Source organism: Papaver somniferum, chromosome 11 (assembly GCF_003573695.1).
Source record: "Papaver somniferum cultivar HN1 chromosome 11, ASM357369v1, whole genome shotgun sequence".
NCBI classification, from domain to species: Eukaryota; Viridiplantae; Streptophyta; class Magnoliopsida; order Ranunculales; family Papaveraceae; genus Papaver; species Papaver somniferum.
This window is the reverse complement of record NC_039368.1, coordinates 79,252,014-79,324,102: the sequence shown is the minus strand read 5'-3', so window position 1 is coordinate 79,324,102 and position 72,089 is coordinate 79,252,014. Positions and strand designations below refer to the sequence as shown.

The following is a 72,089-nucleotide window of genomic DNA, read 5'->3' as shown; positions in this document are numbered from 1 at the left end:
TTCTAACTAGTATAACCAGCCTCGTCTAAATTGAGTACATCAGGCCACATGTATAACCATTTTCTACTAAGAGTGCCTCTACAGCATACACAGGAAAATCTTTATACAAACTGGCCAATCAAATTGAAATCAAGTCCTTCAAACAAACTATTCACACTGTTTAGACAACATATGTCAATACTAGTTAATCCAGTTCAACTTCCCTTCAATGAACTACATATGTGAGTACTAATTCTAGACATTCAACACATTGGAGCAGGCAATTCTTATTCTACATTGGATCAGAACAAAATTGAACTCAGAACACACAAATGGAGCAATTGAAAACTCTCTAGAATCATGAAACCCTCTTTTCTTCATTACGGTCATGCAAATAAGAAAGGAACAAACTACCCATATTGTAGATTTTAATAAAATTTTAAACCAAACCCATATTGTTCTGTGTTGATTATCAAAAAACCTAATTCAAATTTTAATGCAAAAAAGTCACTGAAAAAACCTAATTCAAAAATCAAAAAAACAATATACCCTAAATTGAGCTTTGGTTACAGATCGATCTTCAACTTCGGGAAATTGGTGGAGGTGGTTAGTCGAGATATGGGTTACAGATCGATATTCAACATTGTGTGGTGATGATGAAGTTGGTGAAGTAATCTCCTGAGATCGATGAAGTTAAAAACGATGGTAATGAACGGAGCTGTTGGAGTCGTAGACGATGAAGTTGCCAGTTGTTTGAGTTATGGAGGTGCTGCTGTACCGAAGTGGTTTGAGTGCTGGTGGTTTGAGTGATGGTGGTTTGAGGTGAAGTTTCTCCGTCGAACACACTGGGGAGATGCAGTTGAGGGAAAAAAAGAAAAGGATAAGGAAGGAATAGATATGAGTGATGGTGGTCTTAGATGCATAAGACATTATGCATTATTTTGTTTTAGCTGCATAATGTCTTATGCATTACTTTTCTCACTTTTTCTGGTTATGCATCAGTTTTTTTAGATGCATAAGACATTATGCATTATTTTGTTTTAGCTGCATATTGTCTTATGCATTACTTTTTTCACTTTTCTGATTTATGGATTTTTATGCACGTGCATAATGTCTTCTGCATCATTTTGTTTAGTGCATAAGACATTATGCTATTATTTTGTTTTAGCTGCATAACGTCTTATGCATTATTGTTTTCGCTTTTATGATTTATGGATTATTTTTTTATGCACGTGCATAGTGTCTTAATTTTTCTACTTGTACCCATTTCTTCTTCAATTGAATTTAATGAAAATTAGGTCAGATACTGAAAGAAGAAGCAGTTTCTGTTTCTGATAATGGTGATTTTTCGATCTTTTTCTGATAATGGTGATTAATTGAGTTAGGTTGCAGAAGATACACGGGAGCAGTTTTCTGAATGTGAAGAAAGACGAAGCAGTTTGCGTTTTTCAATTGAGAGTCAGGTTGCAGAAGAGATAGAGAATGCAACTGGAAAAAAAATGAAAAGAAAACGGACGGAAACTGTACATATCACGTGGTCCAAGGCATATAGGTAAAATAACATGTTTTGAAACTTTATTGGACTAGCCATTAATTGTTATATCCCGCTGGACCAGCCAGTAATCCGGGTAGGGTTTTCTGGACTAAATAGTAAAGATCTCATATGAGAACGATGTTAAACAAAAATAAAAAAAAACTTAACGGCGGTAGATGAAATAGAATCAAAAATTAAATGAATGGATGTTTATGATGTGATGATATACATAGAATATTCCAAAGGAATATTCCCAGTATATGGTTGGATTCATCGTTCTTACGAAGTCCCCGACTTAGAGTAGTCCACTCATCGCCAGGTTTCGATCTCGGAGCCATGTTATGTCTCGAAGTTGCCAAAACCGGTCAGGTTTAAGGGTTGGAGGAATATTATGAAAGCATCTTACCTATGAATCGACAGATTCATCGTTCTTATGAAGCCTCTGACTTAGAGTAGTCCACTCACCGCCAGGTTTCGATCTCGGAGCCATGTCATGTCTCGAAGTTGCCAAAACCGGTCAGGTTTAAGGGTTGGAGGAATATTATGAAAGCATCTTACCTATGAATCGACAGATTCATCGTTCTTATGAAGTCTCTGACTTAGAGTAGTCCACTCACCGCCAAGTTTCGATCGCGGAGCCATGTTATGTCTCGAAGTTGCCAAAACCGGGTTGGAGGAATATTATGAAAGCATCTTACCTATGAATCGACAGGTTCATCGTTCTTATGAAGTCTCTGACTTAGAGTAGTCCACTCACCGCCAGGTTTCGATCTCGGAGCCATGTTATGTCTCGAAGTTGCCAAAACCGGGTTGGAGGAATATTATGAAAGCATCTTACCTATGAATCGACAGATTCATCGTTCTTATGAAGTCTCTGACTTAGAGTAGTCCACTCACCGCCAAGTTTCGATCTTGGAGCCATGTTATGTCTCGAAGTTGCCAAAACCGAGTTGGAGGAATATTATGAAAGCTACCTATGAATCGACAGATTCATCGTTCTTACGAAGTCCCCGACTTAGAGTAGTCCACTCACCGCCATGTTTCGATCTCGGAGCCATGTTATATCTCGAAGTTGCCAAAACCGGACAGGTTTAAGGGTTGGAGGAATATTCTAATGGCACCGATATTATTTATAGATAGACGGATTCATCGTTTTTACGAAGTCTCTGACTTAGAATAGTCCACTTACCAGTTACCGCCAGGTTTCGAGCTCGGAGCCAGGTTATATCTATGTTACTTACCACCAAATTTTTTTTTTTTTAATTTTGTCTAATCCAACGTACCAATGTTAGGGGAAGCAACTGCTACTAAATATAACGGTGGGAATCTTGTGTTTGTTTGTCAAAAATTGTGTTTCTTTGCCAATCCATATGCTTTTGCTTAGACCAATCAGAATATTCCATTTTCCCGCCCAAAATCCCGCCCAAATTTGGTCACGTGTCTGCCCAAGAAATTTTCAGATAATATTTAATGTTTGACCACTGCAACGTGTCCTATCCCATGTTAATTCCCCCCAGTATTTTCATAACGCGCCCAAAATCATTATTCTCTTCACTCTTCACAAAAATAAGAAAACTCTCTCACCAAAAAAAAAGAAAAAAATCTCTCACCTATCGCCATGTCTGCAACTGTGAAGCTCTAACCCTAACAATCTCTTATCGGAAAACCCTAACAATTTCTCATCAGAAAACCCTAACAATCTCTCATCAGGAAACCCTAACAATCTCTCAATCACTCAAACTCTTCAGAAAACCATAACTATCTATTAATCTCAGAGCTCTTCAACTTTGAAGAAAACCCTAACAAATTTTCAAGAAAAGGATTTCACGAAGGGGTAATCTCTCATACTCTCAAATCTTAAGAAAATAAATCTCTTTTTTCCAGTTTTCTATTTTAGTAATTTTGTGTTTTTTTTTTCTTCACATAAATGTTCATATCTTCACATGCAATTTAGGATTTGTTGTTTCCATGATGAAATTGGTATTGGGTCCTATTTAATTTTGGGAATTTTCGATTTTAGGTCTTTTTATGATGATTTTAATTTCAATGATTGTCTCTGCAGCTCATGTTCTAGTTTTTTAGGTCTTTGTTCTGTGTTATAACAAAAAATCCCCCCTTTGTTCGATGCGTGAAGTATAATTTAGAATTCGTAAGAATTTGTGATTTGATAGGTGTAGCCTTATTCTCTTTAGGTGTATGATTTGATTATATTTGTGCCAAAGCATGAAGTTTAGCCACTGTGATTATATTTTTGCAAGGCATAACTGCAATAATGAAGACTAACAAGGAAACAATAAAGAAAAAACTGGTCAGGGAGTTGGCCATAAAGGTAAAGGCTTCTCATCTCAATTTCAGTGTAAATAAATTTATTCACCATATCATTTTAACTAACCTATATGCATTGTTGTTGCAGATGAAAAACAAACAGTCCAAAACTGATAAAGGTTCTCCATCTGCAGAACCATCCCTTCCACCTGAAAGTAGGCGATCATCACCAAGGAACAAGAAGTTTGCGATAAAGGTAAAGACTTTTCATCTCAATTTCACAACAAACAACTTACCTTCTCATTTTAACTAAGCTACACTTTTTGCAGATGAAAAACAAACAGAACACTCAACAGTCCCCAACTGAAAGTGCTTCACTCACTTCAAAGCTGCAAACCCCGACTCAAACCAAGTCCGCAGGATCATCTCTTTCACCTGGAAGTAGGGGATCATCACAAAGGAACAAGAAGTTAGAACCAAGTGCTGATGTTTCTTCTCTAACTAAATGTGCAACAACTCCAAAGCGTCGTCTACAACCTGAAAGTGCTAAAATGTCATCACCAACTACAAAGAGACAGGATACTAGGAAGAAGAATGTGCAATCTGAAAGTGCTCAACATTCACAGACCACAACTATAAAGTCCCAATCAAAAAGCTCTGAAGGAGATACTGAAAAATCTGGAGTGGGGCGAAAGAATGTAAAGCGAAAACTTGACACAAGCAGCACAAGCCCATGTCTGAATGTTCAACTTAGGGATCCACACGACACTCTCGCAGATTTTCAAGATGAAGAAGAAGAGGAAGAGGAGGAGGAAACTGTGGAAGAGGATAACTCTGATCATGTGGAGCCTGATGTGGAAGAAGATAATGGTAATGGTGATGAGCCTGAATTGGAAGAAGAAAATGATAATGGTAATGATGATAATGAGGAAGGTGAAGAAGGAACAGAAGCGAAGAAAAGAAAATATGTTCCACGTGGTCCAACCCAGATGTATGCACTGAAGTTAGATTCTGCTGATCCGAAAAGAAAAATTTCCTTCAACGCTAATGAACAACCGATTGGTGATCCATCTGTGCAACTTTCCAGTGTGCTAGGGGTGCTTGTTCGGAAACTTCCATTAACGTACAAGGATTGTATACTTGTCCCTTATGAATCCAAAGAAAACATATGGAAGATAGTCTCGGTTCGCAATTGATAACTCTTTAACTCTTTTCATTCGTCAATAATTATTTAAGTCATAGTCAACAATTATTTAATTCATAGAGTATTCTAATTCAATTATTTAAATTTATTTGTATAACCGATTCATTGTGCCTGAGTATTACAAAGACTATTATTTCAGCAAGATGGGAACTTATCTTAGAGAAGCAAGGTCAAAGAAAGCTGGTTTGGTACTCGACGCTTTGGATCGTCTACAAGGGGAAGAACAAAAGAAACGTCTGGAGAAGTTAATGCCCAGGACCATGACAGTTAGGGAGTGGGAAGAGTTTGTGAAACATGTAGACTCTATTGAATTCAGAGTAAGTAATTTCTATTATATAGAATGCCTATATATTTGTATTAAAAACTTTAAAGTCTGTCAAATGATTTTTTTACTTTTCTATCAGGTCAGAAGAATAAAAATGCAAGAAAATCGTTCAAAACACACCACCCCACATACCATAAGTCGAGAAGGTTACGCCCGATTGGAGGTGAAATTGGTATGTTCTACATTCTTGATATTCACCATGTGAAAGCTATTGCATCGTTAAAAATATAATTGTTTGAAGTTCTCTACAAAGTTTTATCTTAGAAATATTCTGAGATAATACCATGTTGTTATGCTATTCTTGATGACTCATGTATTGATACATTTGTTTGGCAGCAAAAAGAGCAAAACACAACCAAAGAGATTGATAGAGCTATAATCTGGAAAGTTGGTCATAAACAGCGCAAAGGAAAGAAACCACATCCTGGTGTTGTAGAATCTTTGGTAAGAAATTTTCTCATGTTACTTTTTTTTATTTGTGTGTGCTTGAAAAAGTCAAAAATATCTGATGTTTTACATGCTTACACAGGAAAAACTTGAAAAAGCTCGAGAAAAGTATCATGCTGATTGTGGATCATCCGTGACAGATGATATTCTTGCAAAGGCCTTTGGTGAGGACAAGAAAACTAAAGGGAGACTTAAAGGAATTGGTTTTGGAGCGACACGTAAAAAGTTTGTTGCGCAGTCCCACTATAATATGATGATTAAAGAGTGTCAAGAATCCTATAAAGCATTGAGTGATCGAGTGGTGCAGCTAGAGGTGAGAATTTAACTTGTCTTTTATTAGGTCTTCGTTTCTTGATAAACTCAAACTCGATAATGCCCCTCATACTGCTGATTGGTCTTAATATAGGGAACGAAATCAAAATGTGTCTGCAATGGAGTCTTACCCTCTCACATGTTAAGTCCCAGCAACAATCATGAGGCTAGCACTAGCAGAAATGTTATCTGTAATGAAAGAGTCTCAACTGATACCATTCCAAGTCATGTCAGGAAACAAAATGAGGTTCAAGTTCCAAAGAGATTCCAAGTTTGCAAGTTTTTAAGCTGGTACAAGGAGGACGAGGTGGTTGCAGAGGCTGAAATTGCTGAAACAGATCCAAGTAAGCAGATACATGGAAAACCAATCGGTCTTGGAGCCTACACTGTATGTGTGAAGGTTTCTTATGTGGATGATGCTATTGTCTACCAATCTACTTCAGAAGTCAGAACTGTTCATGATGCTGTTTCAAATTTTATCACATGGCCCAAAGATAGAATAATCTACCAATAGACTTCTTAATCTTCTGTGATCTTTTTGGAGACTTAACTTTTGGTAACAAACATATCACTGCCACATTTTTGTATGTTTTGTGTATATCACATTGGTATGTGAATGCTTTAACTCTGGGTTTGGTTTAATTTGAATGAATATTTCAGTTTAATCCAATTGTTTATTTACATTTCAGTTTAATCTAGTTGTTTCTTTACATTTCACAAATAGTAGTGACAAAAATGAAATATATATTCTGAAATATGGGTTTGATCTTATTCACAAGTATTGTAAAAGATAGTCCTACTACACATAGTATAGTTGTATCAAGGTACTTCTACAATGCTAACAAGTTTACTAACTGTAATATTCACAATACTAATAAGTGTTGTGTTAACAATTTCTGCTACCCATGACAATAATTGTAAAAACAAATGTTCTACAATGCTAACAAGTGTACTGACTGTAATATTCACAATACAAGTAAGTGTTGTGTTAACAATTTCTACTTCATACCACAATCATTGAAAAATGAAATCTTGCAACATCAGCAGGTGTTGTTCAGAATAGTTATACAACTCAAGGAAGTGTAGTGAGAAGAGTATTCACAATACTAATAGACATCGTGAAAAGGTTTTCAACTACATAAACTAGATATTGTGAAACAGTTACTTTACAACATAAGTTTGTGATGTCCAAGATAGTTCGACAATTCATACAAGTGTTGTGCAAATATTATTCATAATACTGGTAATTGTTGTTGCATATGTTTCTACGATATGCTACTTATGTTGTCCACGATTGTTCTACAATACAAGAAAGAGTTGTGTTAGGTTATCAAAAAAAATCGAAAGAGAATCACAACATTGACAAAATATTGTCGAACCATGAATCACATCACCCTTTACAACACTTGTCATCCATTGTAGAAAAACTTGGACTTTCTACAATACCCCCGTTCCACAATGCATGGAATGGAGTTGTCGTAGGGGTACTGCAACTCTTATCTTGTGTCGTCAATGATGATTTTTCCCGTAGTGCGTACGTGTCTACTTTGCATAATAATGATTACCCGTCACATCACTATTCATGAGGTAGCCGACGTTACTACGGTGATATCGAATAGGAATTGTTTATGATGAAGTATTTCTACAAGTTTATGAAAGGCATGCCCACGCCCATGGTTTACACCAGTTCAGAAGAACAATATTTTTACAGATTTATGGGAGGCATACCTATTTCTAGGGTTTGCACCAACACAAGAAAACGAATTGAAAGAGAAACGCTAGAGTACATAGCTGGAATACGCTTGCCCACTTTACTGCTACCGCTAACACCAGGACGTGAGAACAAAGGTACGAGATAAAAAGGAGAGCCAACCCCTTTCATAGGCACTTTTGGAATTTGAATAAGGAAAGGATTTCCTATTTAAGATACGTATGGGAAGAGGCAACTGGGCCCACAAGAACAAGTCCGCGCCACGCCAAGCCAGCGTCGTGCCCAGCCAACGCCGTGCCAAGCCAACAGTCCGTGCCATGCCCAGCCAACAATCCGCGCCATACCAAATACAAGCCAGCATCCACGCTAAGCCAGCGCCCGTTCCAAGACGATCCAGCGCTAACAGCTTGCGTCCTTCCAGCACCGGCAACTTACATCTTCCCAGCGCTGACAGCTTACGTCCTTCCAGCGCCGGTAGCCTGCATATTCCCAGCGCTAGCAGCTTGCATCCTTTCAGCGTTTCACTTGAACGCCCAGTAGAAGGGAATCAGCAGTCCAATTTCATCACACGTGAAGATCATGAACGACTTCTCCAAAATCGAAGCAAAGAAAATCAGCAACCCCCCTGAGTTCACAAAGGATCTTTTTCTGTCAGGAGATGCATGATTTCTGGGGAGTTCGCCTGCAAAATCGTGCATTCTATGGTGAAACATTTATGTGAGATTTTATATTTCCCCAAGGCGCAACGTCAATACATATTTGCAACCATCAACTGCACATCATCAGGAAAGCAGTTGTTTCCATCCAAGAAGTTGTTCCCAAACCCCAACCTATCTTGGAAAGCAAGATTGATAGATGGAACTGGGGGCTCCTAACCACTGTTTTCTTGAAGGGTGTCCATATTTATAGCACACTGATTGACGCAGCCTCTCCGCTTCAACATCCTCTAGCAGCGGCTCCGCTTCAACGTTCGCTTCAGCAGCTGCTCCGCCTTAACGTTCGCTCCAACAGCCGCTCCACTTTAGCATTCTCTCCATAAGATGCTCCAGGATCCGAAGAAGAAACTTCAGCGTTTTTGCTCCATAAGTTTAAACGTCCTCTCCAAGAACCGAAGACACTTCAACGCTTCCTTCTTTCTAAAGATCTTGTTGTATCCGCCGCTCTTCCTTGCCGAGGATCGTGCTGTAATCGCCACTCCTTCCTTCCAAGTTTCATGCCACCACACTCCCCATGCCAAGGATCATGATCGCAACCATCCAATTTCCGTAGCTGTGACCACCTTTTGTTCCATTCCACCAAAGCTTGTGGTCGTAGACAGTTTGCTATCTTACGCATCCAGCCAATACTTTTACTTCCATGGACAGTGTCTTCTGATCACATCTGCTGCCAAGAACTGTTGCCGCCCGTTTGCTGATACCATGCAGAGCTTCACCATGGAAACAATCACTATAAAGGTAACCCGTACTCCTCCATATTTTAGTTGCACGCGGAAGAAGTAACAAAATCACAGGTACGAACACACAATGGTCATATCCTTATCATGGTCAACCCACCGACCACACAAGATGGAAACACGCAAACCACACTTGGGGACTGGGAATCTACACGGAATCCCTTAGCTGTCAAAGCTCAGAAGACACGGTCAACTAAAGGTCATAGCCACGACAAATCCATCTGCTCTGTAAGGGTGTAGCGTAAGAATATCATCAACTCTCTCTTTAGAAGACGCCTGCAACACTCTACGAGGCCGCGGAGGATCCCAAGCCTGCCCAGGAAAAACAACTTCAGAAACTATAGAAAATCGCGACTAGGCACTGCTCATCGCAGTCCATTCCGACGACCATCAAAGATTCGTGAGATAACTTCAGAGACGCGGATGAAACATTTTCCTGAAGAAACAGAGGGATCCACGATAAATAATATAACTCTATCATTTTCTACCTCTTCGCTATCCAGAATATTTCATCCATATGATATTCTGAGCATCCCGACATCACATCCAGAAGAGTACAATAAGCTTTGCATCAAATCCCGTGGACGTGGATTCAAGGCGATGCAATGAAAGTATGCTACACATGGGTACTACCAACATGGGACGCTTTCACTCCCCTCAACCAGGTTATTTCTAATTTGAACATCATCACTGTCGAAGTTTTATGCAAGAATTTCTCAACATGAACCGTACATATGCACTGAAGACTCCAAAAGCACGCCACAAAGATACATTCACATATTCGTCCATGACCATCGGATCAAACAGAAGTATAACTAGAGACTGCTCACCGCATCCCATTCCATAGGATAGCCCAAGATTCAAAATATGGTTTGAAGGATGTTCCTTGGAACAAAGTACTTGAAGACTTTGATAGCAATACATCGGCAACGGAACGTCTCCCAACTCATCTATTTTATCCATTGGTGTCGATAGATTTCGACCATACAAGCATTCACAGCACATCATCATCACGGTCAGAAAGTCTAGGCACTGAACAATCTAAAGCTAAGGATTGACCAACAACGTAACAACAATCTCCAATATTAGCCCTAAAATGGTCGTTGCTGAACACATATTTCATCCATCCGTCCCAAGAATGCGACAGAATTCGGTAAATTTTGGAATCCATTGGAGAGACACAGCAGACGAAGGCGCGGATCCGGACGGGAAACAGAAAACAGAAGAAGGTCAATATCTCTTTTCATGCAGACGGAGTTTCTAGAGTTTGAGAAAAATAAATATTCCTTCTTGCTCCATGAAACGGATAACTGGGCGTGACTATGCCACCTCGGGCTCGCAATTCTTCCTGAATTTTACTGTCGAGATGTTTTAACCTACCGAACAAGCTCAAAACCTAAATATTCCCGCAAGTGGAGATAAGAAATTATTTTTTGTTCAGAATGGAGGGGCGGACCGTCAAAATCCGAGTTCATACGAGAATTATACAGCGATTCTAGTAAGGGGCGCTAATTAGGGTTCCAGCATGCTAAAATCTGAAGCAAGTTGTTACCTTCCCGAAGCCAGTCGTCACCTTCCCAGGGAACTGAAGCAAGTTGTTATCTTCCTGAAGCCAGTCGTCAGCTTCCCAGGAAACTGAAGCAAGTTATCTTCCTGAAGCCAGACGTCACCTTCCCAAGGAACTGAAGCAAGTTGTTATCTTCCTGAAGCCAGTCGTCAGCTTCCCAGGAAACTGAAGCAAGTTATCTTCCTGAAGCCAGTCGTCACCTTCCCAGGGAACTGAAGCAAGTTGTTATCTTCCCAAAGAAATTCATCATCTTCCCCATGGAACTAATGCAATCTTCCACCATCCCACGGGCCCGCAATTCTTTCTGAATTTTACTATTGAGCTGTTTTCACCTCCCAAACGAGCTCAAAACCTAAATATTCCCGAGTGGGGAGATAGGAAATTATTTTCCGTTCAGAATGGAGGGCGGACCGTCAATATCCGAGTTAGTACGAGAATTATACAGCGATTCTAGTAAAGGACGCTAATTAGAGTTTCGGCATGCCAAACCCTAATTCAGATAAAGTTGCCATCATCCCCGCGGAACTGAATCCAGTTATCATCCTTCCAAGGAACTCAAGCTAGCTCCACTCCAAGCCGAGCAACGCAAGTAGCTCCATTTCAAGACGACCAATGCTGACGGCTCCCATTCTAAGCCAATCAAGTGCTAACGGCTCCAAGTCTAAGCCGACCAATGCTGACGGCTAACCCCAAGTCCATCCAATGCCAGCGGCTTCCCCTCACACCAAGTCTATGCTAGCAGATCCGCCCCGCGTACCAAATCCTAGCCCAGAAGACGCGCAACCATTCCAGATCGAGGCCAACAGCTTGAATCTCAACCGGCCTCTACCACTCCGCAACCTAACATGCAGTACCACGAGCAGAATCTACGCAAAGCTGCCCAACACGAGAATCACGAACTCTCCTTATCTCTCGAAAAAGGTTAGCCGGGTCTTCTTTGACATTTCTTTCAACGACTTTTCATTTCGATTTTGTCCTTGCCTGTCACCATCTTATGCTTACCTCGCAACCAGGCTCCTGTTCCGAGCTAAGCAGGAGACTTAATGTTGATGGTGGTTTTTAGCTTAGCGTTAAAATTGTAAAACCGCACACCCGACATGACGTCACTATGACCATTAGCGCATTTATTGATCCAATCAGCATGCCTACGTAAGAATTACCAGGGTACCTTTTTTCTATATATGTCATGTTCCACGGCAGAACCCTTAGCATTGACCGACATCATCTATACCAAACCCTAATTCTCACTCTACCGTGCCAATGGAAAACCATACCAGCCACGTCTCCGCGCCAAGGCATGCCAACCATGCCAACCGCACCACCGTGCCAATGGCAAACCATGCCATCCACGTCTCCGCGCCAAGGTATGCCAACCATGCAAACCGCACCACTGTGCCAATGGCAAACCATGCCATCCACATGTCCGCGCCAAGGCATGCCAACCATGCCAGCCACATCTTCGTGCCAAGGCATGCCAACCATGCCAACCGCACCAATGTGCCAATGGAAAACCATGCCAGCCACGTCTACCGCGCTAAGGCATGCCAACCATGCTAGCCGCACCATGCGCCAATGGCATGCCAAACCCTTGGCCCCACTATGCCAAGCCAACCGCACCTTGCCTTGTCCCCAACCATGCTAGCCGCACCATGCGCCAATGACACGCCAAACCCTTGGCCCCACCATGCCAAGCCAACCGCACCTTGCCTTGGTCCCACCATGCCAAGCCGTCCGTGCCAAACCCTTGGCCCCACTATGTCAAGCCAACCGCACCTTTCCTTGTCCCCAACCATGCTAGCCGCATCATGCACCAATTGCATGCCAAACCCTTGGCCCCACTATGCCAAGCCATCCGCGCCATTGGCCTTGGCCCCACCATGCCGACCTTCCCAATGCGGCTACCAAAACGAAGGCGTGCGACGATCAATGGCCACCCTTACATCCTGGATGCAAATCCTAGTCGTCCAAGGTCGCCAAACAACGCATGGTAACCTTTGGCCCAAAACCCAAGTTTTGGCCACGCCAAACCGCGCCAAGGCATGCCATGCCACATGTGCCAATGGCATGCCAACCACCTTGTCGCGCCATACCATGCCGGCCTTCCCTATGTTGCTACCAAAACGAAGGCCTGCAACAATCAACGACCACTTTTTCATCTAAGATGCAGATCTTAGCCGTCCAAGGTTACCAGCTAACGCATGGAAACTTTTGGCCCTAGTTTGGTCGGGCCTAAACAAAGCCAAACCCCTAACTTTTGGCCGCGCCTAAACTGGGCCACATTAAAGCCATACTGATCATACTTTCATGCCACTGGCTACCAAACGAAAGGTTGCAATAATCAACGGCTACCTTCCTCTTAAGATGCAAAATCTCGACCGTTGAAGGTCACCACCGAGCCGGCAAGTCTCCCAAGATCAACTTTCCAGAAAACAACAACATGCTACATGTTTTCCACGAAAACACTCGAGACATCAAAACATGTCACAAACTGGGGGATGCTCATTGGGTATTGGTTTGGCAGTTTACAGCGTGCGGCGTACACTACTCTCGGTATCAGAAAGTGTCATAAGGATGAGGCGGTTAGTAAATAAAGGGAGTAATGGTGAAGCGCTTTCTTTTATGGAACATTAATTCCAGGCGTTACCGGTTACCACTTCCTCCCATTTACTCACCCTTTTCCATTTCTTAATGAGACCAGAGTACGTTTCACTTCGACTTGTATAAATAGGCATTACCTATTTCCACGGAACAAAAAAATTTCGGTCAGGAACATACAACACTCAAAAATCACTTGTTAGCTTTCCCATCTCTTAGATTTCACTTTCTGATACAAGTCAAACAACTACTCTTCCATAACCGACTATTTTGGTCTCAACACTCTCTTCGCTTCCCTCCCCAAAACCAACCCTTCTCCTCCTCTTTGTGACCGATGCAAGTCTGGAACGACCATTTCTTGGTTTAGGCCGGATTTGTACAGATTGATCTCTCGAATCTAAAGTGCTCCCTTGCAGTACATTGTTTAGGGTTTAGACTCCTTTCTCACCCACTCACGCGAAATTACCGAAATCAGCAGAAACCGTTTTCACCCTCAAACATTAGTTGGCTCACAATAGTTAATCAAAGTTATCCATATGAACACTTTTGTATTAACCACATTCATATAATAAATCTAGATCAAATATGATGATCAATCAAACATGAAAGATAATCAAATGAATCTAATTGTGTTACTCGTAGAGTTTTTCAATTGTATATATCCCGTAGGATATAAGAAACAGTTGAAGAAAAATCATATTGATTCATGAGAACCAATTCATGAACATTAAGCCACCATTTGCAAAGTTTGCATTCCTTAATTTATTAATTTATTTGTTGATGATTATGGAATCATACTTAACAATTTTTTTTACTAAATAAACTAAGTTTGCAAACGGCTACGCAAACTATAGCTCTGGAATTTGGTCTTGTCCAGCAATTCGCATACGGGTACGCATACTTCTATCCCGGACCTTAAATCAGGTAGAACCGTTCACATACTGGTATGCAAACTTGGTTCCCAGACATTAACAGTTAAAACCGTTCACATACTGGTATGCAAACAAGGTTTCCGGACCTGAATCATACCAAAACATTTGCATACGGTATGCATACTGTGTTATATCCAGACAATGGTTAATTGTTCTAAACTCCCATTTCAATCATTGAAACATCCTTAGAAGACGACAATGGTTGTCTCACACATACCATTAGCTTATAAGTAATTTTCAAGTGATCGAATGATCAATACGAAACATTCTGAGTCGACATCAAATGTCTGTCTCACACAAATCATGTAAGAAGTTTCAAAGCAATTTTCACATGATCATCGTTTGAGTTATTATTTAGTTTCCTACAAATAAACTGTTTCCAACTAAACTCGTCAAGAATAATGATGAACGTAGCTAAAGCAAAAAGCTTCCAACACATATTTCGAGAAATATATAAGCGAGCTAAACTCAGCTCGAAATATCCAATGTGTATAATATAAAAGTCTATATAGTTATACGAGTTAGTCTCATTAGGAGATAGAATAGAATAGACTTCTGAGTGATATATAAGTTTAAGTCTCCACATACCTTTTGTTGATGAAGTTCCTCCAAGCTCTCCTCAGTAGATCTTCGTCTTCAATCGGTGAACGCCGTGAAGTCCAAAGCTCAACACACATTCTATCATAATATGAAACATATTTATAAGTAAACTAGAAATCAATACTTATATTATTGATCGCATAAACTTGAAAAACAAGCTTGAGATAAGAACGCTTGCGAGTTCGACTGAGCAATGCTCTAACAGGGTTGGTTTTGTCCTCCTGCAGCAGCGCATTTCTACTTTGCCAATCAAACATGGTGGTCTAGGCATCTACACAATTTCTAACACTATAAATTATTTCTTTTTTGGCATCCCAGCTTCAGACATATACATTGCAAAGAACCATCCTGGATAACTCATCTATCCCTGAAACAAACTTTACCTAGCAGCTTGCATGATTATTTGCAGGTATGTGGCTTATCTTCCTCAGACCATGACATCAATAAAACATCCCCCCACTACACCAAATTCAACGTTTAGCAACAGCTTAAATCTGTTGCTGAGTGGGCTTGCAACAGATTTTTGCCGTTGCTAAACACCCTGTCGCAGTTTTTCTCAAAAGCTCTATCTCTGTTGCTAATTCCGGTCAGCAACGACGGATGCAACAGAAGTGAACTGTTGCGAAACAAAAATTCAGCAACAGAAATGAACTATTGCTACGTTGTTGCTAATTTTAGAGTTGTTCTGGTATAATTTTATGAGAACAGGATATAGTTTGTTCTGGTTCATATTTAGCAACAGCTGTTTCCCGTTGCCAGATTTTTATAACAACAAAAAGAAAAGGTCAATTCTTCGTTGACCTAGTCAGAATCGACTTTCCCCAAATTGTCCTGAGATACCCCAGTTCCCTGTAAGTTCCCTAACTCTTCCTGTTATGATAATTCAATCAACTAACCCTCACATTCAACATAAAATTATAATTGAACTATGAAACACAACACAACAGCATGACGCAACAAAAACTGTCATTTGGATGTATCTATTAACTTAACATTACATCAAGGAATCTTACAAAATGTTTTAAACGAAAAATGAACTCTTCATTGTTGGATTCTCTAAGTGCCCTAACTCTTCCTGTTCTGATAATTCAATCAACGAACCCTCACATTCAACATAAAATTATAATTGAACTATGAAACACAATACAACAGCCATGACGCAACAAAAACTGTCATTTGGATATATCTATTAACTTAATATTACATCAAGGAATCTTACAAAATGTTTTAAACGGAAAATGAACTCTTCATTGTTGGATTCTCTAAGGGGAAAAAAAACTGAAATACAAATACATGAAGTACCTGCCCATACTGTTTACTTAAGCTTAAATATATGAACTCTTTCATTGCACAGAAGAGGGCAAGTATGAATACCTCTGCTCCAGTTAACTTTAAGTTCTTCCATCCCAAGGACCCTTAGTACTGCAAGAGTAAAGTTTGAGGATAAGGCTATGAGGCCGTGAATTTGAGTCATGAAACAATTATTTAAGATTTGAAGGTCTAATACAACTGAGATGGAGTGAATGTATTGACATTAGAGTTTCAGTAATCGCACCTCGTGCTCATGGAATTGAAGAATGAAAGACGCATGCCCTGTGCTTTGCGTATGCAGATGAAAGCTTCATTTATTTGGCTAAAGGTAAAGAGTTGGGTTTCTGCAAGTATAAAAAGAAGTATCAAGGAAAATCCATGAATCTCATTTAATCGAGTGTTTAACAAAACCTAACGGCACACTATAATAAAAATTGAAAAATGAGAGATTTTTTATAATTATAACAGGTTATAATATTATCAACTTAGCAAGCATCTTTCAATTTAGGACACCCATAATAGTCCATGTCTTTTGGAGTCACAGTATCAAGATTTTAGTTGAAGCATTACTATACCATTAATAAGTCGCGCGACCTGCAAAGCATTTCCCTTTTCAACATCAGTGAGTCCAACATGGTTACTAAAAAGAAATAACATAATAATATCGTGAAACTAAAAACAGTCAACTAACAAAATCAAATCAAATCGAATTGGAAAACTGCTCATATATTTTCTTCTTTTTCTGTCTTACGGATGGATATAGAGAAAGCAGTGAAAAGATCCAAAAAAAAAAAACGACTGGATAAGTTATCTCAAGTATAGGGTTAGAGAAATATGAGAATTCAGGTGGAATCAATAGATACGAAATCTCATGGGTTGTAGAATAACCGGGCTAGCCCAATACAGGAAACTAAATTTGAAATACATTAATAGAACCATAAACTATAAAGCCACTTTGAAACAAGGATTTACTTAAATGTTCATAGATTATGAAATGGGTTTGGAAAACAAATTCAGAGACATTTATTGCCAAGAAAACTTGGCTCTAAGTAGGTGACGAGTAATCATACGACAGATCCAAGAGCGCAGATGTACATAAGCATATTGATCATAGTTAAGAATTTGCACTTGCATCTTTGCCAAACAGATTACTGGCTATACAAAGTATCTTGATACATTTAACAACAACATGTGTGTTAATAGTTTGAAATTCAAATTGATTACCTTTAGCAATTAGTGGTGATCGAGCGTGCGACGTGCAAGAGAGCTAGCGATCCTATGAAGAAGAAAAAAAACAAAATCCATGAGATTTCCTACAAGGAAAAAAAAGTATGGAACGTTAAGATCTAATAAAAAGGAATTCTACAAATTTCATGAAAAGGAATACAAGCTGACAAGACTTTGATGATGTGTAACCTGCACATGCCTGTTTAGTTTAACCAATTGACTTATACTTAATCAAATACATTACTTAGACAAGTATCTAGATCTATCCCATCGTCGAGGAATAATTCATGAGTATAAGCTGATCTTCCTGTGCCATAAGATCGAACCCAGGCCGGACAACGAGGTGTCCTGCAAATATTCTCAACTATTTACAAAAAAATTCTTGACATGGATATCTGCTATTAAAATATGCTGATACCAAAATGAAAAGAAACTGGATTGCATAACAGGTGGGGAAGTATGGGAATTACCGGAAGCTTTGCGTTTCTTGTGGCAAAGAAGCCAACACATTCTTTTTCCCAGATACACCATATTTGTCTGCTTCAAGGCTACTTACAAGGAGTACAACAATTCCAAAAAATTATCAGTACTGAAAGAAGCAGAACATAGTTAAATGCTAAAGGTGCACCTAAAATATAACCCATAGGAATTGCTAATATGAGGTTGAAGAAACACCAGTCTTTATAAGTTAATGGTCAGAAAGGTTATGCATATTCACAAATCATAAACATCGGGACCAGAGAGCCATAATCTTAAACAAATCCCACCAATTTCACCACCATCATTGCCTCCAATTCTAAAAATAGTACCATCTGCACAACTTGGAATAAGATCCATTGAAGTTCTGAAACAATAAGCCATATTCTCTCCTATTTCATTTAATACCCACAAACAACAAAAAATTGACAAACACAAAATCATCTAGTTGAATTAGAATCACCAACACCCAAGTTAGTACCAACCACAACAAGTGGCTCATAACAAACTTAGTTCACCCATATGGTAGAAAACTTGCGGAACCACAAAACAGAAGGAAAAAAAAATGTGAATCTCCAAACCACTTAAAGAAGGTAAAAAATGTTAACTTTAAATGAACCCTAATTGAAATCACAGTTCACAAAATCAATTCAAAAAGCTCCAAATTACAGGAAATTGGAAATCCTAATTGAAAATTTTGGGGAAAATTGATATAAATAATAGAGAAGAGAGAGTTACCCCATATCACCCAGATCTTGATGATCTTAAACCAACGATGATGTTTGGAGAAGAGTGAGTGTTATATGTTTTAGGTGTTCTTCATCGCTTCCAATAAATAACACGAATCAAAATCTAAATCTAAATGAAAAATAAAAGAATAAATCGAGATATATAGATCAGGCCTGAGAAGAAACAGGAGATCGGAGATTGAGAAACTGCAAATAGAGGAATAAAGAGAAAATAGAGTTGGGCAAGAGAGGGTTTAGGCTGCAGCTGCTCTGCGAGTAAGGAAGAAGAAAGAGGTTTGAAGAGAAACTTATCTCTTCGATAGAAACGAGAAGAAGAAATATAGTTAAAGGTCAAGGGGTCAATGAGTCAAAGGGGTGGAAGTATATCAATACTTAAAAGGATATCAAAAACATGGGTGGAAAAAACGTTCATAAGTGTTACCTGGAAGCATGTGAATCACATGCTTATAAACTCCGCAGTTTCTACTAGCAACAGAACCTGGGCAGTTGCGAGATCCGCAACAATTCAAGCGGTTGCTAAAATTTAGCAACAACTATTCTTTGTTGCTAATTAGCAACAGCTCTATTGCTAATCTAGGTTTCTAAATGCTGAATTTGGTGTAGTGCCCACCCTATGAAGTTCTTGGTAGTACCATACTTTGATGTAGTGGTGAATTAGATGTCGGAGAAGTTTGTGATGACAGAAAGAAACTTAATACTGTGGCATTGCAACAAAACTTCCCATGCTTAAAACTATTTGATGGTCGTACCCATTAGTACAGTTTGGGTTTGTATAGTGCTACAAATTAGGTATTCTTTTTCTTGAGGATAACAATACATGTCCCAGCTGCGACAACGTGATGGATGTTTTTGGTGACTATGCTCTACATTGTTTTAGTGGCATGGGGCTTAAATTCAGACACAACTTGCTCCGCAATGTCTTTGTCAATATCTGCTTCAAATATGTGGTTGCAACCCATAAATACGCTTCCTTAATAGTTTTGTCAAACAATGATGCTACTTTGAGACCGACGGACATTCTTGTATATAATTGGGTGAATAGACTTAACATTTGTTTCGATACTACAGGGGTTTCACCATCCACAGGTGGGGATACTCGGTCTTTTACACCAGGTCAATCCATCTTCAGAGCAATTACTCGCAAACGCAAGAAGTGCTTGGATAAATGTACAACCCATGGTTATGGTTTTGGTATTTTTGCTTTCACTGCATTAGGAGAACTCAGTGATGATGTAACAGTATTTTTGAAGAGACTTAAAAACTGTATGTCGAGCCATCATATGAATAACAAAATAGGCAGCTTTGTTTTTTATAGAATATATATTGCTATTCCGAAGGGTGTTAGAGCTCAGCTTGTTGCGAGACTCCTAACCAGTTTCTTGTAAACCTTAGCTAGTTATTATTTAGTAAATAAAAACCTTATTAATAACATAATCACAAAATAATAATAATAAGAAGAAGAAGAACGGGCCCTAGCTCAGCTGGTCAACCCCGTTCCCCAAATATTTGATGCGCTCCAAGAGGTCCCAGATTCGAGTCCCCGTTGGCGCAATATTGCAGAATTTGACATGGAAGGTAAAGTTAGCTTGCCCCCCACCCCCCCCCCCCCCCCCTTGCGACATAATCGGCCCCCCTATCCGCTTCGGCTCCCTTGGTTGGTTCCTCATAAGGCTCGCTGGTAGGATAGCACGACAACCTGTTAAAGTAATGTGGTAGTGTGTTGTTGGAGCTTAGCTTGTTAGGCTTCCAACTAGTTTCATGTTATAATCGTTATAATAATAATAATAATTGATAATTATAAATATTTCCAATATAATAACAATGATTTTAATAAATAATAATAATAAGTTGTAGATTTTACAATAAAGTAGTTGGTAGCCTAGCGAAAAGTTGAAAACAAAACCTTTTATTTAGTAGGCTAGCACGGCAAGCTAGAGTTATTAGTAACAAGTTATTATTATGAAAACGAATCCAAGAAAATGATTCTTTATTTTGCATCTTTGGTTCTCTATGTTTTGCTGGAGTACAAGGTTTATTATTATTATTATGAAAGGTACCTCTGAATGAAATTATTAGAAACCAAATAAAAGTTTACAATGAGTTAGTTGGTAACATAACGACAAGTCGGATAAAGAGTACTTTTACAAGAAACTAGTCGGAAGGTTAGCAAAAAGCTGAGCTCCAAATTCATATTATATTAGTTGAGCATGTTATCGTGCTAGCCTATCAGTGAGCCTCATGAGGAACCATCCAAGTCGAACAGAAGCAGATGGGGGTTGATAATGTCGTAGGGGGTATTATTATTGTATTTCTTTTTGAATCAGTAAGTTGAAAAAAAAAAATGAAAGAAAAAGAAATCAGAAGTATATGTTTTGTCTTAGTTGATCTAGGTACACAACTGAACGCATACTTTTATCCTGTGATTGACATAGAAATCATGTTGTTGAAGTTATTCTATGAGGAGTTTGGGGAGACAATCCACAACTTCTGTGAGAAACGCCTTAAATACAAAGTCAATTTTTTTTTTTCGCAAAAAAAATGTTGGGGAAACTTTGCAAATCTTTGCATTTGCCTCTTGATACCATAAATATGTGTGGGCTTTCCATCATGATACGGACGGAGTGACATAAAGATTGAAACACTCGGTAAAATAAGATCTACATTGATTAAAATTTATGTATACTTTCATAAACAAAAATATGCCTAAAATAGGCTTTACATTAACATTTTTTTTAATATAGAAAAAAAATCATTGATATCACAACAGAATACAGATGTCTTTAATATCATAACAAGAATATTTAACATCATACCAACAATCTTTGATTCTAACTGATTTTTAGTAATTACAAATTCAAAATTTCACAAATATGGAAAGTTCACAACAACCTCTCTAGTCCAAAGTTTAAATCAGACCCTACTTGCAAAATGCATATTGATGTCGTTTAATATCAAGTATTGATATCACAACAGATGTCTTTAATATCAAGCATATTGATGTCGTTTTTGGACGATACTTTGTAATAGGTCATACTGAGTCCCTTTTTGAAATCGATATTAGTTTTCCAAGTTTTAGGGATGTCACATTTGGAACTCACTAAGACTAGGAAAATTTTGTTCTCCAAGCATATTAAAATGAACATCCTCTAAAGTTGTTTGGGGAAATGGGTTATTTAAGCTGAACATTGGTATCACCCCATCTGGAAACATGGAGTCATCCTTAATAAGGTCGAAAAAAATCCATCTCACATTTCAAAGTGAATTCCATCTTTGATAAAAAGATACTTTTTTTTTTTGAAGTAAGGATAGCTGAAATACCATTCCAACTTCCTGCAGCAAGGGTCTTGATGTAACTTATTTTCCCCGAAAAACGAGTTTTCAAAACGGCGACCTTCACTACCATTTTTTTTTCTTCCTTCTTCTAACTTTTGGGTTTTGGTTTCAAATCGAGAGACGATTCGGATGTATGTAATAGAGTTACTTCTACATTTACAGAAACACTAGCTCACTTCATAAATTTTAGCAACTATTTTACTAAACAGTAAATCCTAATTAATAGGAGTTATTTCACTTATAAAATACGTTCAACAGTTACAGGATTGAAAATTCCTAATTAATCTCAATATTAACTACACTTCCTACTTATTAGGGTAGTAACACACCATTTCCACTTTTTACATGACTTAATCAAATTGTATTCCAACACCTTCCCTTAATTCAAAACATTTTTATCACGCATCATTATCTTCATCATCGCTTCATCTATCATCATAAATCAAAAGTATCTTTGATTTATTTTCGCCATCATCATCTATATCAACAAGATTATCGTCGTTACAATCATCATCATTATTATTAGCAAATCAGCATATCGCATCATTTTAACTAACCTAACATATTATGCAAATTAAATATTTGCACCTTCAAATAAGTTTTCTTTTTAAGCAGAATATCAAACACCTGCAAGACCCAATTTTTGAATACAAGTTTAGAATCTCTCTTCATATTTTGAATAAAGAATCTTCATCACAATTTTTTCCATCATCAATCATCTTTTTTTCCTTCATAAAAAAAAATATTTATCATAATAATTCTCCTTCTTGATTTTTTCTTCACTCGTAAACATTGAATAACCCAAAAAAAAAATCATCATAAAAATTCTTTACATTTATTTTTTTTCCTAAAAAAATAAATTAAAAATGTATTTTTCAAAAACAATTAGTTTTGTAACCCCCTCAACTCAACTCTCTGCCCAGCTTTGATACCATGTAGAATTTCCGTCAGGATCAATTACTTTCTAAATAGTAGGTCTCATATCCCACACGTTAAAGACCAAATCAATAACAAAGTAGATTTTCACCAAATTCTTATGGTATATTTTAATCTACTACTTCCGATCTGAGTTGGTTCAGTAGAATTGTGTCGGATGATTTATATAATCTTTTTCTTACTTGAGAGTGGAATATGTGAGTAGAAAGAACGTGAATAAAATTCTTAACTCTTTGGCTGACACTACAGCCAAGTATTATAGAAATCATGATATTCCTAGTGAATGGGTTGTCAGCATACCTGACTTCCTTTCACAAACAGTGTAACCTTTCATTTTTTAATAAAATAAAATATTTTTCTTAGTATAAAAAGAAAGTCACCTGAAGTGGTAGTATTCAGATTTCCATCCTCATGGGGTAAAATAACTCGATACCGACCATCAAAATTAGCGAATGTATCAACCCTTACCGAGTTAGGAGTGGGCCTCAATCACTTCGACCTATTTTGAGCTATTTGCATCATAGATCTACAACAAAACCACTAGAGAAAGTGAGAATCTTCCGATGAACATTTCTTATAATGTTTTTTCCGAATATGCACATGGGTTAGAATTCAGCAAATAAACGACCAACATTGAAGCTATAACAATTTCCCAAACAGTCGATGTGCATCTACATTAAAATAAAAACTCATCCCAAAATCTCCAATCCATAAGAAACGACCGACACAAATAAAAAACAAATAAGAAAAGTCAAAATTACAGAGAATTCCTTAGCAATGTCATTTCAAAGCCCATTATCAATTCCCAAATTCAAAAAATAAACAGTAGGGATTATCCAATTCCATCCCAAGGAAATTATTTAAACTAAACACCAAATTGCAATTCATAAACTAACTAAGCATAAAATTGAGACAAGCCCAGATTTGATTTGTTGAAAACAACATCTTACAACATATTTAATAAAAAAAATGGAAGAAAAAAAAAAGGTTTGCGAGTTAAGTTCATATTCTTACTTATTAACGATTCTCCGCCTCCTTCTTCCCGATACCCTAGGCTCGGAAAAGGAGAAAACAAGTATTTAAGATGTTATGTAAACTAGATGATTGTTGCCACAATGGGAGGTTGAAAAAGAAACACAACCTAAAAAGAACCCGAGCATCATCTAATTTGTATTTGTATCTATGTAAATTTTAGTTCAAAATAATCTAATGATAAAAGTATTGATCGAATACGAGTTACGCAGATCTTACAACTATACGAAATATAGACTCCAAAGATTATCTCGGTCTATGAAGTTTTCACAATTGTGTATTTACTGAAATTATAAAAGATAACCAACCGAGATGATAAATAAGCCGAAATTGACAACCTATTCAATAAAAATAGAAATGTTAATTATCAAACTAGTACTTATTTACATATTATGTACACACACATGTGCACAAAATATAGATGTTATACATCTTATAGATACAAAATAACCGTATTATGTTCACTACATCATATATGTATTCCTACATCATACAATTAAAAACAACCAGAAAAGCATGATTTAATACATGAATAGCCACATGATCAGTCTATTTCTCTCTCTTCTCCGAGGATCAGTCTCCTCTCATGAGTTAACTCAGTTTCTCTAGAAATTGTTAATTTTCAAAGCATATTTCTAGTCTATTTATGTTCAAGTTTCTATGAATCATCTGCTCTATATGTTCTATTGATCTATTTTGTCTATTTTTGATTTAATCTTCTTTGTTTTAAATTTTTTTTTAATGAAGAACTAATGTTTTCTGATTTTCCTTAGTATGTATGCAGTTTGTTTAATCTCCAATGGTTTTTGCCTTTATATGTATTGTGATTAAAGCTTTTGCTGAGTTTTTCTTTAAGATTTTTCTTTCAGGTTGTATCTGTGTTGGTATCCTTGGTTTCATTGATGTTTTGTGGAAGAAGATTCATGTCCGTTTCAGCTCGGCGAGTCAAAGCACGGAATCATCCCTCCCTCAAGGTAGTTCAAAAAATTTCAAAAAGCAGAATGTCAAACGAATTAGGAAAGTTAGTTTCCTTTTATTGCTACTATGGTCAATTAAAAGTTATTTTTGTTTCCAAACAAATCAGAAATCTCGCTCAATTCTGTTACCATATTTCTGCCCTGAATATCTAAACAAATCAATTCTAAGTAATTCCCCTTTACCTAATTATGTTATTTTCATAAAACCTATAAACCATCAGTATTCTTCTTCATCCTTAAACCCTAAATAAATTTAACCATGGAGGGAGAAAATGCAAGTAATGTTGGCGATTTAGTTAAGAAATTCAAACAAGCTACCCTGGAGCTTGGTGATACTAATGAAATTGTGGTATTTCAGAAAGATAACAATGATGGAGTTGAAGAGGAATCTAACTGGGAAGCAAGTGCAATAGGAAAATTTATTATAGAAGGAAGGATGAACCATGACACCGTTGCAAGATTCATCAAGTTTACCTGGCATTTCTTAACACAAGATCAACAAAGAATAGTGGAAGTGGAACCTAATATCATGATTTTCAAATTCAGTAATTGGACTTTATTGAACATAGTGATCGAGCAAAGACCATAGAGCATCAACAAACACCTGCTAATGGTTCATGACTACATTCCTGAGATGATATACAATGTCAAGCATTGGGGTTTCCAACAATTCTGGATCCATTTGAATTTTTTTTTTCCAGAACACATGAATGTCGCAGATGTCACAAAGATTGGGGAAGTTGTTGGTGAAGTAACAAGCATAGAACCAAAAGCTGTCATTCCTAAAGGAAGTGATCCAGTTAAAGTCTGTTTTAATGTGGATCTATCGATGCCAATGAGGAGAGGTGTTAAAGCTGTAACTAATGCAGGTCTTTTACGTTGGAAAAAATTCTTCTATGAAAGGAAGGCTAGTAGTATATGTCATGAGTGCTACGTTAATAACCAATGAAAATGAGTATGCAAAGAGGCGGTCATTTATTTAGAAAAAGCACATGAGAAGCCTTATTTCTTTGGGAAAGCTAATAGCATTAGGAAAACCATTACCACTATGAGTTCATCTGCTGCTCCATATCCTAAAAAGAATCAAAAGAAGTTTGTTAAGAACACCATATTTGTTCCTCCTAAGGATGGAATTTCCATTAGTATGAACTTTTTGCTCAAGAAAAATTCACCAGAGGAAACGGAGGATATGAGACTTGCAACGACTCAGATCTGCAGAAGAAATCGGTAGCAGTTTCACTGATGCTGAGTCTTCTTCTCATACTAACATCGCAGATACCTACACAGTGAACCAGAATTATCATATGATCACAATAGGAGATAAACAAGCTACTATCACCGATAAGAAGACTCAGGTATCTCCTCTCTTTCTTATTAAGCTCATTTTTCTTCCTTCCTGTCTTGATAAGTTTGCTTTCTTATTCTCAAGTTTTTTGATAATTCTTGCATGCATTAATTACGTTAAAAAAAATATAACTTGGTATTTTAGCATGTTTCATATAGGTTCATATTTTTCATTGATAACTCAGTGGTTAATCTTAGGGTGTCTGGTTATTTCAACTTCTTACAACATAATGAAAATCGTTTCATGGAATGTTCAAGTCCCCAAAGCTATAAATACTAGAGACCATATCAAAGATATTATTAGAATGCAAAACCCTGATATCATCTTTTTATGTGAGACTAAACTAAATGAATCCAAAATGAAACCTTTAGTAGCTCCTTATCATTCTCCAAATGTGATATATTTATCTTCAGTTGGTTTATCTGGTGGTCTGGTTATCATGTGGAAGAATGGGTTTTCTTGTGAAGTCTTGAGTTGCGAAAAAAAACATGATACATCTGCAGGATAAACCGATTCCTTCTTTCCCAAGTCACTAGAGTTATACGTATGTTTTTTAACTCATAATTCCAAATTCTTCTTCCTGAAATATTAGTCTACTGCATATTTTCTTTTCTCCGGAAGTCGTAAACAAGATCACAAGAATTCAAATCAATATGGAAGAAGATGACATTATTAGATGGAGACCTACAAAGGATGGTTTATTCACAGTAAAAAGTGTTTAAAATAAGCTTGTAGAAAACAATGTTTCTCAACAAGTTGCACTTAATACTATTCCTAAAGAGGTTTGGAAAGCTCTCTGGAAAATGAAGATTCCAAATAAAATCAAACTCTTCATTTGGAGGTGTCTCAAGGATATAGTGCAGGTGAAAGATAAGACATCTCGCTTCAATAGAAATATTAGTACTCGGTACGACATATGCAACTGCCAAGTAGAATCTCTCTTTCATCTTCTTATAGAATGCAGATTTTCAAGATCTGTATGGATTAGGGGTGCACATATCCTACTCATACCTGTTTTCCTACCCTACCCGCCTGTGTTTTACCCATATCCTATCCTACCCGCCAATTGACGAGTAGGGTGACGGTTAAATAATTTTTTATCCGCCGTCAAATAGGTAGGGTGACGGATAAAAGTCGAAATTATCATACCCTACCCGCTTACCCGTCTAAGATATGTGAATGACCAAATAGTCATTAGTTTCTTTTTATTTCGTACCCATTTTTTCATTATTTTAAAATAAATCAGGGGTAAAAATACAAACTTGTTTTCTCTCTTATTATCTCTTTTCTCGAATCGATCCAACACAGGAAATCCTTTCTTCCTAGTTTTCTCCTTCAACCATTTCTACTCTACATATAAATTGAACTCGGTCAATCTCATGTTCATCTTTCAGGGTCTCATTTAAAACCATTTACTCGGCTGGTTCAAGATAAGATCTAACTGCAATTCATTTTTATTTATTTTTTGTGCTAAATTGATTGAAAAATCTTAGGGTTTTACGATTTCATGCATGTTGCAGGATACGATCTTAGGTAATCTTAATTGATTAGGACAGTTCCAAAATATAAATTCTAGCTACAACCCATGTCTTAAATACATAGATTTTCAATATTTCAATCAATTTCAGTGAGATTTTGATTATGTTGGTAAACAAGTATTCACAATTAACAGGGAGGGCTAAACCAACAAAGAATAGTTAAGAGTAGTGAAGAAACAGAGAAGAGTAGAGAAGAAGATCGGTTAGCATCTGAAGAAGCTCCATCAAGAGCTGCTGAAGCTACCCACAAAAGGTTTATTCTCTATTTTTCTTATCCTCGATTGTTTGTTTTCTTATCTTCTTTTGTTTTCTTACCTGAAGGTCATGAATCTATTGTTGAATTATTTTTCTTCTAGGGTCTTAAATTGAAAATTATCCAGAGCCACCTGCTAACACTACTACGGAAACCCCAACTAAAATTGCAGAACAACCCAAGCTCATGAGTGATGCTCTGGTTAAGGCTGCAAAGCAGGTAAAGTAGAGCAAAAAAACATTAAATCCCATTTGCTGAATGCGAGAACCCTTAAGAATACGTATGCATTTGTTACATTGATGGTTTAATTGGATGATTGGGTAGTTTAGTTGTATTGTTTCGGTTATAGTTGATATACTTCTCGAGATAATCTAGTTACACTGACGATAATATTTGCCTAATAAGTATGAATTGCCTTCAAATTTTGTCATCCTTGAACTCAAGTCATTTAATTAAAAAACGTGAATTGATTCTTCGAGCCCGTAGTTAAGTGCAGGAACAAATGATGCAATGTTTGCAAATCTTATGTAATTATTCCACTTTAACTTCCCAGATAGTCAAAAGTCCTTATTTACAGTTTACTCTTTGGATGTACGTAGAGTGTGGATTCTGAAGTGATCTTTGTGTTGGTAGCTTTTTATTGTTGTGCTTACTGGAATTAGAACACAAGTTTAGCATCTTTTCTTGTACTCTTGTAGTTATGTATTATTGTTATTACTTTTTTTTTGTTGATATCACATATCCTTTTGGCTCATATTCAAGTACTCTTGATGATTACTCATTGAATCTTCTTTTTACATACAACTGAAGAGTAATAAAACTAGAAGTATTGCTAGAAGCAGTGACAGTTCTAACATTTTGTGGCACCATCAATACATAAACTTCTGCAATGAAGCCATCACATATATTATTAGCTGATTCCACAAAAACATGGTTTTGCAAGCTAATTTTCATTGGATTAAATGTGATGTTATTTTATTCCCTCCACAAAAACGATTTTGGTTACCAATAGACATGTATGTACGCTCTTAAACTTCTCTAACCTTCAAGTTTGTCAGGAAACATGGTACACAAATTACTGGTTCTGTCTAGGAAAGCCATTGTTTTTCTTTTCCTTTCATATAGATTTATTTGGTTTCTCTTGATATCTTAGTTAACTTCTCATTGTCTGTGACCTTATCTAAAGGTGTAACAGACTAACATATGTTGTTTTTGGGGCTATCAAAAATTCTAAACTAGTGAGCATGAAAACAAATAGATTTCTTGATACATATTACTGATTAATATAGCTACAAAAGATTTGAATAACTAGATACAACTGATTTCATGATAATCATATGAGATAGTTAACTTGTCAGATGGAGTAGTCGGTTGGTTAATTGTCTTCTTTCTACCTTAGATTTGAGACACTCTCTTTCTCACCACTCTCTTTCGAAAAAACTATAAATATGTTGTAGTAGCAAGATGTGTGTTCACCCAACAAAATTATAAAGCCTTGTTGAGTGGAAGACTGTTGCGAAGGTGTTCTTTGTTATTCTGATGTTATGTAATTCGCCAACTAGTGTGTTTTTAAGTACTACTACATTATTGATATGTTACAACTCTTAATTAATCTTTGTTAATTAGCTTTGAAATGTAGCGTATAAAGAGATTTTGATGTTGATTGGTTTTATCTGTTATTGTGCAGCTTTATTTGGTGATCTTAGTACGTATTCCATCATTGTAGATGATGATTGAAGAAGAAGGTCATATGAAGAGCTTTTGATGATGATACTATCTTATATGAAGAACAAGGTTACGTGAAGAACATGAAATTATGCTGGGATTCATCATCGATTTTGAAAAGAATAGAACTTTTGTTTCTTGAGACTACAAATGGCTTTCTGCCTAGCAGGATGCTTTTGTTTGTTTATTTTTCCCTTGTTAGATTGGCAATACCATTAGATAGGCTGGCTCTTATTTGCTGTGTTGTTGCAAGATTTTTTTTTGTTTTTTCGGAAGCATTTTTTGTATAGATAGTCAAGGTACTAATAACCAGAAAGTCCAGAACAAAAAAAAAGGGTTATACCCGTCCCGCCAATTAATGGGTCGGGTAGGATCTTACCCGTTTAATGGCGGGTAAAAAGTTTCTTACCCGCCAGTTAGCGGGTAGGGTGGCGAAATAAGCCATATCTTACCCACCCTACCCGTTGTGCAACCCTAGTATGGATGCATCTCAATTTTAATATTGACAGATTAGCAGTGGCTTAGAAGATCAAGTCACATGGAAACTCACTTTGATGGTGGCATGCTGGATAATCTGGAAAGAAATATGTGAAAACATCTTTGAGGAAAAAACCGTTAACCCTATCTCAGCTGCCTCTAGAATTCGTTTTCGTTTACAAAAATTTTCTCTATCTCTACGGAATTATTCTCCTGACTACCCTGAAAATATTAATACTCCTGAACTTATTCCTGCTAGTATCTCTACAGTTTTTGCCGATGCTTCCTTTGACCATGTTACTAACACTGCTGGCACTAGTATTGTGCTTATTTCTAATGCAGGTACACACACAAGAGTCAAAGGATCTTATGCAGTTGGAGTGATCAACCCTGAAGCTGCAGAATGCATGGTTATATTGGAGGGCTCTGAGATGTATCAAGGAGAAAAAAATCACTGAAATACATCTTATAGCCGATGCAGAAATAGTTGTGAAGTCTATTATGTATGATCTTAGGCTAGTCAGATGGGAGAATAATCACTTTATTAGCAGTATCAAAACTCTGGTTTTCTTCTTTAAGTTTTTGCAAGATATCTCATGTTAAAAGAGATTTGAATAATGTAGATGATAGTATATCTAAGAGAGTTAGGAAAGACAAGCTTCTTATTGAAGAATTCGTGGATTTTTCTCCATGGATAAACTCTGTATTGCGCAGGCAGATATTGCATGTTTCTTCTTAATAAATTACATCCTTTATCTAAAAAAAAAACATGACTTAATAAAAACAAAAAGATAATCGACCAAAAAGACAAAATAAGCTGAAATTGACAATCTACTTAGTCAAGATACTATCGGTTACAAAAACATATTCATAAAAAGAATCAAAAACATAAACAAAAATACTGAATCAACAAAAAAACTGACAAACACTGATTTCTACACAAAAGATAGATTCTACACATCTTTTCTACACAATAATCAAATTATATGTAGTACGACATATACGTACTGCTGGATAAAACAATCACGAACTACAATCAAACATCAAAAACTCAGATCTATACAACCAATCTGTAACTAGTATATCTAAACCAATAAATCATTTCAATTTAGTAAGACTACACCAAAACAAACTATTATACAAATAAATAAAATGAACATGAATTTGAAGAACCGGAATTGAAGATTAAAATTAATGGTGATTCCTAGACAAAGCACAAGCATATATACACAAAGAGAAAAACGTATGTATCTTATTATAAATACAAAAATATCTTTTATTTTCAGTGCTCCATACTGCTAATTCATAACCTGAAAGTCAACAGAGAGGAAAACAACACTGATTTAATGCAGTATTAAATCATCGAAAAAAGAAGAGGAAACCTATTGATGCATAGTAAACACAGAAGAAAATAACAGTATATCATATATGTATTAATGGTTCATACACGAAAGCAAATTGAAATCAAACCTAAAACCAACAAAATAAAATGAAAATAATCAAATCTAGTAACAAGATGAATAAAACATGATTAGATATCTAGATCTGAACTATTTTCATAACATTGAAGTAAATAATCAACTAATCAAGCATAAACCCTAAAGAAAAATATTTTTAGAAGAAGAAAATCCGAATGAAAACTAATTAATATCAATAGTAAGAAAACAACCTACCAATTACAAATATGAGTTTGAGTTGACGAATTGATCAAGGACCTCAAAAGATCTTTATCATTGCAGCTCTTCTTTGAAACACAGATCGAGAGAATGACGAAAAATGAAAAAGTTTTAGTTACCCTGCTTTAATACATAGGAGGGTGTTTTGGGAATTTAAAAAATATGTCTTATAAGTTCCGCATGTGGATAGGGCCTGAGGATACATTTTTTGGGTCCAAATTTTTTCTTTTAAACTAATGACCTCCAGTTATAGCTTCTTAATCGATCGAACAACCATTACATTAGTGCCTATTGCTAATTCTTACTTGTTTAAAAGCTAAAATATCAGAACTTAACGATAATTCGATATCACCTTATTCTGCTCCAAACTGGATTCATCTTAGATCAAAAAATCCTGAACCAATCAAGGAATTATTGTTTTCTGGAACAAATTCTAAATCTGTCAATCATTTTGAGGCCTTTCACGATCTCTCAAACCAAAGTAAATAGATTTGGAGTTAAAAATGAAAAAGTCATTAAACATACGTTTTGATATAGATTAAGTATATATGGATTGATGATTGTAGTCTAATACATAAAATGGTGTTTACATTTATCGTAGAATTCTTACTTGACATACTTAGAGAACTATTCTAACACGTTAGTATGAGATTCTTCAGCAAGCTTTACAACTTCTTTATTTCTAATGCCGTATTTTTATTTTTATTTTGCTCGGTAAATAAAGATATACTAGAAACGGCTAAATCTGTATAAACATTACAGACCAGTCCCGACAAATTTATAAGGAGAGACAAACCAGGAAAAGAGGTAGCTGGCTTAAAAGCCGGCAAACATACTCTCATTGTCCACCCATGATCGACCCCGTTAAAAAGCTTCAAAAAACTAGCCACCTATAAAGTTAAAAATATTTCACAAATTGATAGCATAAGTCAAGGATCTATTTCTTGGCGAACAATAGTAAGGCTTCCAAAAGCACAGTTAAAGTATGAAACATATGCTATCGGAGAAAACTAATATGTAGCGGCCGAACCAGAAAGTCTAGTCTACTATAGGAATGCAAAGTTTGTTCGGGATCGGCAAAAAGGCAAAAATAACCTTGGCATAGGTAAAAATGGGCTTGGCAGCATGCAAAGTTTGTTCAGGATAGGCAAAAAGGCGGTAAAGGCTTGGGCTAGGCAAAATTAACCTTGACATACGTAAAAATGGGCTTGACAGCCATGGTTTTGCTCCGGCAGTGCTTGTCTGCCAAATTCATTATACTTATACATGAACCACTTTTTAGGGACCATTGTTTTTTTGGGGGACCATGGTCTTATTAGGCCAACCTCCCTATATTTATAACGGGTTTTCTAAATTTAGGTAAATATACATTTACCCTTTATTTTAAGTTAAATTAAAACTAACTGAATAACTATATAAATCTAATCATATACATCTAATCTAAATGAATTTATTAACCAAAGTCAAAAACAAAAACAAAAAAATCGAAATTTTTTAGTTTAAAAAAAAAAGTATTCTCTTCTTCTTCTCTCTTTCCTTGACGTTCCTCGTTCGATTGAAATAATCATCAATCTTTTTAATTAGTTTTTTGATTGGGAAAATTGAGTAGAAATCATCAAAATATGGTTTAAATGGAAGTTAAAGTGGCACGTTCAGTTATGAATAGTTTTAAAAAAACTAGCTTTGTAACTGAACATTCTGAAACCAAGAACACGAAGAACATTTCGGTTATCACGAATTTAATTTTTCGTAACCGAACTCCGAGTTCGGTTGGTTCGCAAAAAATAGTTTTAACCGAACTCCTCATTGAAAACCAATATATTTTGTTTGGTTGGTTAGGTTAGTTGGATTTTTTTTCTCCTTTAACCGAACACTTGTATTCGAACAACAAATGCTGAGTTCGGCTGGTTCGCAAAAAAAATTGCTAACCGAACCGAACCCTTCTCTGAAAAATCAATATGTTGAGTTCTGTTGGTTCGCAAAAAAAATGCTAACCGAACCCTTCTCTGAAAATTAATATGTTGAGTTCGGTCAATTCGCAAAAAAAAAGTTTTCTAACCGAACTTCACTCTAATATTGAGTTCGGTTCAGTCGAAAATTAATGTTGGAAACCGAACATTACTCTGTATAATCTAGAATAAAAGTTCGGTTACCTGTCCCGGAACCTATTAACCGAACTCATCAAAATCTCCATTAAAAGCGAATTCGGCTACCTGTGTATTTTGGATTTATTAACCGAACTACATTTGCAGAAAGTTTGGTTACATGTTCTTCATATAATATAACCGAACTATGTTGACCTAGTTGAAATTTTTTCTTAAGATTTTCATTTTAACAAAGTTAAAAGCATACCTCAATATTCACCGATCTCAACAAAAAAAAAAAAAAATCTCCATCTTCTTCTTCTACTACTTTAATCACTCAATAAGTTTACTTCTTTTTTAAAAAAAGAATCATCTATTAATTTAACCTTAATTAATGGTTAATTATACTAATCATTACACAAAAATAATCAAGAGCCTAGTTTTGGTATTAAAATAAATATATGGATAAGGGGTGTCCTCATACTACTTCAAATAACTTGTCCAAAATAAAATGACGACCCCTCAACAACAACAAAAAAAAAAACATGATGCCTAAAAAACGGTTCTTATACATAGACGAGAACTATGACGGTTATAAGCATTATTTAAAATTAAACGTTTTGATAGAGCAAAACAGTCCCGTAGAAGAAACAAAATAGGCTCCGAATCAATTATTCCTTGGAGGAACACATTATTTAGTACTCCATATACCATGTTTTACACTAACTACAAGTAAAAAAGTACACTCGTAAGTCATAGCTACCAAATTGACGAAACTTTACATGATGGATACCTTTGTAAGTCATGGCCGAGATAACTTGCAGTAATACAGATTTAAAAGCCAAAAATCAAGGTGGTACCTTACGAAAAACATCGGAAACAAGAAGAATTCAAAGTTTTGAATCCAAACAACCAGAAACATATCTTTGCAGACTTCCAGTTTCTTCAACACATCCACTTCCTGAAGTTGAACTTACAATTGGTGGATTTGACAACACTGAGTTCCTGCGATTTTTCACCCTCTCTCTCTAATGTGAATCCCTATTCTCTTACGCTATTTTTCTTGCTTCAAAACGAAGAGAAGAAATAGTAAGAGAACATCAATTGGTAGTTGAGTTCTTTGTAGTGGAAAATGTTTATGAGGCGGGGAGCAAAACCTATCTGAAAATGACCCTTTTGTTTCCTTTATTTGGGTTAGGTGGTTTTGGGCGGGAGCTAATCGCATCGTTTAGACCGTGAGTGCTGTAGACATTAGATGTCTCGCCGGCGTGGCCGGACCGCCTAAGCGCCCTTGTTGTCAAGGAGAACACTCTTCGCTCGACCCTTCTCGATGCCGATAGTTCGGCTTTCCGTCACGTTTTCAAATCTCCGCACTAATCCACTTTCCCGGTGACACCCCTGCCAAGTACATCCCGCCCTACCGGAGCTGTCCAGTCCGGAATAGCCCCTAGGCTTGATCCATCGAACTTCTGATCCAACCCGGCCACCAACGATAATCGACCAGTCGTATTTCAATTTTTGTGGACTAGCTGACCTGCCAGCAAGAAATTGACCGCCCTTGCTTGCAAAATCTATCCCCATAAGAGAAGCAAACGCCATGATGACATCGGTTGAAGAAACTGGGTGGGAACATCAGAAGTTGTTATCAGTTTAGTCCCACACGGACTAGTTAAAGCCGAGGGATGGAAAAGAGAAGCTATAAAATCAGAAGCTGGAATTGAGAACCAGCATATCTTTCTCGGCCTTCTGGCTTAGATCAAGTATAATATATGTTCTTGTCAGTTTAATATTTGATACGTGAGTCATGATATTAAATTAATTTTTTTTACTTGGGAGTTCTCACCACCCACACGATATTAAATTAACTTTTTTCACGGGGGTGTTGCAGTGTTCTCACGCGTCGCCTTTGTGTCTGGCGCGCCCCCACCAAATTAAGAAAATGTTAGTGTTGGCTTGGACTGTGTTTCTCTGCTGTTACTTCAACCTAACAGCAAAGTTCGTAGTTTGCCCTCTTCTGCAGTAGCCACAGAAGCAATAACTATTGGCTGAGTTTAGTGTTTTAGGTTGCTCTTACTGCAACCTACATCCTGTCCAAAGTGATAGTTTCCATCTGTTATGTTCTCACCCGTCTGCAGTCTAAACAACTGGTAGAAGATGGCGAATTGCAATTCAATATTATGCATACAAGATACAACACTAATTTTCCATCTGATTTGACTCTTCATAAGAGTCCGTCGGTGTTCACTTCCCACAAATTTTTATGCATGATCTCCTGCAACACTTTCAGCAGCAGGCTATGTAATTCTTTGGCCTTCCATCCTGCTCTTTGACTACCAAGTGATAATTTCTGCTTGCTATTTATTCCTGATCTGTAAAAAAGCATATTTGATCCTTTAAAGTTTTTAAGGGTTTCAATAATAAAGTCCACCTGGAGTCAGTTACGCCCAAAACTCATCTGATTGAAATTACACACACATACAAAACCCATTGGCTGCACATGGTCTTGGACAGTCCACAGTGCAAGGAAGCACGCGTTGTTTCATTTTAAGTTCTGTTTTTGTTCAGACGAGGTTGCTAAAATTTTACCCAAGAAAAACAGTATAGGTTATTAAGTAGTCAATAGGAGGTTTCACGATGATGCAGATCAATGATGTTATACTAGTTCAGCCTGATTGACTGTTTTGTAAGACTCCATGCTTGTTCACTTACCATGAATTTTAAGGCCTACATGGCCCAACTTCTCCCAATGAAGTAAGAAACGAACAAAGTCCTAAAATGAAAAGTAGTAGTAATAGAACCACACCGGTCAGACAAAAGAAATCACGCCTATAAGATAACCTTGAATTGCGACTAAAGATCATACTTACCTGGACGGGGTCAATGGCTGATCATCAAGGGTCATGGCCTAGGTAGGTGACTTCCATTGTCCTAAGGGGCAGAGTCTACGTCATAATTTGTTTCTGAGTGGGTGTACGTCCGCGCTGCCCCTGCCAATATTACAAGCCAAGCTTTTGCCGTTGTTGGTTGTCTCTGCATTCCCAACTTTTGCAATTGTTGCTCTCTAGTGCATTTTTTCCGGATATAGATTACCTCGATTCTGTTTGGGATGGAGTGTGCTGATTCTTATAGTTTGTTTTACCTGCTGGTAAGGTTGATCAAATTTCACCATCATCTTGCACCATTAATACGATAACTTATTCAATTGTCTACTTTACAGAAGTCATCAACAGGAATGATTTGGTGGTTAAAAGTTTACCCTCAGGCCTCAGCAGTGCACTTGAAAATATTTAAACACGGAGTCGAAAAGTAATCCACAGGTAAGAAGGATACATCTAGTCGAGTTAAGCGCTAAAGAAACAATTGTGAGATGCATACGGCTTTGACACATTAAGTGCAGAAACCAGAAAATGGTAGAATGCAGCACACTTCCCAAATAAGACATTTCAAAATTACAAACAAGTGGATATACTTACTAGAAACTATAACATTGTCTGAGTTTTTTCAAAGGTATCAAGGAGCAGATGACACCATCTAAACATGATTGATACAGCGGGAGGTTGCCAATCCAGACATCCTGCACCTAGGTGGTTTTATAGCAGAAGTTAATATTGGTTATTTAGGACAAGTTTACGAGGAAAAGAAATGCTTTTGTCCCACATTGGTTATTTCGCGAATATTGTGACCTATAAAAGTCGAATTGTGAAACTGAAATAAGCATACCTTTCTCGGCTTTTTAGCTAAGATCAAGTGTAGTATCTGTTCTTATCAATTTAATATCTGATACGATATTAAATTAATTTTTTTTCATGGGGAGTTCCCATCACAGAAGCTTGCTGCTAGGGTTCTCATCCGTCGCCTTTGTGTTGCACTAATGTAATGGTCTGGCGCACCCCGCCAAACCTAAAAGAAAATCTTGGATTGGTTATCTGCTCTTGTTCATAGTTGCCCTCTTCTGAAGTAGAAGCGCAGGCAGCTAATTCGAAGTTGTTTGGCACTATGATTTCTGAACAAACAAAAGTTCAGGCAATTCTATGAAATTTTGTTACCAACCCCACAAAGAGACTCTTAATATACAAACAATGAGGTCAAATGGAGATTCTGCATCATGTATCGATGAAAAGAAACTCAGTTTCATGTCCATGATTCATTAAGAAAGTCAGGATTCCATGCCTCTGACACCAAAAACCGAAGTTGGTTAAAAAATTTGTGGTAAGATCCGCCGAAGCGGGTAGCCTTAACCAGATGTGTGGTAACAGGTAAGCTCGAAAGCTGTTCCCGTCCCTGTCAGGGGAGATGCCAACCGTCTCTCCTTTCAACGAACACGTTAGCTCAAGCCCAATCAAAAGGTTATCAAACGTAACACTCCTTCGATAATAAACACTGTGGGACTAAATATATAAGCTTGTAAAGTCTAATAATTTAACTTGGAATGATGCATTCCTTCTCATGTAGATGGAGACTGATAATGGGAATGGTAACAAGTTAAACAAAATTCACCATCCTCTCTTGCACAATGAATAATACAATAATATTACAGAAATCAAAAGACGTCATCTCAAAAAAGATTCTGATTTTGTGCCCACTGATATGGCCAGGAAGACATGCTGCCATTAGGTGCAGCATTCAGTACGAAGATGGGACAGTTAGCATCATTCCAAGTCATTCGCTTAACTAAATACGCTCAAATGTTTACTTTCCATGTATAAGATGGGACAGTTAGCAATTTCTCTACAGCTTTTTTGTCCATGTCCTTACACATTTGCAACAACTGTAAAGAATGCCATAACCATATCAAACCAATAAATATTGAAGTGCAGCTGCAACAGTAAGAGGTAGAGCAATCCTTGAAGTAGACAGCTAAATGAAGGCTAGAACGAAGCTAAATGCAAAAGACTTTTAAGTGAAACCTATGACTACTTGGGCTCCATCCTAATGCAGTTTGCCATTTTCTTTGCCAGCTCCGAAGACAATGATATTTACCTGCATCATGAATCAGTATAAGATCCTTTCGCCGGGTAATCTAGACAAGTATATTTTGTTCTTCATGCTACTATTGGACAATTATTGAGAAACTTGAAGTGTTATGAACAATAAATATGCATTCCTAAACTTTCGAATCTCACCCATATCATTTTGGGAAAATCCAAATGTAAACATTAACAGAATTTTCGAAAGTAACTTAGATAGACATCGTTTAACTGTTCTAAGGGCTCTGTGAAGAACTTCCCGGCTCTCTGAATAAAAATTTCCAGTGTTCCGTTTCAGTCTAGGCTAATACGACATAAAAACCCCGTTTTTTTCGCAGAAAACTGGGCTTGTTAGAGCATCCAAAACAATTATGTAAAGTAGACCATGCAAATTTGTCCAACTCCAGAACATGAGTTTCCCTCGTAATGGCAAGGGTCAACAACATTACTTGTTCAACAATGTGGAAGTACCACTCAAAAATGGCCAAACTGAACATCCAGAATAATTAAAAACAAGAATGAGATTTCCACAACAAATATCGAAGGTGAGTCTTGAAGTTGGATGGAATGATTTCTCTTACAAAGGGATTGTGATAGTCCACTAAAGTGCCAAAAGGACCTAAACTTTTGCCACTAAAAATGACGTTGTAGTAAATTTTATCCCAAAACATGTCAAGAGATGCAGCAGACTTAAAAGGTTGTGTGATGTCAGAGTTGTGCACAGGGTAAATATCAACGGACACGAGAATGAAAACAAAATTACTCAATGAAAAATAAACCAATGTGCATGCTATGGAACTGTGTACAAACAGAAACTTCCTAAAATAGGGCGAGCAAACAAAGAAAGGGAGTTGCAAGTGTCGTACATGTATATATAGATTACTAAATGTAGATTCCTAGATATATAGATTCCTCTAATATCAGATTTTTACCTTCTGTTTAAGGCACAGTCACTGCTACGAGGCAAAGGTAAAGCCTTTCTGGGGGAAACCTCATCCTCATCATTACAGGATGACCCTTGGGCCTTTTCCTTTAATTGCTCAAGGAGTTGACGAGCTTCTTGGATTTCATCATGCGCACTGGGTCCATGGCTTTCCCATGCATCAATTACTCTCTGCTGGAACTCTAATGCAAGAGTATAGCTCCCCATGGTTCCATAAGCTTTTGAAAGGTTTTGACAAGCATCTATCGAATCTGCATGATGTGGACCAAGTGAGACATCCATGACTTCTTTCGCTGATGCAAACATCTGTGCAGCTGACTGAGGCCTATCCAGCTCGAGATATGCAGCACCCAAATTATTGTAGATATACCCAACCCCGAAATGCTTACTCCCAAAACTCTCCTTCAGCCTCTCAACTGCACTCTCCAAGTATGGAATTGCTTGAGGTACCTTACCGGTCAGTAAAAGCAACCAACCTAACCTAGCAGAGACACTACCTTCAGAATGAAGTTCTTGAGGGACGGTCTCTAATATAGCCAATGATTTCTTCAATAATGAGATAGCAGCTTCAAGCTCGTTCATAGTCTCATAAAGCATAGCCATCTCTGTGTAAGCTTCTGCAACTTCCACAGGAGCTTCAGATTCTTTCTTGCCAAGAATACCAGAAGATATCTCTAAACATCTCTTTGAATCTTCATATTTCTCTTGACTGCACAAAGCATTTGCCATTGATATGAAAACGAAAGCTCGAGTCTTGCTATCTTTCTCTGTCTGTCGCACAACACCCCCCAAAGTGGAAACTGCCTCGTCATACTTCCCCAATGCAATTTGTATATTAGCAGCATCGACTTCTGCTCGAAGCAGCTCTGACTCAAGCCCCCATTTCTTCAAAAGCTTTTGAGAGAGTTCATTTTGCTCTAAAGCCTTTTCGTGTTCTTCCAATCCCGTATAAACAACACCAAGAAGACGCCGATCCCTGGCTACTTCAACAGAATCATCCCCTAATTGTTTTTCATGAATTTGTAACGCCTTTAAGCAATACGGTAACCCCTCTTTAAAATTCAAAACAGCAACATAAGCTTCAGCCAATTCTCTATTTGCGACACCCATTTCCCTACTATCTGGCTCAAGAACATACTGCTTTAACTCCAAACATCTCTTCAAATTAACCAAAGCCTCTTCCCTTCTACCCAACGCAGTTTTTACATTCGCTAACTCCATCTGAACAGCATGCATTACAGGTCCAACATCACTTTCATTAACAGTACCCTCTAATTCTAACCTACTCAATATCCTATTAGCTCTATTCAAATACCCCAAACTATCATTAAACCTTTTCAAACTATAACAAGCAGAACCCATTAACTGTAAAGTCATTGCAACTGATAAAGACACTTTATTATTTCTATCAAACACATCCAAAGCCTTATTAGCAAATTCTAAGGTTTTTTCAGGATTCTCACCTTCTCGATCCAAATGAAGACCCACTTTCAAATAAGCCCATCCAAGCTGTACATCATTGTTGCCAAAAGCAGATTTCATTGCTTCCAAAGCTTCCATAATCTCCTCAGTCGACACAGCAGACTCAAATTCATCTTCAATTTCAGACCTTTCCTTCTTTTTGCTCTTTCTGGGGTTTTGGTCAACTAAACTACTAAGATTCCTACATGGGTTGTTCTGAAATTGATGGATTTCCTGAAGAATTAATCCATGGGTTCTGTAGCAGGGTTTGTGATGACGATGATGATGAGTATCTGAAAGTTGTGATTGATTTTGTTTATTGGGTGTAATGGATTTGATGTCAGATACAAAATCTCTAAAGCAAAACCCAGAAACGATTCTGCTGGGATGAGTAGCAGCAACCTTAGACAACAGAGAGTACGAATATCTTCTCATGACGGAAACTCAGATTTCAGGGAAGAATTTCATTCTGATGTTTTTAGAATGAACCCTGAAAGTGTTACAACTTAAAACCCTCCCCCAAAGGACCTATTTTGGCCCACGTGCCGGGTACTAATACTGAATAAATAGACAGGGGCAGCCCTGCGAAGTTTCATCGTCGCGGTTCCTAAACTAAGCAGAAGCTCTGAAGGTATGACGAAAAATGTGAAGAGCAATACTTTTGAGGTTTATGGGAAGATTTACATACCTGATGAAGAAATTGGTGATATGCCGCTAAATAATAATGCAAAAGGCCGGAAGAGAGAACGCCGTGAACAGAAGATGAAGAAACAAAAGGGGGACAATTCGCAGGGAGCGAAGAAGAGAAGAAGCAGCAAAAGAAAGTTGTTGCAGAGTAAAACCTGGGTTGGTGTCCTTTGATCTTCTTTATCATCATTATTAAGTTATTTTTGTTATCTTCTGTTGGAATTTAGAGAGATTGGTTTTATTTAGAGTTATAATTAATGTTTGGAAATCAGAAACCTCTGTATGTAATTTTTAATTATCTAATCAACTGATTTCAATCATTGATTGATTTTTCTTTTTATGGTTATATTTAGGTTCTTAAGAATTTAGGGTTCTTTTGTTAGTCCCCACAACCACAGGACAGCCAAGGGTTTTTCAAGAAGAGCATATCCCTCGCGCAAAGTTCCATAGGCTTGTACTCCCAATCATTTAGTCCCATATTGTTAATCTCCAACAGACAGCGTGGGTATTTAACGTGCTAGATTTGGGAAATGAGCACGACCTTACTTGAACAGGATCTGTTCTATAGGCTCGTACCTCTGTATCCTTGAGTTCTAAGGAGACAGGAACCTCAGTCTGGTTGATGAACCAGGACCGCATGACCAGAGCGTGATTAATGGTGCACAGGCCTATGATGTAGGCATTGTCGCTGTAGATGATCGTTCTCAGCTTGGCTTTGGCCTGCTGTGGTGGTTGTGCGGTTGTCTGACAGACTCCCAAACTTTTTTTTTTTTTTTTACAACTTACTCTATATCTCTTTGCTTTTCATTTTAGGTGATTCCATCCTTTTCTTTTATTGAACAAGTCATTTGCTCATGAGCAAACTTTTTGCCAGTGTTGGAAATAATACTCTAAAAGTAGTACAAATATTTACATGATTTTGTGCAGGTCATGAGGGGGATGCCTGCAGTAGATAGCGACCTACCTGCACTTCAAAATTGGCACACTATTGTGTTGATCAGGTCAGGAAATATAGCTTTCTGCTTCCACTGCTTGCTGGTTGGAATTACAACTCCCTGCTATAATAGGAATGTAACATGTAGTAGTTAATGACAAGAGAAAACTATCCAACTCACCTTATGCAACTGTATCTTGTTTGGTGGAATATTCATGCTTATCGGAGCTGAATTAGTTCTTCATAGAAATAATTCTAAATCAATAATTATAAAGACATTTTGGAAATAATTTGATTGTACTCCGGATCCAGCAAATTGTAAAACATGTGTTTGTGGGATATGTATCTTCAAATTTAATATTCCGGCTATATGTCGGTTTTGAATCTTTTGATGGTCCTTTCATTTATAAGATATTAGTAAGCTTTTTGTATGTACACCTTCCATCATCCACCACGTGTACAGAAAGAGACACGTGGAAGGCATGCAAAACAAGATATCGGAACATGATAGCAAACATCTCATCAGAAGATGCCACCGGTCAGCAGATCTGACGGTCAGGGACAGAGGATCACAGAGGTATGATGGCTCAGAGGAGCACCAGATAATACCCCTTGGGTGTTATCACACCCAATCCCGAGGAAGATCACAGATCAACGGCCGAGAGGAAGTTTGGCTGACACAGATGTGACCAGACAAAGAGACACTTGTCTGACACGAGCAGACACCCATCTACCCGCATAAAATACCAAAGAGATATACACGTGTCAATCGGCTCATGGAAGAGGCGAGGATAATCCTTCGTATTCAAGCTCAGGCCGCAGCATATGCCGAAGACCTCTGCGTAATAGGCACAAAGCACAAGAAGATAAGATTACAACGACGCCTCAGAAATGGGACTCACGTTCCAACCCTATAAATATCCCTCTCCACTAAGAGAGAAAGGGGGTCGACCAATTGAGAGCAATTATAGGAGAATATAGGAGAGAGAAATAGGAAGAGTAAGTAATCCCCCTACTTCCGCAGACCTATGTATACTCTAAAGTCATTCGACTATCTTTGTAACCATTCAATACATAGTGAAACACCAGCCCCGTGGATGTAGGCCTTAGTGCCGAACCACGTAAATCTGTCTTATTTACATTTCAGCACCTTACATTCAGCGTTAAACTTCATATGCTTTACATTTATACTTGATTCTTGGTTTATTCCTTTATACGAACATTATTTATGATAATATTCGACTAGACAATGACAAGCCCGAAGGCTTCGAGTCGATGAATCGATATAATCATCCCCTTTACGCATAGGACGTACAATTCTAGAATTAGGATGTATGCGAGTATTGTTTGTGAACACGTGGATGGCTTCGTGATTTATGTATTCACAATCTGGCGCTAGAAACAGGGACTTTGTCCGGTAAAAGATTTATCTTATCCTGTGATTTCACCTTAAACGCGCGTTATGGTTGTGCCCTATTCTGGGTTCAGCGTGCTTTCAAAACCTTTTTTATTCTGGGTTCAGCGTGCTTTCAAAACCTTTTTTATTATGGGTTCATGGTCTTCATTTTCACAAACACCATTTCAAAGCAGACAAATCCACGACTATCTATCACAGATTTGCACGTAAGGCGTTTTTCTTTTAAAACTAAGACTTAATAATCCAGATTCATGAGTTCTCGCGACGAATCTGCCTTTTCAAGAGTTTTCTTTTTCAAAATTAGTTTGAAAACAAGGTCCATGATTGTTTATTAGAGGATTTGTATTGCAAAAACTAGACCGATGGAGTCTTTACATTTTTCTTTTATTAAGGCCCTTGGGCAGCTCATTTCCTTCCATTCCAATAATCTTGCGGATACGAATGGCACTAACCCGATCCTCGTGGATATCTTTGGTTCTCTTTATTTATTCCCCTATGCAGAAAAAGATAAAAATGGAAAAGATACTAGAGGCAGGAAAAACCAAAGCCTCATCAAAGGAGACACCGAGGATTACCCCGGTCATGACCCGAAGCAAGCAGAAAGGAGACAAAGCTAAAACAGCTACTCAGAGGCAGGATGCTGCGGAAATCACCTCACCTATGAACACTAACTCCATTGCAGCCGCGGCTCTCAAAGCAGCAGCCACAAAGAACAACGCAACTGTTGCGGCCCTCCAGGCTACAGAAGCTAACAAGACTTTGGTTTCAAACCAAATCCATCAACAAAAAAGGGGTGGCAGAATCTATGACACATCCCCACATCCACCAGTCTTCGGAATGCCGTCAACCAACGGTCAGAATCAAACCATACCAGTGGTTTTAGTACCGCGGGTGGAAGCTCAACCGAGGGGACCAAACTTGGAGATACCAACAATTGAAGCTGATCCTCGCCACCCTTAATACACACAGTAGACGAAGGGGGAACTATGGCCGTAGGGGTACAAGCCGGAACTCCCAATCAGGGATCAAACCAGTCCCACCGACTGATGGTAGAGCTCGAAGAATTGAAAAAGAGCCAGCAGGTCTACGCAGATGCCGTAGCTCTTCTGGCCAGGGAGAACCAAGACTTGAAAGATAGGATTGCCCAAAGCACGAAGACTAGCCAACAACTGGACGAAGCAAATTCTAAAGCACCAGAGCCTAATCGAGACCGAAGAATCATCCTAGCAAACGCCGCCAGGGGAAGCAGTGCATCCGATCCGGAATATGCCGCCGAAGACTTAGACTATTATGACAGTGAAGTTCGAAGAAAGAAACGCTCAACTGAGCATGAGAACGTGGGATATTACCGCAATGGAGGAGCTGCGTGATGAGATGATGGCTGAGATCAGGCAGTTAAAAGCCAGACAAGGCGGAGGAAGGCTTGAAGAGGTGATGAAAGAAGCTAACTCCACGCCCCTAACTCATCGCCTGGCAAATACCCCCATTCCGTTAAAGTGCCCTGTCCCAACTTTTGAATGCTATGACGGATCCAGTGATCCCGCGGCACATATCCGGTATTATAATCGTATCTTAGCCCGATGGAGTCAAAACGACGCCGTCCTCTGTAGATATTTCCCATCAAGTCTGAAGGGATCGGCTTTGTCTTGGTTTGACAACCTGCCACCTGATTCCATCAACTCCTACGATCAACTCGCAGAGAAATTCTTGAGAACCTACATGTACAACAAAGCTGTCAACACCGGAATGGATAAACTTTTTTCTCTGGCAATTGGTTACAAGGAGAACACGAGGGAATACACCAACAGATGGCACAAGATCTGCCAAGCCATAGGGAGTGTGGATCCCGTAGTAAGCATCAACTGCTACAAGTGGGGATTAGACCGAATGAGTCCACTATTTGTTGAGATCCACGGAAGCGTACCTAAGACAGAAGGAGATCTTCGAATAATTATTGAGAAGTACGCTCGTCTTGAAGAAATCCAGCGTGAGAACCCGAGGGCACAAACGCAGAGGTCTCACCGTACCAATTCCGCAGAACAAACCAGCGGGGCCAAAAGAAATAGCTCAGTGGAACGGCCTCACGAAGATAGGAAGGAACGAAGAGATGAACGACGAAAAGACGATCGAAAATTCGAAGATCAGGTTTACACGAAGCTCAATGCTAGCTACGCTCGGATCTTGCGAGAGATCAAAGGAAGGGAAAATTTGGAGTGGCCGTGGTCTAAGGGAAAACAGCCCCCAAGAACCGAGAAGTCTAAAGATTACTGTGAGTATCATTGCTTCAATGGACACCAGACCGAGAAATGCAAAAACCTCAAAATAATGATCCAAAAATTGATTGATGCTGGCGAACTCAAGCAATACATACGAAAGGAGGTCACCGAGGACAGATCCAAACGAACCAAGCAAGTCCAACTTCCAGAGGGAAACCGCACAATCAACACCATCTCGTGTTCCGAAGCCGCAGGGCCCTCACTTACAGCGCAGATAGGAAAGAGGCTACGGAAGCAATTCGAAGACCACTGCGAATTATATAAGATTGATGGCGTAGAGGTGGACGAGCACGAAGAGTGGATGGACGCACCTATCATCTTCGATACTGAAGATATCGAAGAAGATATGGAAGACCATAACGATCCCTTGGTCCTCACACTACCAGTGGCCGGATGTAACCTCAAAAAGATCCTCATCGACGGGGGAAGCTCAGTGAACGTTCTATTCTACGACGCCTTCAAACGGATGAAGCTCCATGATGAACACTAATGACCTCTTATTACACCATCTACGGGTTCAACGGAGCGCCCACAAAGCCATTGGGAGACATCGTGTTGCAGGTGAACGCCGGGCCCATGAAAGTAGAAACACGATTCAGCGTGGTTGACGCCCCATCCCCCTATAACGCCATTATTGGACGAAAGTGGGTACATAAACTCAAGGGAGTGGCAGCAACTTACTACCAATATCTCAGGTTCCCTACACCCGAGGGAGTGATGGAAATCAAGGGAGATCGGGTCTCTGCAAAAGAGTGCCAGACCACTCAGGATCGTATCAACAACGAACAGGAAGAGCAGCGAAAAACCCAAAGGATCAAAAATAAAGAAGCTGCGAAAGAAAAGGCCATAGACCTGTTCCTCAAGGAAACCACAAGGAAGGGCTTGACAAAGGATGATAATGTCCTTAACACAGAGGCAAGTACTTCAGCAGCCAACGAAGGACAGAAACATACCAAATAGCAATTAAAGAACGTCCCAGTCCTTGGGGACCCGAAGCCGGTGTTCACACCAGTGGAGCCCGTAAAAGAAATCAACATAGGAACGGAAGAAAACCCGAAGATGATCAAAGTAGGGACCATAATGGACGAAAAAAGAGAAGATTCCTTAACCAAATTACTTAAAGAATACGCGGATGTATTCCTGGAAGTTAGGAGACATGCCGGGGATTGATCCGAAAATAATCCAACACGAGCTGCGCATCAAACCAGGCACGCCACCTTTCAGGCAGAAAATAAGAAAAGTTGCACCAGAGTATCATAAGGCAGTAGAAAAAGAACTTCGGAAACTACTAGAAGCAGGCTTCATCAAGGAAGTCAAATACCCTACATGGATCTCCAACATGGTCGTCGTTCCTAAGAAAAATGGAGGGGTTAGGATATGCATCGACTTTACTAACCTCAACAAGGCATGTCCAAAGGACAGCTATCCCCTGCCGAGCATAGATCAACTGGTTGAAGCAGTGGAAGGATACGAAGAGCTGTCATTCATGGACGGATATTCTGGTTACAACCAAGTAGCCCTGGCAGAAGAAGATCAACTACACACACATTCTACACCCCGCATGGCCTTTATTGCTACACTAGAATGCCCTTTGGACTTCGAAACGCAGGGGCAACGTACCAAAGAATGGTCGATGCTATCTTCAGGCCATGGATTGGTAGTACCCTAGAAGTCTACGTTGATGACATGCTCGTCAAAAGTAGGCTGCGCAAAGATCACCACCAGGACCTGAGAGATATTTTCGAAGCAATGAGGAAACATCACATGAAAGTAAATCCAGAAAAATGCACTTTCGGTGTCACCTCAGGGAAATTCCTCGGATATCTGGTAACAAAAAGGGGTATTGAGGTAGACCCCGCGAAGATTCAGGCCATAGTGGAAATGCCATCTCCGAAGAATTTAAAAGAAGTGCAAAAGCTCAATGGGTCCTTAGCAGCCTTGGGCAGATTTATTGCCCGATCCTCGGACAAATGCAAACATTTTTTCAATATTCTCAAAAAAGGGAGTAAGTTTGAATGGACCGCAGAATGCGAAGAAGCCTTCCAAAGAATCAAGGAACACCTGGCTTCAATTCCAATCCTGCAGAAGCCTGATCCTGATGAGGTTTTGGCATTGTACATAGCAGCGACAGAAGACGCAGTTAGCGCAGTGTTGGTCAAAACCAATACGAAGATAGAACCCTATCTATTATGTCAGTAAGACCCTCAATTCTGCGGAAAGGAATTACACGAAGATCGAACAACTCATCCTGGCATTGGTATGGGCTACTCAAAAGCTGAGAACCTATTTCCTAACTCACTTCATCCGCGTCCCATGCAAAGCACCACTGGAAGCAGTCCTCAAAAGCGCGGGAAAAGTAGGTAGAATAGCCAAGTGGAACACCCACCTGGACCAATTCAACATCATTCATGAAATTCAACATTCCCAAAAATCCCAAGTTTTGGCGGATTTCTTAGCAGACCTCCCCCTGGACAACGATGAAGAGATTAGGGGATACCAGAAGCCGACGAGGAAAGCAAGAGGATCCATTGATGTCCTCGAACCCGCGAGTCAAAGACAATGGGAAGTCTTCGTTGATGGTTCCAAAAATAAGGAAGGGGCAGGAATAGGCATTGTCATCACCACCCCAACTGGAGAAAGGATCGTACAGGCACTCAGGTTAGAATTCAAAGAGCATACTAACAACATCGTCGAATACGAGGCAGTCGTACATGCCCTCCGCTTAATAATAGAGATGGGGGTAACTGATGTAAGACTGACAAGTGATTCGCAGCTTGTCATACGGCAAATAGGGCTCGAATACAATGTGTACGACGACACCCTCTCAGCTTACATGGCCTTGGTCCAAACATTGGCATCACAAATTCCGAACATCAAGTTCCGGCACTTATGCAGAAGGGATCTCAGGCACGCGGATGCCCTAGCATATATATCATCCATGCTGAAGGACAAGAGTATCGAAGCTATCAAAATAACAAGGGTATACGAGCCTTCGATTGCATCACAATTTTCCTTTGCTACAAATCAAGATACAGTGGAAGAAAATATCGAAGATCAGGTGGGAGAAGACATCCGTGACGATTTTGACGAAGAAGATATCCTGTCAAGAGCAAATCAAGACGAAGATTTCAACAACGAAGATGATTGGAGAATGATGATCCATGCGTTTCTCAAGGATGGAACCTTACCCGCGGATCACAAACAAACCAGGAAAATACTCTCCAAAGTAGGAAGATATGATCTTCGGGATGGGATCCTGTACAAGAAATCTTTCCTCGGACCGTTACTACGTTGCTTATCCAGGAAAGAGGGGCATCGAATTCTAAACGACATCCATTATGGTGACGCAGGGAATCATAGCGGCATGAGATCACTAGCCGACAAAGCAAAAATGCAAGGATATTACTGGCCCACAATGATACAAGATGCTGCAAGAATGTCCCGACGATGTGAAGAATGTCAGCGTTTCGCCAAAAAGATACACGCACCAGCAACAACGTTGAATTCTGTGGATAGTCCGTGGCCATTTGCAAAATGGGGCATAGATATCGTTGGGCCTTTCATCGAAGGATCAGGGAAAAGACGATTTTTGATAGTAGCCACGGACTACTTCAGTAAATGGGTGGAAGCCAAAGCCTTAGCCAGGATCAGAGACGTGGACGTGTTTACTTTCATATTCCAAAACATTATTTGCAGGTTCGGCATACCAGCGGAAATCGTGTCCGATAATGGTAAACAATTACAGGGGAAAAACATAGACATGCTCTTCGACACTTTCAAAATAAGGAAAAACAAGTCCACCCCCATATACCCTCAAAGCAACGGACAAGCGGAAGCTACTAACAAGACCCTCGCCCTTATCCTCAAAAAGCAATTAGACGAACACAAGGGGCGATGGTGTGAACAGCTACACAATGTATTATGGGCATACAGGACAACACGAAGATCTGCCACTGGGGAGTCCCCATTTCTCCTCACTTATGGAGCTGAAGCAGTCATCCCAACGAGATCCTCATGCCAACCACAAAGACCGAAGCATGGGAGAAAAATCTCACAACAGACATGATGTTAGAGAGACTGGACGACCTGGAAGGAAGGAGGGAAGCACATTGCAAAAGATGGAAAATTATCAACGGAGACTAGCGAGAGAGTACAACAAAAAGGTTAAGCTTCGAAATTTTGTAGAAGGGCAGTATGTGCTAAGAACAATCCCGCAGTATCAACGAGAGAAGAAATAGGGAAAGTTAGCACCTACATGGGGAGGACCTTTTATAATACACGACATTGCGGGAATCGGTTCCTACTATCTTCGCAATCTGAAAGGCGAGGTCTTCCGGCACCCTTGGAATGCTAAATGGCTCAAACCGCACTACCTATAGGAGCAGCGCAGCTTTGCATCTGCGTGAAGAATACCAGAAGAAGAAGGCAGTGTAACCGCTTTACATGTTTCTATCTCTGGACGAGGAGTAGCAGGCCTCAACCTATCAATCAAACAAACTTTTTTGGAAAATCTTCAAGAAAACGAAATGGTCAAAAGGCCCGCTGGATGAACGCATGTACATTACATGATAAATTAACAATATTGGGGAAAGTAGTTAATCTACAATCTCTCAGGGCTCCCCTATCAGTGTCTATGAGTGTAAAACCAGGGGGAAGGCACCCAGCAGAAAGAGATACCCAACCAATTTTAAGGCAGCGGGTCGACGGAATGGGTGCATGTAAATATTTTCAAATAAGCATTCCATATCCTAGAACGCTGCCTCGGCCCCCACCGTTTGGGAATCCTCTGGCCCAGGATTCGCCGGCGGGGTGTCAGGTCGCAAGACGATCACGAAGGTATTTACCTTCGGTGTCGCACCCAAACACTCTCAAATTTTTACAAAGCAAGTTATTTATAGTTTAACACTTCAAAATACTTAAAATAAAAAGATGAATTGATAACACAGGTATGCCAAAAGGATGATCCATTTCATAAAGAGTTGATTACAAGATTCAGCAAATAAGATAAAGCAGGAAACACATCAAAAAATGATCCGAAATTATATAATCAACAAGGATCAACTTTCTATGACTAATAAAAGAAATCTACTTAGATGATACAGCTCCATCAACAGGGTTGTCTCTGCGAGATGAAGGTACGCTACCACCTGAAGAGGGCCCAGAAGAACCAGGCAAGGGAGCGGGAAGGGGACGACGCGGATAATTCTTGACAAGACCATGTTCGACTTTAAGATCAAGTTCAATCTTATCTAGGACTTTGTTGGTCTCTTCAGCCAACTGACATCGAGCTTTATAAGTGATAACAGCGGTCCGCTGGTTGGCCTGAGACAGCAATGCAGATAGGCGTTCCACCTCTTTGGAGGAAATCTCCGCTGCTTCCTCACGAGATGCGGCCAACCCTTTGAAATAGTTGGCTTGTCCTTCCTGCTGCACTAAGGCAGATTGAGTCTTTTTAAGCTCATCATTTGCTGCGTGAAGCTGTCCCTCGAGTGCTGAAAACAAGAAATACCAAGGGGTTAAAACGAAGAAATAACAGAATCACACTCGATAAAACGAGGTTATACCTTCGACATTATCCAAAGCCTCTTCATACTCATTGACAACTGCGTCCCGAGCCTCATCAAGAAAGTCATATTCGTCGGATAGTTTCTTATAATCCGTTTGAAGGTTCGTAAGAGCAAATTGACTCGCGTCTAAGTCTACCTGCTTCATTGAATCCAAGTGACGGAGATGGTTGACTTCGTCATTCATCTCCCCCATCCTTTTATGGAGTCGATACACATTCACTTCAAGATCTCTTTCAGATTCCACTTGGCAAGCAACATCAACTCGAGACGCTGCTAGGGCTTTACTAAGAGCACCAACCTCGTCCCTAGCATTATCTCTTTCCTCGGAAAGACGCAGCATACTATCCCTAACCCCGGGGCCGAAGAAAGAACGAGCCTGTTGTAACTCTTCTTCCAAAAAGCGCACTCTAGCCTCTAAGTCTGAAGCATGTTCTCGAGCATCACGCAGGTTGTCACGCGTCCATAGCAGTGTACCATTAAACAGACAACGGTCATGATTGTACTTATTTTTCATATCAACCATCAGTGTTCGCTTTTCATGCCACTCAGCTGTTAAAGCGTTGTGCTCATCAGCACGAGCATTCCACTTTACGGCTTCGCTTTTCAACTTACCCACCAACTCTGCAATACGGAATTTCTGTCGTTCCCTTTCTTTCCGAAGCCATATCAGCTCGGGGACTCCACCCACTGAAGATAGGGTGGGGAGACTCAGACAGAACACCAAAATACAGATAGGGAATCACGAGGAGTGAAAGATCCGTAAAATACGAACCTGTGAAGGACGAGACATTTATACGAGTCTGCTCCAATTCGTTGCGGACTATAGCAAGTTCTGAATGAATACTCTCCTCAGCGTTACCCAGCTGTTCTTTTTCCTTCAGACGGCCCCTCAGTTCATTTATTTCCACTTCAGCCGCAGACAGTTCCTCTTCTCTATGAAGAAGCTTGGCCTCCAACTTTAAAGACTTTGCTTTGAAGAATTGGTTACAATGTTCGCTCCTCATCATCTATGTCACAAACAACAAACATTATTATACCAAAGGGATCAGATATCACGAAGAATACAATGTTCGGATATCATGAAGAAAAAAAAGTACAAGGATTCACCTCTAAGACACGCTGCTGGGGAAAACCGTATTGGTACCCATCAGTTATGGCCATCATATCAACAACAGAGGAGGGAGGGTCAACCAGTAGGTTAGATCCTGAAACTCTCAGATTCTTCTCCCACATCTCAGCAACGCGGGCTTCAGAAGACAATTTCATCATCCGACGAGTATAAGCGTCGGAATTCTTCTCACCAGTGACCACTGGGGCAGGGTTAGGGACGAACGTCAGGTTCTTCTTCTTAAGCTAAGCCAAAATGGCATCTTCACCTTCAGGCATTACCGAGTAAGGGAAATCCTCTGAAGGAGACTCAACCGCAGACTTCCCCTTTGCGGTTATCTCCTCACCCGCGCAAGTCTCGACATTACCACCCTCAGCATGACCACCTGCGTTCTCAGCTTGCTGGTCAGTGGTACCTTCTTTGCCAAGATTCCCAAGCACATCCCAATCATCATTTGGGGAAAGCAATGAGAAATCTTCGTCAAGACCCATGGCAGCATTCACATCAAAGGATTCCCCCGAGGAATATATCCTACCGAAAGAAAATTCAGGGGAAATAACGGGCAGAGTACCCACACCAATAATATCATCGCCAACAGGGGCAGATCCACCCCCGCCAGTACCACCAACGATAATATTACCCTCAGACTCACCATCACCACCCGCGACAACTTCTTCTTCAGCATTACCACCTTCGTCATCAGGGTGAGAAGTGTCGGTACGCTCTTCTCCATCGGACATTTCTTCATCCTCACCATACCCTTCGTTTACGGGACTCGTCACCTCCTCATAAACCTCAGCCTCACCGGTAACCACAGTCGAAGATTGTTTGGGTCCAAGTTTCTTCTTCTTCGACACCTACAAACCAGTATACATCCCACAAAGGCTCATTTTTTTCCCTCACTTCAAAAATGAAAATTATTTCAAGCAAGGAAAAAGGGGCAAATATAATAGAGAATATAAGAAGAAACTATACCTTGGCAGCAGCAGCACCCTTCGTTAGATGGGTAGCATCAGAACCCTCCTCCTCATCTCCATCAACGACATCAAGAGCATAAGGAAAATTCATGCCCGCGAAATTCGGACGCCAAGGACAGAAATCTCCATAACGAGCAGGAGGAGTTTCACGAGGCTTGTTATTTTCAGAAGGACGCCAACCGCGTGGACCCGGAATCCATCCATAAGCCCAAGGACCAACTACCTCAATAACAATAGCATGCCATTCATAATCATGGTCACGCTTAATCCTTTCACGAGCAGGAAAGAGTTTCCGTTTAGCAGATCCCTAAGTACCAGGAACATACTTCAGCTTGGCATCACTCACCTCACTCAAAAGACGAATTTCACCACGGGGAGCATCAATATTACGAAGACTAACACTCCACGTCTTACGGTTTCTACTGTTGACATAATCCCCAAAAGAACTGTTAAAATTCTGAGGAGTGTACCACTCTATCTCAGCAGGATTTGGAACATAGCAGGTCATCACAGTCTCTCCCTTGCTTCGCAGTTAACATTCCTTCAGTGAACGAAGATAATTCCCAGATAGTTGTGACACAGAACGATTATGAGTGTTCGTGGAAGAGCCTTCGCGACTAGCCAACACGTCATAATAAAAGGAGTCACCCGACTTATATAGGGGCAACATGACACCCGCCTCGAAGGCTCCAACCGTAGTCAACAAATGAAACTCGTCAAACTGATACTTAGCAAGGAGAACGTAAGTGATACCATCATCAGGGGCATAGAAGCGAACCTCAAAAGCTTGAAGTTCATGGTTTTCCTTGAACATCTCAAGATCAATATGCTTGAAAGTGACTTTCTTCTTACCAACTGAAATGATGCGTATCACGGGGACAGTTTCTTATTCGTCTGCGGAATCAGAAGTAGGACTCAATTCCGAAGCTTTCCTTTTAGAAGGAATATTTTTAGACGGATCAGCTCTCGACATAGTACCCTTGGAGTACTTCTCTTTGAAAGAAACCGCGGGAGGAGGCGGCAAGATTTCTGCGGAGGCACTGAAGGAGGATCCATTGAACGAAGGGGCGGAACATCCACTATTTCTGTACGAGGAGGAGGAGCCCGCGTACTCCTATAGTCATCACGAGGAGGAGCCTGCGTACTTCTAGAATCTTCACGAGGACGAGAAGGGGCGCGGTTAACAGCATACCTAGATCCAGAAGGACCCTTCGGCACATCCCCTTTCTTAGTAGGCACAACCTTAGCACCAGAGGAAGATGAAACCCTATGACCCCGAGGATCCGATTGCGAAGACTTGTAAGGACCTTCCCAAGTGGAGATCTGTCAGAATCTCGACGCGGAGGGGATCTTGGCGGACTAGACGGCGGGGTTTGGTAAGGAGCCCGCCGACGATCAGACATATCTACAAGGAAACACAAAAACAGTTTAGAGAAGAATACGAGGAGATCACTAAAGATCAAAAAACCCATAATTGATGGTTCATCTGGATAGACATTAAAAACCCTAAGAACTAAAAAAATACTCCATCCAACTCCAGGGATAGTACTTAGATACAGACGTTGTAACAAAGAACAGGGGCAAACATATATGCTTCGACATGTATGTTCTTCATCACAAAACCAAGAATACAGCAGCAGGAGACAAATGGGTAGATACATAGATAAATCAATGATGAACAGCTAATGAAAAACCCCATACCTGTATAGAAGAGGACGACGAGCACCAACCACAATCGAAGAAAGGAGGATCGGAGATATCAAAAGATACATGGGCAACAACAATCGAGAACGAAAGAAACAGAAAATTGAATGCTGTTATCTTCCTCACAAGAATGATGATAATAAATGACTAAAGAACAAGAATAGAAAACAAGAAGAGGATGAACACTGACAAGAAGAGGATAAAAGTTTTTTTTCACATTCTCTTTCCTATTTATGAAGCTAGAGAAGACAATAACTGCTCCTCGTACCAAGGAGCAGTTACGGGGAAAGTTAACGCAAAGTGGGAAACGTGTAGGACGACCTTTCTTCTTCAAAATTACAAAATACGCCCAAGTCAGAAGAAGAGGGGAAAATTGTATGTACACCTTTCATCATCCACCACGTGTACAGAAAGAGACACATGGAAGGCATGCAAAACAAGATATCAAAACATGATACCAAGCATCTCATCAGAAGATGCCACCGGTCAGCAGATCTGACGGTCAAGGACAGAGGATCACAGAGGTATGATGGCTCAGAGGAGCACCAGATAATACCCCTTGGGTGTTATCACACCCAATCCCGAGGAAGATCCCATATCAACGGCCGAGAGGAAGTTTGGCTGACACAGATGTGACCAGACAAAGAGACACTTGTCTGACACGAGCAGACACCCATCTACCCGCATAAAATACCAAAGAGATATACACGTGTCAATCGGCTCATGGAAGAGGCGAGGATAATCCTTCGTATTCAAGCTCAGGCCGCAGCATATGCCGAAGACCTCTGCGCAATAGGCACAAAACACAAGAAGATAAGATTACAATGGCGCCTCAGAAATGTGACCCACGTTCCAACCCTATAAATACCCCTCTCCACTAAGAGAGAAAGGGGGTCGACCAATTGAAAGCAATTATAGGAGAATATATGAGAGAGAAATAGGAAGAGTAAGTAATCCCCCTACTTCCGCAGACCTATGTATACACTAAAGTCATTCGACTATCTTTGTAACCATTCAATACATAGTGAAACACCAGCCCCGTGGATGTAGGCCTTAGTGTCGAACCACGTAAATCTGTCTTATTTACATTTCAGCACCTTACATTCAGCGTTAAACTTCATATGCTTTACATTTATACTTGATTCTTGGTTTATTCCTTTATACGAACATTATTTATGATAATATTCGACTAGACAATGACAAGCCCGAAGGCTTCGAGTCGATGAATCTATATAATCATCCCATTTACGCATACGACGTACAATTCTAAAATTAGGATGTATGCGAATATTGTTTGTGAACACGTAGATGGCTTCGTGATTTATGTGTTCACACTATTTGTTAGCTCCTATAAGATAATAAAGTGATACTATTGTATGTTCTTCCTTTTCGACTTTACTTTGTTGAGTAGCCTCAATTTCTTAATCTAACTAGGTAAATTAATCTTTTTCTATCCTATCCAACTTTTCTTTTTTGTAGAGTTAGAAGATCCCCATAAGAATTTCCTTACTATAGTGACCATTTGTTTTTCTACCGAAGCAGGCATTTGAAAGAGGGATAAATAATAAATGGGCAAGCTAGATAACACACCTTGTATAAGCATAAGCCTTCCACCCTTTGACAGGTATCTTCTCTGCCAAGTAGCAAACCGCTGTTGAAATTTGTGCAGAATAGAGTCCCAAACAGTAACAGAATCTTTGACGTCTCTGATAATTTCTTGTTGCAATTTTTACTGAGCTATGCTGCTAGAGTTATCTGTTCAAAAATGAAAAAAAATCACTGTGTCATTTTCTTACCATGCTAGAGGTTCCAACAAAGATGTTTCTTTTGCCTTGATAGACTGAAAAATGCTAACATGCTCAGTAGGTTGGTATAATGCACTTTGTGCGGAACTTCTGATGAAACTTCGACGCATATCTTCTTCTTTTTTTTCTTCGAATGGGTGACACATCTCTTGTTACATTGTACTTTCTCTCGGCAAATTTGGAATGCACTGATCCTATTTTTTTTTCTTAGAAGACGAGAAGAATCTAATATGGACGTCTCTATCTCTTGGGCCTGTCCCTAATAGCCGAGTGAACAATCAGTTGGAAGTTTAATTTGGGAAGCTCTATTTTCATCTTAGATTGTGTTGTAATCTTTAAATTTTTAAAGCTTTTTGTACTCTTTTTTCTTTTCTGCATCTCTTCTCGTTTTTGATTTCTGATTCGTAGTTTACCATCAATAAATCATCTTCACTCATCAAAAGAAAAAGGTAGGACAAAAATCCAAGTGGGCTTTCACTTTAAGCCTGAGAATCTAATATGGAGAGAAATCCAAAAAATAGTAGTATGCACCAGCCGGGAATCCAACCCGGGTCTCTACCGTGGCAAGCCACTAGACCACTGGTGCTATATCTTACAAGAGCTCCTTGCACAAAGGTTACACACACAAACCAAATAATTTACCTGGACCCGGCGGATGTCTGTCAGTCTATGGATGACCGTGAAGACGCCTTATGGTAGAGACCGTAGTTAGTAATTCGGGATTCGGCATACGTATGTGTATAATTTGATTTGCGAATGTGAGTTTAATATTGAAAATTCGATCATGAAGACGTCTTATGGTAGAGACCGTAGTTAGTAATTCGGGATTCGGCATAGTATGGAACGCCTTATGGTAGAGACCGAAAAATTAAATTCGGTTAAAAATCCGGTCAACGGCATACGTAAGTGTATAATTCGATTTACGAAAGTGAGTTCAATACTGAAAATTCGACATATATCAATTAATTAGAAAAAAACAATCTTTAACATATGTCAAGATATTAAGATTTACAATAAAATACTTATATATCGTATAAAATATATACCGTAATCATCAAATAACTAACACTTTGGTGGATTAGTCCTCGTTTATGAACCTACCTTTCCAGTAATACGGGAATATTATACGGTCCAGAATAATACGGAAAAATTTGCGTATCGTACGTGTATGATTCGTTGTATTACTAACGACTAGGGTAGAGACCTTATTGCATACCAAGGAACGATGCTCGCCTAAAATTTCTCAATGAGGGAGAATCTGCATTAGTATTATATATCCCTACTAGGTATCACCCGGCCTAACGACCGTGGCTCAGCCTTTTTTTCGGTACCTGGAAAGAGAATAAGTCCTGCATAGATGGGCTCAAGTATTCATGTCCGTTAACAAAATAGAAAATTTACGTAATAGAAAATGTACGTGAAATCCTTTTATTCCATACATTTGCAGAAGAAAATCACAAAAAGGGACAACCATAATGCATGCAAAATTTTAGAGAGCTTCCTTTTCCCCATGTGCTCTGCATTTTTCCTTCTATTTCAGAGCCTGATGTTATTAATGAAGACGCATCAGATGGCGCAACATCTACCAAAAGTTTTATGCACTCAAATCTTGATGTGCTCCCACAGGCACCCTGAAGATGATGGCCAACTTCATATCCGCAGCGCACATTGGAGAAGTGTAAACTTTGCCTTAGATGTAAAAAAATATGATGATTAGTCTCTCTTAGCGATACCACACTAATCAATCGAAAGCCGAGTATCTCCAAATACTATTGTATTTCACACACATATCCCACAGTACAAGCTACAAAAGTATACTGCGTACAGGCTTACGATATTTCGACTTAGGGGATAAATTAACAATATTCTTGATGATATAAAAAAATCCAATAAAAAGCAACAGCAAAAACACTATTGTTGGCAGTGAAAATATCATTGTACGCAAACATAAATATCTGATAAGCAAGGTCTAAATTGTGTTACCAAACCTGTTTAAGATAAATGGGTTTCAAGATCCTCTTAATTTCAACTCAATTATACCTCTCTTAATTTCAACTCATTTATACTTTAGTTTCAGGTTGTTTGGCATACCTCGAATTAAATTTACACACCTATATCAGAACAATTTCACTGGGAGGAAAATAATTTAGTTTAATTCCCTATCAAGTTATTTTCCATTTCATTGAAAGGAAAATAAGGATGTAAACAAAAAACGGTCGGGTGATTAGGTTCCGAAGTATGACTGACAATCTATAAATACGTACCTATAAAAATTGTTATAGTTTGAAGCTCCCAACACAACTATATTGCCTGTCTAATGAGTAACTTTGTTAGAAGAGTTGCATTTCCACATCTTCGTTATTTATTGCATTTGAACGTCGCCATCCGTAAACTTCTCCAACCAAAATTTAAATGAATTTATTGTCCAGCATTAAGAATATTCTCCACATTTCGATCATTAAGAACTGCAAAACCCAATTCATTAAGTTCAGACCTAAAATATTACCTCACAAGTGCATATTGAAAAATACAAATACATAGAAAACATACATGTACTATTTCCAAGCAATAAATTGACAACAAATTAAGATCAAACAGATCCCTTCTTTTCACAACAAATTATTATGCAGTATGCACTATAGCTTGCAAAGCAACACGTATCAAAAAATAATAAAAAAGCAACATGAATCATTAACTAAAAATCTACACCGACTAACCCTTGGTTTTACATCGACAAATAAAACTATTAAATCACTATGAAAATATTAACAAACTATATAATCCACTAAATGCATCAGTAATAACTTAATTTTTTTAATCATGTACTCCACTTAAAACATTCATTCAGAAATAAACTATAAGTTAAAAACATCTAATCTTAAACTCTTCATCCCAGCAAGAACCCCTCTTAATCTTACCTTTCTAACACTCTAAAATAATCCGACAATAAAAAAGGATCTCTATGAGTAAAAAGAAAATATATATTAGTTCGAATTAAATTTCCGTACGCTGATCAAGATGCAAACAACTAAGGATTACACAAAAAATATATAATACTCAATATCGCTGATGAAAATTCACCCCACGTAGAAACACCTATTTCCTAATTTCTTAATTGCATTCTTTTCGATGATTTATAGTATAAATATCCCTCGCTGTGAACAGAAGGAGAAGACACGGAGCAGGAAAGAAGATTGTGTTTTTTTTTTTTGATAAAGAAGAAGACGGTGGTGGCTTATATGAAATTAAAGATTCCGATAATGATCATCGACCGCTAAACCGTATTTAGGTCAAGTGGCCTCTATATAGATTAACGTTAGTTTTGCTCGGGCCGCGGCATAATCTCTAACGTCCAAAATAATAAGATGCATAAAATCAACGGTCACGTTTGACTTCGAGTAAAACATCCAACAATAAATCGCTGTCGCACATGACCGAAATCAATGGCCTTAATTGACTCATAGACATACACCCTTCTCCCTTATAATATAGATAAGAGTACACGTTCACTTTGTCTCTGTCCAATTCTTTCGACTAATAAATCTTTGAAAATGTAAATTACCTTAACATAACAGCTACTTGACAACATCGCTGAAAATATACTTAACATAACAATTGCTTGACAAAAAAGTTGACGTGGAGGGTTAATAGGTATTTTTATATCAATGACTGTTGTTGTGGCGGCTCTAACATGTACAACCCCATGGCACATGCGAAAACTATAACAAAAGTTTCATTTATTACAGATCTTTTTAATTTGATTTGATTATTGAAGTTAGAATATAAGAATAAGAAGCTTATTCTTTCAGCTAAATGAAATTATTAATAACTCTTTCTTTTTCAGAACTTTAGTGAGGAATTTCTCATGTTCCCCCAGAAAAAAGAAATCAAACTTCTTTAGGATTCAAACCCAATATAAATAACATATACTTTTGAATTTATGGTGTCATGGAGAATAAAACATATGTTTAAGATGTTTGAAGTTAGGTTTATTTGAGAACCAAGTTTCTTTTTCTTTCATTTTTTATCAGAGTATGGGAATCAAGTTACCCTGTATTTTTTCCCTTTATTTTTGCTATTTTAATGTAATGACATGGAAAAACGTAAAATTTTACCTCTCACCTACATGTAATATCCACGCCAACATAGCTGTCAACTAGTTGTCATGTATCAAGATTGATTAATCTCACATATCAAAATTGGGATATGAACAGAGTTATTATAATATGTATGTACTTCATGCTTTCAATGTTAGCCAATTTTCTTGCTTGGGATAATGCCACATCTAATGAGGTAACAACTGAAGAGCTTCCATTGATGGAAGATAATTGTTTGTCGTCGATAATTTGTCGAAAGGATTCCTATGATAGAGTAAAGCCTTACAATACTTGAGATTTGGTTTCCTTTCTAATAATATGGAACTGTTTGATAATATTTACTTCTGTAACATGTCATACTGGGTGCCCTAGTGTCACCAACTTTGAATCTATTGCGTATCTCAGTGTATAATAAATAGTGTTGTTATATATGTTATGCAGGACGAGTTCAAAAAAGTAGAGAGAAATGGTTTAAAAACAATATTAACATGGCTCATCTTGATTACTGGTACCATATAGTAGAGTAGCAAGGTTTAAGCATTTTATATTTTTAGTTTTTCCAAGTGTTTTTGTATAAGAAAGTTGGTTGTGATCTTCTCATCATATAGTATTTTCGAGTGACATATTTGGCATGTCCTAATAGTCCTCTAGCCAGTAAACTTGTGTATGTCTTAAATGCCTACAAAGATATAACTATATTATCAAAACTGATTTTATGGTTACTATATAATGTTGTAAGTTTGGTTGCTCTCTCAATAGCATGCATTTCGTTACTCTACTATTGTTGCACTTGAAAAGGAGAGGGTACCAAGTACACCACCAATTTTTTCGTTCGGCAACCTGTATGGAAAAAACCTTACATAATTGCAAGCAGACCAACTTAATGATCCTTGAAATATGTATATAGAGTTTATATCTCTACCTCTTCTCAATCAGTATGTATAAGACAAAGTATCTGTGAACCCGATTGTTAGAAAGTAGATGGACGATCTCAAAAATCAATATCCAAGATCAATCTAGTCGTATCCAAATAATTCAATCGGATTTCTGCCAAGTAATTAAACTTATTATCTATCTTTCAAGATACAAATTTTATAAGAAACAAGTATCGCAATCGATCACACTTAGACGGACGTATCTACTAAGATTGAATAGGTACAACTCTCGTAAATTCAATTATAAAGATAAAAAATATAACGCGGAAAAGGAAAAATACAAGACACTAGAAGTTTTGTTAGCGAGGAAACCGCAACTGCAGAAGAACCCCGGGATCATGTCCAGATTTGAACACCAAACTATATAAAGCAGCTACAGACACTAGCCTACTACCAGACTTCGGACTGGAATGTAGTTGAAATTGAATCCACCCTTCAAGCAATTCACTTACAGTCGCACTCTTTACGTCTCTTGAACCTCACAAGGTTCTACGTAATTGAGTCCCTTAGCTGACGTTCTTTACATCCTAAGAGTTGCTTCAACCTCAATGAAGACTTTTCATACCAATCTGCCTCTAACATATAAGCCTATTTGATTTCCTTTAGATCAAAGATTAAGGCTTGAAAATATGTTTACAACAGACAAAGCGAGCAAACTTCATAATTCGGAACATTTATACTCACTTAGATGAGAAGCCTGGATCTTTTACCACCTATAAGAACAAATCTTCAACTTATCACTTTAGACCGGTTTTCAGATATATAGTGGAAAAAGGCCTATCAGAGACAATGAAACGATACAAAATAAATATCGGGAAACTGCTACCAATGGAAAGTGTGGCTGACTATAGTCAATATGTCGTTGTGTCAGAACTTTAGTTGACTTGGACAACCACACTCTCATATTGTTATTGACTAAAGTCAAACTGCTGTTATGTAAAGACTTTCGTTGACTCATACAACGACAATATATGTAGTATTGTTTCTGTGGTATATTTTTCTAGGTATTTTTGGGGATTGAGAAATCTCATTGATCTAACGGCTCTGATTCCCCTTTTCTCTCACCTACAAAGCCTAGCCTATCTATCTTTTTCTGCCTGATGTTTCTCTTTTCTCCGAAGCACTTCACAAGCCAAAATTCTACTCAAAATAAAAACTAACCATTTTCTTCTTCTTCTTCTTCTCTCCCATCCATCTTCTATATCACGAACAGATCCTTATGAACCAAAATCATTTTCTTCTTCATCTCTCTAATCCATCTGCTATCTCACATAAACCAACAGATCTTCATGAACCAAAACAATTAACAGATCTCCAATCCATCTACTCCATCTATTTCATGATTCTTATTCTGCTTTGATATTATCCAGATCCGTAAATTTCTCAGATAGAAAAAGCGATAAGTTTGATTCATACTGCTTAATGAGATTTACAGTTTTATTGTTTGTTTTTTTTTCTTAAGAAACGATTTTTGTGAAATAATCTGTTCTTCGATTAATTTTTGGGGTTTTGGGTTTTGTTTACAGATTTGTGCTGATAGTGGAAGATAAATCAAATATTGCTAGGCTTTTTTCATAAACTCAGATTTCTTACAGGGGTTTTGTTTAATAGTAATTTCTATTGAGTTTTTGTTTTCCATCAACCTGGAGGAGTCAACTTCATCTAACTATGCTTGGCAAGACACACTAAAATTTCAATTTTGTACTTCACAGAGGTTTTCGTTGAATTTGATTTTATTTTGAGTGTTTTTGTTTGAATATTACTTATGGGTTTTGTTTATTATCATGTTTTAGGGTCTGGTATCTTGTTTATTTGACTTAATTTTTCTTTTTCCTCAGATTTCTTTCATTACTACTTCGATGGTTTTTGCCAAAAGAAAGAGAAACAGTATTGCTCTTCTTCTGTTTGATAAAATGTCTCAATGAGCCAATTGTCATGTCCCTTAAATTTGATTTTAGTTTCTTTTAAAAAAGGTTTTGATCAGTTGGTTTTGTTTATTTAAGGTTTTTGAGTAATTGGTCTTCATATCAATGGTTCGTATCTGCCATTCTTGATGCATTTTTTTCTCATGCATAGTTCAATGGTGCTAGCCCTCATTTTACTGTTGTGAATCCTTGTGCTCAAGACTTACAGGTGAAAATTAAGCAAAAAAAAGACTTACAGGTGAAGAAGCTATCGGAGGAGGTAAATAAGATCGGATGGGTTGTTGTTAAATTCAACTTCACAGGTGAAGAAGCTATTGGAGGAGGTAAATATGACCATGGAAAACACATCTCCCTACACCAACACAACTGCACACCATGTGTTCGATAAGTTTCCTGAAAGAACAAAAAAGAGGTTAAGTGTTCTTATAGCTTTCCTAACCTTAGTAGCCAGGTACGGGAACGATATCGGGAGCGAGGGCGGAAGCGAGTTGGGAGCGTGAATTATATTTTTTCAGAAATATTAGTTATATTACCAATTTTCCAATATTGTAATCAAGAAATAAGACAAGTACATAAATATTTAGAAAATGTGACTTAAGTGCAGGAATATATCTCATTCATTGACCTCTTTTGCTTCTTGTGTTTGTTACGAGCACTCTGAACTCTCTGAACTCGCATTTGTGCTAGTGTTTCTTGTTCTTGTGAACTTGGAGGTGTAGGGGAGGATGGAGGGGTAACATCAGGTGTTTGTGTTGTAAAGTAATGGGTAATCCACTTCAGAGGATAGTTTTCTTATGTTGGATCAATCATCTACGGAGAACAACGTTTAAGGACACTTAACTGATGCAATTAAAGATCCCGTATGGTTTTGAAAGGGAAATATTTCACGTGTCACAATAACACACAAGTTGGTGAGCAACTACGGGCAGTTAATGGACACGCAGCAGCAGTTAGATTGGATAATCAAGGGTAATAAGTTAAACCCTAATCTCAATGGACGTATCTTTATAAATAGTGTAGATTTCTCCTTTAAGAATGAAACCAAACTGCGCCTCCGCTGCTGTGTAAAGAAAGCAAACCCTAAATCAAATACCAACAGTTCTCTTCATTCATGCTAGGAAATCACACGGTTCTTAATGTTGGGAACGCGTTTTTTGCATGCTAGGAACGCGCTCCTAACACGTTTCTCACTTGGGAACGGAGAACTGCGGATCTCACGGAGATACCGGATAGCCTTTGACGTTCCTGGCTACTAAGTTCCTTACATATTTTTATATGAATTGGTTGATTTTAGTTTAGTTTTGTATTTAGAAACTCTATCTTGTGGGGTTCCACTGACTTATGTTGAGATGCCATTTTTACTTGTGGAAATTTGGTAGCATGTTTAGCTCATAATCTTAAAATCATTCTTTGCTGTAGCCACATAACATGCATAGGATTGAGCATTTTAGATGGTTGTAAATTTCGAGATGGGACCATTCATATCAATTTGAGTCTTCTTAATTTCTAGTTTCCGAGAGTTAGATCAGATAATTAGATGGACAAGAAAATCTATCAAAAAAACAGTAGCAAGAGTATCATTTTATAACTAGCCATTTACATTCACTACTGAGAAACAATGTGAAGCCTATCTTTGTCATCTTTAGATTTTTGTGATCACGTGCAGTAGTGGTGGAATGTTTTATGCAGATTGAATGTAAGTATATATATACTGTTCATGGAGTTAGTTTCTTGGCTGCGTAATATTTGTATGGATTGTTGGCTAGTGGTTAAATAATTAGTAGTGCGCACGGACATCTTATTCTATCTTCGTTAATCATGGAGGCAGTGGTACTCGTTGAGTCTACAATTTAAATTTCCTAGAAAAATCATCTAAAAATCTTAGTTTAATTTTTCAATCTTTTGTTTGTTGGATTCTATCATCTTGCACTGATCTATGTGGTTTAGTTCAATTGCTTTGAAAATTGGTTCAAGCTATCAAACTTGGCATCCTCTAATTTTGGTGTTGTTTCTTTCTTGTGGTTAATGTTTTGTTAGTATATTGGACTAGTGTAAGTATATAATTTCTGTTTGTATGTTTTTATTGGAGTCTTTTTGTTTTGATTTGCTTTTTTTTCATTATTTACTTGTATGTGTCAATACATCTAGAAAAATAGGCTTCCGAAACTTACACAAGTGTATTGTATTATAGAACAAAGAGCGTGTAAATCTACCGGGACGAATCTCTCCTTTCTGTTGGATGGGTTCTTCGGTCTGTGGTAGCTTGGTTGAAGTTTGTGCTTTCCTCCCCGAGCATCCTATACTGATTAGGTTTATGCTTTGTAGATGTTGTAGTTCATTTTAGATTTGTATTTAAAACTGAGATGGTCCCAGTGCTTGAATAGTTTTGGTTAAGACTTCGGATGTGTTCATATTTTACTATCATAGTTGGTACACCTTTTTACTTCCATTTTGTATGCTTTCAGGTTTTTGAGCTATGGAAACCTCTGCATGTGTCAGCTCCTTATGACTTAAAACATCCATGTGAGTGATTCCATAGTGTTTAAGAGTGACCCCCCATCATAATTCATTAGTTAAGTTCTTAAGTTTATCAAGTACCATTCTTTTCCTCTTTCTTTTTGATTGCCAATTTTTAGCATCATAATCATATCTAGTAAAAAATGCAGATCATGGATTTTCAACCTTGGAAATTTCTTAATGTGCAGGTAAATTTTTCTTTTGTTACTTTGATGAAACAGCTGGTTGAATTTTGCTGAAAGTTACCTTGTTAGTCCCTTATGTGTGTAACTAAAGTCTAAGGTAAGGCATTACTTATTCGTTTTGTTTGTTATGTAACAGGAACACATCGTAGATTAACATCCAATGGAACCATGCTTTATCTTTCAAGGTAACTGGGTTTGAGTTTATCATCATTGCAGCATAAGCTTTATTACTTGTTTAATAGTTATTTGTTCGAGGCAATAACCCAATGATGCATAGTCATGAATACAATAGTATGAGCTTTACCCAGTTTGTTGTATATCCATACTTGCAACAATTTGTTTCTAACCGTTACTTGTTTAAATCATAGTCACAACTCAGAATGACACATATTAATGATTCTGTATACTGTCTGAAGTTTGCTTTCTAAATATGATGTATGATTTAATTTTTATTTGCTGATCAGGCCGAAGTCCGTTAGTAATCAAGTTTGGTAGTGAACACCAAAACTACAAGGTGATACTTGTTTGTTTGTCTAGGGATGTTTGGTTCTTAAGTTTTATGGAATACTCAATTATATAAAGAAAAAGTGTAAAACAAGTTGGAATGGTGGACACTTAAGAGTTTCCAGAATGTTTAATCCTAGGTATAAACTGATGAATTCATGTCACTGACTCACCTTACACCGTGTCTTTAAAAGTACATCAACCAAATAATTTTCATGCTTCTCTTAGATTTCCCATTACTTGGTGTAGGTTACATCTTTTAGGCTATACACTTTCTCTTTTTTCCTATTTATTCTTCTACTCAAAGACCAAGTCAAGACAATTTATATTACGCTGTGGTCAAATAACCTCTTGTAACAATCTTACATTCAGCTATAAAGGCTGGTTCTGTATTGATGTTAATTGCTAAGTTATGACCTATTTGTGGTTAAACTTCTAATACCGCAAATTATTTTTTCTACAGGTACTTGCAAATTCTGAATTGGCAGCTCATTCAACTTTCCGCCATTTTTTGTGCGACAGTTTATGTTTATTAGGTTGGTCTCCACTGATTGTAAGAGCATGATCCTTTTACATACGTTCATAAATCCTATATTAGAAACTTATAATGGTGTAATCAATATTTGGGTATATTTTTTGGGTGTTTTTAAGCGTGTGTAAACTGAATTCATATATGTATTGAACTAGTTGTATTTTGTACATTGAATTTGTAAGGTTGGTTGGATGGTGAAATATTTCTCTAAGTATGTGAAATTGCAAATTGAATTTCAATGTAATTTGAGTCTCAATTTAGTGTAATTTCAGTTTTGAATCAGAATTATTTCAGCCTAGGCAGAATGACTGCAACCGGTCAGATCTGATTTTTTTTCCTTAAAATAAATTAAATCTACGACGTCAAGTAGCTACGTATCTAGTGACAAGCAGAAAGTATCGTTATTCAGCTACAACTTCATAGTGTCGTTCCAGAATAAGACATTGAATCTACGGCACTTTCAGCTGCAGTCTGAAACTGTCTTATATCTCGGTTATACGACACTTTCTGACTATCTTAAAACGTCTTTTTCCCACTAGTATCTATCTTGAGAAATTTCAAAGTCTGATATAAATAGAACTTTACGATTTTCATCTATCTTGCCTGAAAGAGATTACGAAAACCTCGATAACAGAAAAGCAAGATCAGAATACACGAACTATTAAGGAAAATACAGTCGGACCTCGCTTCATGGATTCCCAAAGCGAAGTCTTTTAGTCGTAAACCTAATTATGTTTCTCAGAGAAAACCTAGGTTCATAGAGGACAACTCTAGCTATCAACTAGACACAAAGCGCCAAGGATTAAATTTCTCAGTTGAAAGAGAATCTCTATTTATAGTTTTTCAAGACTGATGGTTTCTTAGAGTTCAAGCTTAGATAACTTGAGAATCAAGCAAATACTTTTGGTCTTGAAAATACAATAGAAAAATATATACAGTTGTCCGGTTACAGAACCGTGTATAATGACTGTTCGGTTTGGCATATATACCTTATGAATTGTAAGTAATTTTATGTTCATTTAAAAAATTAACAATTTAATCATGATAGGCATACACAAGTTCTTTAGTGATCCATGATGTCTTAGAGGTGTTTAAGAGAGTCATAGCAATGCTAAAATTATTTAAAATAAGTCTTTGAGCATCTGCTAAATTCTACTAGGACCGTTAGTGAAACGGTCGTGAACCATAAGGTTAAAATTTCACGAGTCAGGGTGCTATGGTTCATGAATCGGGTTTTCCAAACCTACTCGGCTCGATAAATCATCTGTACATTGTTCGCGAACTGGGTTCGCCAACCGTAATTGGTTTGCAACTCTAAAGGACACGGCTCGTGAACTGGGTTCGCCAACCTTAAGCCTTTTATACCAATACCAAAAATTCAGATCACCACGGTTCGTGAATTGTTCCCAACTGAACTTGCGTTTGCGAACTGGTTCGCCAACCTTCTCTGTATTTCTGAAACTCAAATATTTATGGTTTGCAAACTGGTTTTCCAACCTACCCTGAACAGAAATAACAGAAGTTATGAATTTCTCTCTTATGATGTTTGAAACATTTTCAAATGATAAAATCAATTGTATGAGCGATTTTCAGTTGATCTACAAATTAATTCTCAAACAATAAATTATCTCGAACTGATATTATTAAGAACCTTTGAACATCTATGCTAGAATCATATTTCGATATTTTTAACAAGAAAAGCTTGGCTTGAATCTATAAGAAGTCATACGACATAGTTTCAACAGATAGAATAGTAAGATGGTGAGTAAAATAGAATTATTCAGTCTTCACATACATGATACAGAAGTTCTCTAGATGTCTTAGTCGATCTTCAGTCTTTGAGGGTGGTGTCTGATACTCAACTACCAAATTCTAACCTAGTCCGAGACTTGACTTAGTAGACTAGAAATCAAGAAATAGTTTTGATAAACTAACATTGACAACAAGATTAAGATAGTAAAACTTGTGGGTTCAATTGAGCATTGCTCTAAAAGCACTATTACAGTGCTCAGTTCAAGGGTTGACTAGAGCATATTAGTGATCGCCTAGTGAATCAACATCAAACACGTTAAAGTGAATTCTCACCTAAACCCGCAGGCATTGGTATGTCAAATCCATTGTCAAATTTGGATGCCAAAACTATTTCTTCATTTGATCTACTAAAGCCATCTTCGGTTTGGATTTGAATATGTAGTAGAGTCTTAGGAAATTCTAAGTTACTATCGAAGATTAAAGATGGAAGAACACATAAACACATCAGTTTTAAGAACTTCATCAACGAAGGCTGGTTTTTCTTTTCAGACTTTTTTATTTGTTATCTATGTACCTACCTATGATAGCAAAGTCACTGATTTTGGTAGTAACCATGTACAAAGAGTGACCGTATCACTATTTTATCTTTTATGTAATGATGTTTTGCTTCTGATTTGAAGCTTTTCAAAATAATAAAATAAGTGAAAAAACTTCATACGACTTTCTGCATTTGAGTTCAAAGACCTAATTGCTGAATTCATAAACCTACTTAATATCGGATGTTCCTGAATTACAAACTTCATTGGAGTTCGCGAGCCTACTTTTGTGAGTTCGCGGGCTTAACTTCTGAAGCTATTTCCCAAAATCACGTTGAATTCGCGAACCTAATGATATTTGGAGATCATGAACACGAAAACTCACTTGATATCGCGAACTTACTTTGTGAATTTGCCAATGCAGATAACCAAATTTCCAAATCTAGGTCCATGTACTTTTCCTTTTCGATTTTCAAGGTAAACTTTTCACACGGTTACGAGTTACTATTATTTAGTTGATTCCTTTGTTTGGGAAGTTCTATTTCTTTTCAAGAATTGATCTACCTTGCGAACCAAGCTTTTAAATCTTGTTAAAAGTAATCGTCAATTTTTACACATTTTTATATTCTTGGTGGTTTGAAGTTATCTTTGGTAGTAATTCTTTTGGAAAATGAGAGGGTACCAAGTACACCACCAATTTTTTTCGTACGGAAACCTGTATAGAAAAAACCTATTACAATCACAAATACGACAACAACAAAAACCTTGAATCAGATTGTATATAGAGTGTCTTTCTCTCTTCCACAATCAGTATGTACATACCAAAGATTTGTGTACCTTTTTTTTTTCTTTTCTTTTTGGTTAATCAATATATTTCAATTCATTCAAAACAAAATATTGATTACATGACCGCTTACAAGAATAACAAAATACAAGATAATTGTGACCCTAATACAATTAAAGATACCAATTACAAGTATATCGCAAAGAGAAAGAGCCATAAACCGTAAAGATACCCATGAACCAGATAATACCACGATTCTTCCCTACTACATAAAGATTTGTATACCTAATCGTGTATAAAAATTCTTAGATGAACTCAAAAATCAATATACAAGATCAATCTATTATGTATCCTAATTATAAAGGATCTGAATTCTAACAAGTAAACTTGTAATCTATCTTTCAAGATATGA

The 72,089-nt window shown here is 38.1% G+C and overlaps 1 protein-coding gene, 2 long non-coding RNA genes, 3 other non-coding genes and 2 pseudogenes across 12 annotated transcripts; 5 read left to right on the top strand and 3 right to left on the bottom strand.

Moving 5' to 3' along the window:
* Nucleotides 1-15,992: 15,992 nt before the first annotated feature.
* LOC113323798 lies at nt 15,993-18,953 on the bottom strand. Of its 7 annotated transcripts, XR_003347844.1 has the most exons (7): nt 18,678-18,953; nt 17,933-18,010; nt 17,707-17,810; nt 17,460-17,511; nt 16,811-16,829; nt 16,480-16,579; nt 15,993-16,346 (listed from the first exon to the last, which is right to left on the bottom strand). It is a non-coding gene; the product is annotated as an uncharacterized LOC113323798 (long non-coding RNA). The 7 variants fall into 7 exon arrangements; XR_003347847.1 differs by lacking the exon at nt 17,707-17,810; XR_003347846.1 differs by lacking the exon at nt 16,811-16,829 and having other exon boundaries at nt 16,080-16,346; nt 17,933-18,013.
* A 16,840-nt stretch (nt 18,954-35,793) lies between these two features.
* LOC113325643 lies at nt 35,794-35,990 on the top strand. Its single transcript, XR_003348098.1, has one exon. It is a non-coding gene; the product is annotated as a U2 spliceosomal RNA (small nuclear RNA).
* A 933-nt stretch (nt 35,991-36,923) lies between these two features.
* LOC113325600 lies at nt 36,924-37,055 on the top strand (annotated as a pseudogene).
* A 725-nt stretch (nt 37,056-37,780) lies between these two features.
* Nucleotides 37,781-37,959, top strand: LOC113325622 (annotated as a pseudogene).
* A 303-nt stretch (nt 37,960-38,262) lies between these two features.
* Nucleotides 38,263-38,387, bottom strand: LOC113325627. Its single transcript, XR_003348084.1, has one exon. It is a non-coding gene; the product is annotated as a U6atac minor spliceosomal RNA (small nuclear RNA).
* A 378-nt stretch (nt 38,388-38,765) lies between these two features.
* Nucleotides 38,766-42,196, bottom strand: LOC113322809 (protein KINESIN LIGHT CHAIN-RELATED 1). Its single transcript, XM_026570962.1, has 2 exons — nt 39,964-42,196; nt 38,766-39,044 (listed from the first exon to the last, which is right to left on the bottom strand). Exons 1-2 carry the CDS (start codon nt 41,868-41,870, stop codon nt 39,041-39,043), a joined length of 1,911 nt encoding a protein of 636 aa, XP_026426747.1. The 5' UTR covers nt 41,871-42,196; the 3' UTR covers nt 38,766-39,040.
* A 462-nt stretch (nt 42,197-42,658) lies between these two features.
* Nucleotides 42,659-42,876, top strand: LOC113325639. Its single transcript, XR_003348095.1, has one exon. It is a non-coding gene; the product is annotated as a small nucleolar RNA U3 (small nucleolar RNA).
* Nucleotides 42,877-64,056: 21,180 nt separating this feature from the next.
* LOC113322574 lies at nt 64,057-68,816 on the top strand. The gene is made up of 5 exons (XR_003347212.1): nt 64,057-65,836; nt 67,333-67,390; nt 67,534-67,572; nt 67,706-67,754; nt 68,537-68,816. It is a non-coding gene; the product is annotated as an uncharacterized LOC113322574 (long non-coding RNA).
* Nucleotides 68,817-72,089: the final 3,273 nt, after the last annotated feature.

Bases quoted from the DNA above. Each gene is read 5' to 3' on its own strand.
- LOC113322809 (XM_026570962.1), bottom strand. From the start codon at position 41,870: ATGAGAAGATATTCGTACTCTCTGTTGTCTAAGGTTGCTGCTACTCAT.